The 72,089-nt window shown below is 37.7% G+C and overlaps 2 protein-coding genes and 1 long non-coding RNA gene across 3 annotated transcripts; 1 reads left to right on the forward strand and 2 right to left on the reverse strand.

Annotated features, from left to right (window-relative positions):
• Positions 1 to 23,251: 23,251 nt before the first annotated feature.
• On the reverse strand, positions 23,252 to 24,908 carry LOC131597247 (uncharacterized). The gene is made up of 2 exons (XM_058869954.1): positions 24,039 to 24,908; positions 23,252 to 23,380 (listed from the first exon to the last, which is right to left on the reverse strand). Exons 1-2 carry the CDS (start codon positions 24,906 to 24,908, stop codon positions 23,252 to 23,254), a joined length of 999 nt encoding a protein of 332 aa, XP_058725937.1.
• A 9,679-nt stretch (positions 24,909 to 34,587) lies between these two features.
• LOC131599181 (uncharacterized) lies at positions 34,588 to 36,536 on the reverse strand. The gene is made up of 2 exons (XR_009282617.1): positions 36,398 to 36,536; positions 34,588 to 35,084 (listed from the first exon to the last, which is right to left on the reverse strand). It is a non-coding gene; the product is annotated as an uncharacterized LOC131599181 (long non-coding RNA).
• A 33,577-nt stretch (positions 36,537 to 70,113) lies between these two features.
• On the forward strand, positions 70,114 to 70,650 carry LOC131597248 (uncharacterized). Its single transcript, XM_058869955.1, has one exon. It carries the CDS (start codon positions 70,114 to 70,116, stop codon positions 70,648 to 70,650), a length of 537 nt encoding a protein of 178 aa, XP_058725938.1.
• The last annotated feature ends 1,439 nt before the right edge of the window (positions 70,651 to 72,089 follow it).

Raw genomic sequence — 72,089 nt, forward strand, 5'->3', positions numbered from 1 at the left:
GCTTATGGAAAATCTTTAAGAAGGATTTTCAGTTTTGATGCTATGAACATCCAGAAGAGATGCGTGGTTGAGGCATCTGGTTCTTCTGGTTACTGCTTGGAGCTTGATGATGGTAAGTACTATCATCCAATCAGAAATTGGAGATCTCCTGAGGAGAAGAAGTTTGTAGATGAGCTTCAAGATGAACCATGCCTTGCTATGGTCGTATGGAAGCCTCACTATAGCGTTCTAACTGGAGACTTTCAATCATTATACAACTGGCTAAGGGAGAATCCCTCAGAGAAAGCACTAGATATGGTATATCTAGCTGTTGAATATCCATCAGAAGTTGCTGCTCCTACACCTCCAAAGAATTTGGCTGAGATTCTTCAGGCTCTTGAGAATGAAGATTCTGATATCCCTGCTCCAGATTATGCTGAAGATGCTTCTATGTCAGAAGCTAATGCTGAGAAGCAAAGTGCTGAGAATCATCTTGCTGATAAACTTCCTGTTCAGGAAAATCAAGATGGTGTTCTCATGATTGATGCTGCTGTTGAGCATGCTAATCCTTTGAATGATAGTTGTGAAGCTTCTTTTGATGAACCTTCTATTCTGGTGAACGCCATGAAGGCTCTTCAAAAGAATCAAGCTGATCTTACTTCTCGTTTGCTTAAGCATGAAGATACTCATAATGAGTTTCACTCGTTTATGAAGACGCAGACACAAAGCACTTCTGAGATTCAAAACCTTCTGGCCAAGATAGTTTCTAAGCTAGGCTAGTCTTAGTCCTTTGGTCTTAGTTGTTTTCTTGTTTCTTGCATCTGTTTCTTGCATCTGCTTTTATCTTTCTGTATCTTCTGATATTTTGTTGAATCAATGAAATATTATCTTCTTCTCTCATATTGTTTGTGTCATACCCCAAAATTTGCCCATCTCATTTCACCTTTCAAATGCTCAAAGATCTCCATTTGCTCAAAGTCACCTATCTCCTAAAAATAAATGCCCCAACTAGGGTTTTGTTTCTTATCAGGGGAAAGAGATTTTTGACACCTCAAGTGGACTTCATGGCTTCCTATAGGCTTCAAGTACCAAGTTTTAAGCTCTGATTCATAGGACTGCTCAGCCGACAGTTCAAATGGTCAACAGTCGACTAGGTTGACCTAAAAAGTCAACTATGGTCAAACCACAGTCAAAACTCCTGATTTTTGGTCAACATCAATAATTTGAAGTCACATTCATCATTTGATCAAGGGTTGATCATGATTCATGAAGAAAAGCTCAAAAATCAACAAATCAAAAAGTTTCTAAATTAGGGTTTTGTATAGGAAAGGTCAACTGAACTTTGACCAGCCATAACTTCTACATCAGAAATTTTCCATCCAAAGCTCAATTTGAAGGAAATTGAATTCTCTACAACTTTGTCTCTCACATGCCAAGGCCAGAAATGCACCATTTGGGAGATATGAGGCAAAACATTATAGGTCCTTCAAAAGGTCAACAAAAAGTCATCTTTTTCAAAAGCTCATAACTTGAACATGGAAAATTCAATTGAGATGAAACCAAAAGGAGATTTTAGAGGGCACATTAAGCTTTCTAAAAAGTCTTATAGCACCCCCATATGTTTAAAATTGAGAGAGTTATGGATGGTGCGAGTGGGGCTAATTTTGGGAAATGCATAAAATCTTAAATGACAAAATTCAAACTTTTAGGTAATGGGCCTACCATATTGAGTTATCCACGTGATCATGAGACAATAAAGGGCCCATAAATCAATTTCCTCATATTTTATGATTTTATTTATTTTTATCTTGATTTTATTCATGTAAAATTAAATAAAATCCAAATAAAATTATAATTAAATGGAAAATATGCCATAAATCTTTCCTTTTCGTTTCACTCAAATCAAATCACCATCCAAGGGCCAACAAGTCAAAAGAAATAGCATGGAAATAGTTTTGATTCAAAAATAGAAAGTTTGAATGCAAAATTCAAATCAAATATATTTCCATTCAAAACAAATAATTCTCTCAAAAAAAAGGGTTGACCTAATTGGCTCACTATATATTCATAATGCTCTCAGCCAAAAGCAGAGGAAGTTTTGACGAAAAAGTTTGCCTCAAGACATAACCCTAAATCTCTCAAAATTTCTTACAAATTGGAAACCTTACATCTCATTCCAAGGGCGATCTCATCCGATTTCAAGCACATAATCACACTCCTGAGGTGGTTTAGAGTAAGTATACACTCTCATACATGATTGTCACACGTTAAAATTGCACCGTACATCATGTTCCAATCAAGTTTTTTCGTTTGAATTCGAATTCATGTTCTCATCGTGTATCAATGCAATCTAACTATTTCAATGAGTTCCTGAGATTGTTTATGACAGGATAGACCCCTCGTTTGTCAGATTTAATGGCCAAATCGCGTCGTACCATGGCTAGGGCATGATTGAAAAGAGCTTTCGTTTTCAGAGATTCATGGTGTTTCAAACTTAAACGATGCATCCAATGAGTCCAGGGAGCCTTGCTTGTAAGATCTGGGCGGTTGGTTTAAGTGTTAACATTGTTTTTCTTGTTTTTAATAAGTTGCAGAAATTCGAAGGTTGAACCGTAAGAAAATCCGCAGCAAGGCCGGTAACAAAATCCGCAGGTAATTTGAGGGGGATGATGAACAGTAGATGCTGGAATGGATAAGCTGCAGGCGTGGCAATTCTGAGTAGTCCTATTCGCTGGTAGTACAAGACAATCCTCTCTCCAATCACTATTGGACGGTCAATAAGTCCACACTATTCTCTCTCCGCGCTATTGGCTCACACAGGCAACATATGGGTCCCACGTTTGACTTTCACCATCAATTCTCTTTTTTTTATATATTATTATATGGTTGGGAATTATTAACAAATAGATATTGCAGCCCCTTTGGTCAAAGAAGCGGTATTCCACTCTTAGAACCTGGGTTCGATCCTAGGATTACCTAATATTTTTCTATGCATTTGTTTGTTCGCAGATCAGGTACATGCGCTCTAGGAGAACTCACGCTGCACCCTCAGTATCTCACCACTGGATCAAAACCAGCGCAAGATCAAATATCCAGAGCTTGCAGACCACCATGGACTCTCCAGACCTCACCACACCAGATCCTACGCCCAGTTTTGTTTTCTCTCCCTCTTATTTTACTTTCTTTCTAGTTTAGTTTTTCTTTTGGTGTTTATTATTTTCTCCTTATTATTTATTTTTGCTAATTAACCTAACTAACTTTAAAACTACAAAATAAAACTAGTTTTTTATTTAATATAATTTTAGGATTTAATCAATTAGTTTTATTTAATCATTTAATCATTAAGAAACAATTTAGTTTTTAGGGTTTGTAATTTAATTTTAATCAACTAAAGTAAGGTTAGTTTATAACATTAGAGTTTTTTAACTAAATAATTTATTCACATGACTAATTGATTGATTAGGTAATTAATTTAAAATTAGGAATTAGTTTAATAATTAATTTAGGATTTCATTTGATTTCCCTAAAATCGAACTTTTTCACTAAACTTCAATTTCAATTCGCGATTCTCTTCTCATCTCAAAACTCTTGAATGTCGCATGATTGTTTAAATTCCGTTTTTTTTTTATTTAATTATACCTTTTATTTAATTATTGAATTTAATTTCTATCATTTAAAATTCTAGAAGGTGTATAGGTTGCTTATTCAATTTTGATGTAATAGTAATTAGGGCTTTATCCTTTATGCACTTTATTTTTTCCGCATGATATTATTGCGTGGTTAGTAAAATAGGGAGTGACAAGACTAATTAACTGAACGATAGCTCACCTAATTTAAGATAACATAACTGAATTCAACTCACATGATTGCTACACACACCCACCTCTAAGGTAACACCTCTTATGCTGCCTTCTCGATCAAAAAATAGTCAAGTCCCTCGGATATAGGGATACCTTAGCTTGCTGCCTTCAATTCAAAATCACCATGTCCCTCCAATAAAAGATCATAATCCCTTCGAGTTGCCTACGATAAATATGATCTCGTCCCTCGATAAAATGGTGATAGTCCCTTCGAATGCTAAGGTATCTTTACATGTTGCCTAAATGACTATTATATCCTTCCCTTAGACTACCTGCCCTCTTTATGGTAGGGATAGTCTTATGGTGAACGATACTCTCGATGACCCGCACATCCAATTGAAAGACTTCCTGCCCTCTTATGGTATGGATAGATCCTTTCGCCCGAAAGACTTGAAGAACAGAAAAGACAATCTTAGGGTAAGTAGTTCTTAAATGCTTGCTCACATTCAAAACAAACTTTCAAAATACTTTTCACACCTCTCTTTTCAAAATACTTTCAAAACAAGGCTACGCTTATTTACAAGCTAAAGTCCTAACGAATCTTTTACTATTCACACACGACACTTCAAACAACTCAAACAAACAAGTGAGCTAAGCAATTAAGAGCCCATGGATAACCATGGATGCAAAGGGTGCCTTACACCTTCCCTTTGTATAACTTACCCCCCAAACTCAAAATCTTTCAAAGGTCTTTCCTGTTCTTTTTGCCTTTCCAATTGGATAAAATAAAAGTCGGTGGCGACTCTTGCTTACCGCAACATTTTCTTTAAAAGTCAGTTCACCGTATTACAGAACTCGCGACTCTGCTGGGGATACTTTCGAATAAAAGAGGGGTTACCTTAGAGCTAGGATCACTTTAAATTTGTTTGACTTGTTTGCTTTATCTTTAAAGGCTGTTTTGGGTATTCTGCTATGTGAAAGATCCTACACCCGGATCTAGTGTACCTTAGGTATGTGGCATTAGACCAGGGAGGCTGTACGACATGTATCGTTATGGTTGAACTGGTGGCCACCGTTAGTGCGACGCTTTGGTTTGTCCTGATGGCCCATGAATCTGATCGAGGAGACGTTTGGCTACCGCGTGGTGTCATAAGCACTAATTCGCCCTTAGAACCTTAGTTGAACTTGACTTTGGCCTATAGGAAGTAGCGAGGTGGCTGGCTTTGGATTCCTGACTGAAGCTGGTTGATACTCGATGCTACACTCATTGAGATTGGACTCAAGGGATGCTTTTGGCTGGCCGATTGTGCACTATGTTGAGACAATGCCCACGAGAAAGATCAGGGATATGAGCACCATAGAACCCGGTTACTATTCTAGGACAGGTTGAACCAACTAAACGTCAGTGGGGAGGGTACTTACCTACGAACTTCAAGCAAGCCTCTAAACCTAAGGGCACTTGTGTGACTTGTTTGTGTGTGCTACTAACCATTTCGTTTCCTTGCAGGTTTTGCTTGTAGGACATTCGTCCTTATTACCTTGTGTTTTACCTATCGTATTGCATTCGCATAACATCATGACATCATGACATCATAAGCATAACATGATTTAACTAACCCTTTCAAGGATCTTAGGGATTTAGGGCGCACAATTTCAGGTACCCCTATCAAGGACTGAATTCCTAATCAAGGGGCAAGAGGATTTATTTTCCTCCGGCCACATACCTTCCAATTCAGAGATTCAGAACCTATCAAGGGGCAAGAGGATTTATTTTCCTCTAGCCATGTACCTTCAAATTCAGAAGTATCCCGAATCGGAGGCGATGACCCACTCGATATGGCGAGCTCGATTCTCAAAGAAGGATGTTCAAAGACGAAATTCAGAATTCTTCAGACAAAGACGCAACCAATCATTTTCTAACGTCGCAAACTAAATTTCCTATAGATCCTTGAAAATATTGCATCTGCATTCATAACATTGCATCACAGGTTCCCACCACAGGTTTCTCACCTCCTCGCTGTTTATTTCAGCATAAATGGATCTCGAGCAATCAGTCAAAAATCTTCAGGCTCAGAATAACCAATTCCGAGAGGTGATCTTTAACTTGGCCAAGGGGCAAGAAGAATTAAAGGCACTCCTATTCTTGGGGTACAATTACAATGCGAGATGCGCTTATTATTCGAACAATCCTGGTTATGGTGTAAAGGATGGTAGACCTTTGAAGCATGTCATTAAAGATTTAATCATGACACTCAAATCAGAAAAGACCACGACAATGAAGTCACGGCAACTGAGTCACGACAACAAAGTCACGACAACTGATCCACGATAATGGAATCACGACAACTGAGTCACGATAATGGAATCACGACAACTGAGTCACGATAATGGAATCACGACAACTGAGTCACGACAACAAAGTCACGACAACTGAGTCACGATAATGGAATCACGACAACTGAGTCACGATAATGGAATCACGACAACTGAGTCACGATAATGGAATCACGACAACTGAGTCACGATAATGGAATCACGACAACGAAGTCACGACAACTGAGTCACGATAAAGGAATAACGACAATTGAGTCACGATAATGGAATCACGACAATTAAGTCACAACAATCAATTCACTCATATGATCCAGACGCTCAGGGCAATCGAGCCAACGAATTCTAACACCTACTATAAACCCAATGCGAGGTGCGCGTACCATTCCAACAGTCTTGGACATTACACAAACAATTGCTGGACATTAAAGAATAAGATTCAAGATCTGATCAATGACGGAGAAATCAAATCCAACCCTCCTGAAACCCCTGTGGTGATCACCGCTCCTATGCCTAGTCATGACATGATTGATTGACGTCTCGACGGACGAACTTTTGGATCATTAGATCTACTTTCATTTGCAAGTTCTTTCCTATTTGTTTAAACATTCGACTCATGATAGACATTATCTGTTTTAATAATCATCATCAGTGCATTGCATATATTTGTCTTGAATAAATTATTTCTCTATAACTCATTTTAAATTATGTCTCTACTTTGCATATGTTTTGTGATATTCAACTCCTGTTAAAGCTGTATGCCTTTCGAGGGAGGATGACGAAAACGATACCGCAACCTCATACAATATGCTTTTGAGCGGACTATGCTGACGATGTACAGGCATTGTTTCAATTCCTAAACAGTGGAGATATAAGGATGTTAATCCCTCGTCAACCCCTTTGAGCCTAGGAAGTAGAAGTTTCTTTCTTGTACTAATTAAAACCCTTGATCATAACCTGGGGCAGGGTAGTTCTCAGTTAATTCGGATGTGCATTCTATTTCAAGAGAATCATTCAGTACACTTTTCAACAAGGGTTTCAATCACAAGCGTTCATCTGCACACACCAAAGAAGTGTTGGAGATGCCAATCAAAAGCCAATGATGGTTCATCAATCATTAAGCGAGGCAGTCAAATATCTTTCAAAAAGAAAACGAAAAATGAAAAACATATATACAAAGAAAAGCCTGCTAAGTCAAAAATCAAAAGATGACTTAGGAAAAATCAAGGCATCCCGCTGATTGTAATCTAAAAAATAAACAGTTCAGGCAAAAGTTAGGGATATCAAAAAGATGAAAACAGAGAAGTCAATAAATTCCTGAACAACACAATGTTGTGACTACCAAAAGGGAGAAGTGACTGACATCTCAAAAGTTCTCTTTGCTTGTGAACCATCATCATCAAAGGTGCAAATCCAAAAGTCTCTTGGAACCTGAATGCATAAGTTGAAATTAACTGAGCTTAGGATCGAAGAACATCACGAAGATGGGGATGGGTGCAAATAAATTTGTGAGCCATTATCCTTTGTTTCTTAAACCGTGAACCAAGCCACGTTACAACCCTTGAAAGTCCTAACTGAAGCATGGTTAGTTCGAAAGCAAACTGTAACCAAAAGGTATCCTAACTCCTTAAGGTTTATCACAAACGCTGAGTTGATGTTTCGTTTTAACAAAAATCATGTTTTTATAAACACCACGCTTTTACATCTCCAGTTTTAATGTTTTTAACAAACTCAAGACAAACGTATGCATTGCATCTCATGAATTCATTATTAAACAAATTCTGCTACATAATTTCAAACGTTAGCAACAGAAAGAATTTGCACAGGGTACTACTAATGACTGAAAGTTATCCCGACAGACCAGATTACTCTGAGAAGCAATGTCTCCTACGTACACAAGGGGCATGGCACGCTTTGCCCAATCAATCTGGGGCAATCAAGTCAAGATTCCGAGAATCTCTTAAGGATGCTCGAACAATCAGGGGCATGCATCCAAGTATATCTAAAGTTACTCCCCAATCAACGTGAGACATTGTCATGAGCCTATGATTACTGGGGGCATATCGCCCATAGTAAACATCTCATAAATTCCTCGCGAGGCGAATCTTTCCCAAGTTCCTACTAACTGGGGAAAATCTATGCAAGTCCAGTTCATTATCTTGAATGTCGCATGATTGTTTAAATTCCGTTTTTTTATTTAATTATACCTTTTATTCAATATTGAATTTAATTTCTGTCATTTAAAATTCTAGAAGGTGTATAGGTTGCTTATTCGATTTTGATGTAATAGTAATTAGGGCTTTATCCTTTCTGCACTTTATTTTTTCCGCATGATATTATTGCGTGGTTAGTAAAATAGGGAGTGACAAGACTAATTAACTGAACGATAGCTCACCTAATTTAAGATAACATAACTGAATTCAACTCACATGATTGCTACACACACCCACCTCTAAGGTAACACCTCTTATGCTGCCTTCTCGATCAAAAAATAGTCAAGTCCCTCGGATATAGGGATACCTTAGCTTGCTGCCTTCAATTCAAAATCACCATGTCCCTCCAATAAAAGATCATAATCCCTTCGAGTTGCCTACGATAAATATGATCTCGTCCCTCGATAAAATGGTGATAGTCCCTTCGAATGCTAAGGTATCTTTACATGTTGCCTAAATGACTATTATATCCTTCCCTTAGACTACCTGCCCTCTTTATGGTAGGGATAGTCTTATGGTGAACGATACTCTCGATGACCCGCACATCCAATTGAAAGACTTCCTGCCCTCTTATGGTATGGATAGATCCTTTCGCCCGAAAGACTTGAAGAACAGAAAAGACAATCTTAGGGTAGGTAGTTCTTAAATGCTTGCTCACATTCAAAACAAACTTTCAAAATACTTTTCACACCTCTCTTTTCAAAATACTTTCAAAACAAGGCTACGCTTATTTACAAGCTAAAGTCCTAACGAATCTTTTACTATTCACACACGACACTTCAAACAACTCAAACAAACAAGTGAGCTAAGCAATTAAGAGCCCATGGATAACCATGGATGCAAAGGGTGCCTTACACCTTCCCTTTGTATAACTTACCCCCGAATTCAAAATCTTTCAAAGGTCTTTCCTGTTCTTTTTGCCTTTCCAATTGGATAAAATAAAAGTCGGTGGCGACTCTTGCTTACCGCAACATTTTCTTTAAAAGTCAGTTCACCGTATTACAGTTTGTTTTTCATCTGAATCTTTTAAATGATTTTTGATGTTATGACAAAAAGGGGGAGAAACGTGATAATTGATTTGGTTTATTATATCAATTGCTGGGATTAAGTCTCAACATTCCTAACATTATTTGCAAGTTCTATGTCTTTGAGATTTTTTTTGCAGGATTGAAGATATTCTAAAAAAGCTCAACATGAGAAGCAAATACATGAGGAAAAGCAATTCTATAAAGAAACATGTTCTTGGAATTTGAAGCAAGCTTAGTGTTGTGAAGCTTCAAGATCAGAAGCAAGAAGAAAGAATGTTCTGATATTCACGTGGCAGAATATGCTCTAACACATTGTTATCTCTCATATGTTCTGATACATATTCTTTTTAAAGAACTTATCAAAGTTTGCTCTGATATTTTTCTAGCATTGCTCTGATACATGTTCTTTCTTAAAAGAATGTTCTGATTCATTCATGCTCTGACTTTTGTCGTCTAGTTTGTTCTGAAACATTTCAGGATGTAAAGATGCTCTGATGATGCTCTAATACATTCAATAATGTTCTGATACAATCAAGCATGCTATGATTCAAGAAGAAATTCAAAGCTCTGAAGCTGTCCTATGGAAGCAAGAAGCAGAAGCTCTTAATGTTTTGAAGTTCTAGGCAAATGTGAACGTCTCGACTGAAACGGAAAATACTCAGGGAAGTCTTTTATTTATAAATTCTTCCAGTATTTATCTCAAGGGGAGATTGTTAATCTCAGGGGGAGACATATTCACACACTATGTTTATATGCTTATGCTATAACTGTGTAATTGTCTTTGGTCATCTGATATTCTGATTGCAAATTCATATCAATTATATATGTTTTTGTCATCATCAAAAAGGGGGAGATTGTTAGAACAAGAATTATTCTGATCAATATTCTTAGTTTTGATGATAACAATGTATATGAATTTTGTATAAGACAATGTGGTACTCTAATCCTATGCATTTTCCATTTCAGGAAATATATAATGAGTATGCACAATTCAGCGCAAGAAGCACTGACTCAGAAGGTTCAAGTATGCAACATCAGAACATGTTCTCGCAAGACATCAGAAGATGGTCAAGCAGAATTAGAACATGGTCTATTGAAGCATCAGAAGAACTTGAGTTCAGAAGCAGGAGCACTGAAGTTCTGATGGTATCACGCTAGAAGCACTTCAAATCCAGAAGACAAGAAGATGCTCTGCACCAAGCTGTTTGACTCTAATTAATTCAAACGTTGTATCTACAAAGATCAAATCAGAAGCAAGTACAAGATGACAGGTGATCAGTGGTTTTCACACATATATTTACCATTGTTTTTAAGTATCTTTAAGTTATATTATTTACTGTGTTATGCTATTATTCGTCATTTTATGCTTTGGTTGTATGTTTTAATTGTTAGAACAAGATTTGTTCTGATCAATATTCTTAGTTTTGATGATAACAAGGATATGAATTTTGTGTGAGATAATGTGGTACTCTAATACATTGCAATTTCCCTTTCAGGAAATATATAAAGAGTATGCACAAATCAGCGCTCAGAAGCTTTGACTCAGAAGGTTCAACATGCAACATCAGAACATGATCTGGCAAGACATCAGAAGATGGTCAAAGCAGAATCAGAACATGGGTCTATGAAAGCATCAGAAGAACTTGAGCTCAGAAGCAGTAGCACTGAAGTTCTCATGGTATCACGCTCAGAAGCACTTCAAGGTCAGAAGACAAGAAGATGCTATGCACCAAGCTGTTTGACTCTGATGATATTCAAACGTTGTATACACAAACATCAGATCAGAAGCAAGTACAAGTGGCAGGCTACGCTGACTGACAAAAGGAACGTTAGAAGCTATTAAAGGCAACGTCAGTAGACACAACGGGAACAAGGCTCGAGGTAGTTGACAAAAGCGTGAAACATTAAATGCAATGCTGTACGGAATACGCAAAGCATTAAATGCTCCTAACAGTCATCTTCTCAAGTGCCTATAAATATGAAGTTCTGATGAGAAGCAAGGTTAACAAATTTTTGAACAAACTTATTCTGAAAGACTTGCTGAAACGCTGTTCTACTCAAAGCTCAGAAACTTCATCTTCATCAAAGCTCACTACATTGCTGCTGTAATATATTAGTGAGATTAAGCTTAAACATTAAGAGAAATATCACTGTTGTGATTATAGCTTTTCAGAAGCATTGTAAAACCCTTATTTGAATACATTAATTTGTAAGTAACTAGAGTGATCAAGTGTTGATCAGGATACTCTAGGAAGTCTTAGCTTGTGTCTAAGCAGTTGTAATTAGAGTGATCACGTGGTGGTCAGGATACTCTAAGAAAGTCTTAGCTTGTGTCTAAGCATTTTTTTCCTGGAGTGATCAGGTTGTGATCAGGATACTCTGGAAGACTTAGTCGTGGGCTAAGTGGAAAACCATTGTAATCTGTTGCGATTAGTGGATTAAATCCTCAGGTGAGGTAAATCACTCAGTGGGGGTGGACTGGAGTAGTTTAGTTAACAACGAACCAGGATAAAAATAACTGTGCAAATTGTTTTTATCATTCAAGTTTTTAGACTACACTTATTCAACCCCCCCTTTCTAAGTGTTTTTCTATCCTTCAATTGGCATCAGAGCGCCGGTTCTAAGGTGCAAGCACTTAACGGTTTTTAGAAAAGATTCAGGAAGAGAAAAACGCTTCAGTAAAAGATGGCTGGTGAAATTCCAACAAATCCAACTGCATCTACATCTGGCTCTGCTGAGCAATACAATGGTAACAATGGTTATACTAGACCACCAGTATTTGATGGTGAAAACTTTGAATACTGGAAAGATAAACTGGAAAGTTACTTTCTTGGTCTAGATGGTGAACTTTGGGATCTTCTGATGGATGGTTACAAACATCCAGTGAAAGCTAGTGGCGTAAGGCTTACAAGGCAAGAAATGAATGATGATCAGAAGAAGCTTTTCAAGAATCATCATAAATGTAGAACTGTTTTGCTGAATGCTATCTCTCATGCTGAGTATGAGAAGATATCTAACAGGGAAACGGCCTATGATATATATGAGTCTTTGAAAATGACCCATGAGGGAAATGCTCAAGTCAAGGAGACTAAAGCTCTTGCTCTAATCCAGAAATATGAAGCCTTCAAGATGGAGGATGATGAAGATATTTAGAAGATGTTCTCAAGATTTCAAACTCTAACTGCTGGATTGAGAGTTCTGGATAAAGGCTACACCAAGGCTGATCATGTAAAGAAGATCATCAGAAGCTTACCCAGAAGATGGGGTCCAATGGTGACTGCATTCAAGATTGCCAAGAATCTGAATGAAGTTTCGTTGGAAGAGCTTATCAGTGCCTTGAGAAGTCATGAAATAGAGCTGGATGCAAACGAGCCTCAGAAGAAAGGTAAGTCTATTGCATTAAAATCAAATGTTAAAAAATGTACTAAAGCTTTTCAGGCTAGAGAAGAAGATCCTGAAGAATCAGAATCTGAAGAAGAAGATGAACTGTCCATGATCTCCAGAAGGGTAAATCAACTCTGGAAGAGCAAGCAAAGGAAGTTCAGAGGCTTCAGAAGTTCAAAGAGATTTGAACGAGGAGAATCTTCTGGTGACAGAAGATCTGACAAGAAGAAGGCTGTCTGCTATGAGTGCAATGAGCCTGGACATTACAAGAACGAGTGTCCAAAACTTCAGAAGGAGAATCCCAAGAAGAAGTTTCATAAGAAGAAAGGTCTTATGGCAACATGGGATGATTCTGAATCAGAATCAGACTCTGAAGGAGAGCAAGCCAATTTCGCGCTGATGGCTACAGAAGATGATGGATCAGAATCTACATCAGAATCAGATTCTGAAGAGGTATTTTCTGAACTATCTAGAGAAGAGTTAGTTTCCAGTTTAACAGAACTTCTGGAACTCAAGGCTCATCTTAGTATCAAATACAAAAAGCTGAAGAAGCAGTTTGAATTTGAAACTAAGAAGCTGGAATTGGAAAATTCTGAACTGAAGGAAAAAGTTTTAAATCTATCCAAAGATAGTGGATCTCCTTCTGAAACAGAAAAATCCATTCCTAGCATGAATCATATTCTGAAATAATATGACTCGAGCTTCAGAAAGTTCTTATCTAGAAGTATTGGCAGAAGTCATCTTGCTTCTATGATATATGGTGTTTCTGGAAACAGAAGGTTTGGCTTTGGCTATGAGGGTGATACCTCACATAAATTTGAACCTATTGATGATCTGAAGATCACATACAAGCCATTGTATGATCAGTTCAAATATGACCATACACATGATATTAGGCTCACTTCACATGCACAGAGTTTTAATACTGTTCACACCAAGAAGCATGTGACACATCCTAAGAAATATCATGCTGACAAACCTAAAGAATATCATGCTGTTCCTCCTGTTAAATATTTTGCTAAACCCAAGTTCAATTAGAACTTGAGGAGAACTAACAAGAAAGGACCCAAGAAATTGTGGGTACCTAAGGAGAAGATAATTTCTATTGCAGATATCCTTGGCGGCAGAGAGGACAAAAAGCAAAATGTCATGGTACCTGGACTCTGGGTGCTCGCGACACATGACAGGAAGAAGGTCTACATTCCAAGACCTGGTGCTTAAACCAGGTGGAGAAGTCAAGTTTGGAGGAGATCAGAAGGGCAAAATCATTGGCTCTGGAACCATAAGTCTTGGTAACTCTCTTTCCATAACTAATGTACTTCTTGTAGAAGGATTGACGCATAACTTATTGTCCATAAGTCAATTAAGTGACAATGGTTATGATATAATCTTCAATCAAAAGTCTTGCAAGGCTGTAAGTCAGAAGGATGGCTCAATCCTATTTACAGGCAAGAGAAAGAACAACATTTATAAGATTGATCTTTCAGATCTTGAGAAGCAGAAGGTGACTTGCCTTATGTCTGTTTCTGAAGAGCAATAGGTCTGGCATAGAAGATTAGGACATGCTAGTTTGAGAAAGATTTCTCAGATTAACAAACTAAATCTGGTCAGAGGACTCCCAAATCTGAAATACAAATCAGATGCTCTTTGTGAAGCATGTCAGAAGGGCAAGTTCTCCAAACCTGCATTCAAGTCTAAGAATGTTGTCTCTTCCTCAAGGCCGTTAGAACTCTTGCACATTGATCTGTTTGGCCCAGTCAAAACAGCATCTGTCAGAGGAAAGAAATATGGATTAGTCATCGTAGATGATTATAGCCGCTGGACATGGGTAAAGTTCTTGAAACACAAGGATGAGTCTCATTCAGTGTTCTTTGAATTCTGCACTCAGATCCAATCTGAGAAGGAGTGCAAGATCATAAAGGTCAGAAGTGATCATGGTGGCGAATTTGAGAACAGATTCTTTGAGGAGTTCTTCAAATAAAATGGTATTGCCCATGATTTCTCTTGCCCTAGAACTCCACAACAAAATGGAGTTGTAGAGCGAAAGAATAGGACTCTACAAGAAATGGCCAGAACCATGATCAATGAAACCAATATGGCTAAGCACTTCTGGGCAGAAGCAATAAACACTGCGTGTTATATTCAGAATAGAATCTCTATCAGACCTATTCTAAATAAGACTCCTTATGAATTGTGGAAGAACAGAAAGCCCAACATTTCATATTTTCATCCTTTTGGATGTGTGTGTTTCATTCTGAATACTAAAGATCATCTTGGTTAGTTTGGTTCTAAAGCACAAAAGTGTTTCCTTCTTGGATATTTTGAACGCTCTAAAGGCTACAGAGTATACAATACTGAAACATTGATTGTAGAAGAATCAATCAATATCAGGTTTGACGATAAGCTTGGTCTTGAAAAACCAAAGCAGTTTGAGAATTTTGCAGATATAGATATTGATATATCAAAAGCTGTAGAACCAAGAAGCAAAGCTGCAGAAGCTGGCAGTCTCAGAAGCAATGGATCAGAAGATCAAGTTCCTGCATCTTTAGAGAATCTCAGGATTTCTGAAGAGCCAACAGTCAGAAGATCACCTAGACTTGCTTCAGCTCATTCAGAAGATGTGATCCTTTGGAAGAAAGACGATCCCATCAGAACAAGGGCATTCCTTAAGAACATTGCAGACTGTCAATTAGGTCTTGTTTCTTTAATCGAGCCAACTTCTGTTGATCAAGCTCTAGAAGATCCAGACTGGATAATTGCCATGCAAGAAGAACTCCATCAGTTTACAAGGAATGATGTATGGGACTTGGTTCCTAGACCAAAAGAATTTAACATCATCGGCACTAAGTGGGTATTCAGAAACAAGCTAAGCGAGAAAGGAGAAGTGGTAAGAAACAAAGCCAAACTGGTTGCTCAGGGCTATAGTCAGCAAGAAGGGATTGACTACACAAAAACCTTTGCACCAGTGGCCAGGTTAGAATCTATTCGTCTATTAATTTCTTTTGCCACTCAACACAACATCACTCTTTATCAGATGGATGTCAAGAGTGCCTTCTTAAATGGTTATATAGATGAAGAAGTTTATGTCCATCAACCTCCTGGTTTTGAAGACTCCAAGTCTCCAAATCATGTTTTTAAATTAAAGAAATCATTATACGGATTGAAGCAAGCTCCTAGAGCTTGGTATGCACGTTTAAGTTCTTTCCTTCTGGAAAATGGTTTCACTAGAGGAAAAGTGGACACTACTCTCTTTTGTAAAACCTTTAAAAAGGATATTTTAATCTATCAAATATATGTTGATGATATCATCTTTGGAACATCTAATGCTACACTTGGAAAGGAGTTTGCTGAGTCTATGCAGGCTGAATTTGAAATGAGCATGATGGGGGAACTCAAGTATTTCCTTGGGATTCAAATCAACCAAACGTCTGATGGAACCTATGTTCATCAAACGAAGTATGTGAAAGAACTTTTGAAGAAGTTTAATCTTTCTGAAAGCAAAGAAGCCAAAACTCCTATGCATCCAACATGTGTCCTAGGTAAGGATGAGGTAATTAAGAAGGTAGATCAGAAGTTGTACAGAGGTATGATTGGATCTCTTCTATACCTAACTGCTTCTAGACCTGACATTCTCTTCAGTGTTTGTTTGTGTGCTAGATTCCAATCAGATCCGAGAGAATCTCATTTAACTGCGGTTAAGAAAATTCTGAGGTATCTGAAAGGTACTACTAATGTTGGTTTAGTTTACAGAAGATCCAAAGAATACAACTTAGTAGGATTCTGTGATGCTGACTATGCTGGAGATAGAATTGAAAGGAAAAGCACTTCTGGAAGTTGTCAATTTCTTGGAAGTCATCCGATCTCATGGTACAGCAAGAAACAAGCTACTACTGCCCTCTCAACAACAGAAGCAGAATATGTTGCTGCTGCTGGTTGTAGCACACAAATGCTCTGGATGAGAAGTCAGCTAGAAGATTATCAGATATATGAGAGTAACATTCCTATTTTCTGTGATAATACTTCTGCTATATGTTTATCTAAGAATCCTATCTTACATTCAAAAGCTAAACATATTGAGATTAAACATCATTTCATAAGGGACTATGTTCAGAAGGGTGTTATATCTTTAAACTTTGTGGATACAGACCATCAATGGGCTGATATCTTTACAAAACCCCTTGCTGAAGATAGGTTTAAGTTCATTCTGAAGAATATCAGTATGGATTTATGCCCAGAATGATAAGATGAGAAGATCTTATGTATGAGTATCTTCTGAAATGTGATTGATTTTTTTTAAGAAGTTCTGATTGTAATCAATTAGAAGTAGTGATTACTAACGTTTCATTGTCTAAGTTGACTCAGAATCTCTTTAAAAGTAAAACAGCTGTAACTGGCTTTCTAGATGGTAAACACGTGTTCACTATTTCTGGACAAGCATGCGTGCAGTTGAGGGGACGCCTACTTAGGTAACTGTGCTAATCACTTCTTTTGTCATTATTATCTCTCCTCACGTCACGTAACATTAAATGCTATTCATCATTTCAGTTTATTTCTTTTATTTCTTCAAACGTTTCTTTTCCCTCTATTTATTTCTCTCTCTCTCTCTCTCTCTCTCTCTCTCTCTCTCTATCTGCATTTTGCATAAACCCTAGTTTATTCATCTTCAACCTAGCATTCACCATGAATCCTTTTTTCAAGTTCCTCCCAACAAGCAGTCAACAGACAAGAGGTTCCTCCACTGAAAACTTGCTCCATTCCTCCATCAGAAATGGAAGTTTTGTGTAAATCTTCTGTGGACTCTGATAACTTGGGTGCTTATGGATTCAAACCAGATACGAAGACGAAGGCTCAAGGGTGGTCGATCTATTTGAATCGAACGGTTGGAAGGGTTGTTTGGTTCCAGGTTGAGAAACAAATCTCGGGGATCGCTGACATTGATTTCAAGACGAATCTCTCAAGATTCCAAGTAGTCTCAAGTCAGATCTCTTCTGTGATGCTGTTATCAACATTTATCCAAAGGAAGAAGACTTTCTTGAGATATTGGATGAAGTTAAGCATCATGTTCTTGACTTCTATGTTAAGGGAAAACCCCGTTTGAGACATTAGCTCCCTTCCTGTGAATTGTCTCTCACTTCCTCCTCGGATTCATGTATTCTCTTCCAGTAGAGCTTCTCGTCTGGACAGGCATGCAGAGTCTCAAGCTTTCATGGCTAGACAAACTGAGAACAACGCAGGGATTCATGATATGTTAGCTAAGATTATGTCTAAGCTAGGGTCTTAGTCTTAAGTCTTTGTAGTTTTCCTTGTTTGTTGCATCTGTTTACTCTGCATACATCCTTTGTAATTCTGTTTGTTTAATCAATGAAAAATTATTCTGTTTCTTTCCTTTGTCGTTTTCTACATCCGAATCTTTTATGTTCTTTTTGATGTTATGACAAAAAGGGGGAGAAAATATATGATAAATGATCTGATTAATATTATCAGTTACCGGGTAAAACGGCCCCACATTACTAACAGGACTTGCAAAGTTCTATGCTTTAAGTTTTGTTGTTGCAGGAATTGAAGATTCTCTTTAAAGATCAACATAAGAAGCAACAGGATGAATCAAGCTCTTGGATTCTTGAAGCAAGCTGAGTGCTATGAAGCTTCAGGATCAGAAGGAAGAAGGAAGAATGTTCAGATATTCTGATGATAGAATATGATCTGAAACATTATGTCTATGTGTTCTGATACATTTTATATGGCTCTGATACATATTTTGTGTTCTGAAACATATTCTATGTTCTGACTCATTCATGCTGACTTTTGTCGTTTAGTTTTGTTCTGTAACATTTCAGGATGTAGAGATGCTCTGATGATGCTCTGGTACATTCAACAATGTTCTGATACAATCTAGCATGAAGTGATGTAAGAAGAAATTCAAGCTCTGAAGCTGTCCTAATGGAAGCAAGAATCAGAAGCTGTGAATGTTCTGAAGATCAAAGAAATTCAAGTTCTGAAGCTGTCCGATGGAAGCAGAAATCCGAAGCTGTGAATGTACTGAAGATCTAAAGAAATTCAAGTTCTGAAGCTGTCCGATGGAAGCAGGAATCAGAAGCTGTGAATGTTCTGAAGATCAAGCATATGTGAACGTCTCTACTGAAATATTCAGGGAAGTCTTTTATTTATAAAATTCTTCTAGTATTAATTTTAGGGGGAGATTATTCATCTAAGGGGGAGATTATTAATCTCAGGGGGAGACATATTCACATGCTTATGCTATAGCTGTGTAAATTGTCTTTAGCCGTCTGCTCTTTTTGATTGCAAATTCATATCATTTATATATGTTTTTGTCATCATCAAAAAGGGGGAGATTGTTAGAACAAGATTTGTTCTGATCAATATTCTTAGTTTTGATGATAACAAGGATATGAATTTTGTGTGAGATAATGTGGTACTTTAATACATTGCAATTTCCCTTTCAGGAAATATATAAAGAGTATGCACAAATCAACGCTCAGAAGCTTTGACTCAGAAGGTTCAGCATGCAACATCAGAACATGGTCTGGCAAGACATCAGAAGATGGTCAAAGCAGAATCAGAACATGGGTCTATGAAAGCATCAGAAGAACTTTAGCTCAGAAGCAGTAGCACTGAAGTTCTCATGGTATCACGCTCAGAAGCACTTCAAGGTCAGAAGACAAGAAGATGCTATGCACCAAGCTGTTTGACTCTGATGATATTCAAACGTTGTATACACAAACATCAGATCAGAAGCAAGTACAAGTGGCAGGCTACGCTGACTGACAAAAGGAACGTTAGAAGCTATTAAAGGCAACGTCAGTAGACACAGCGTGAACAAGGCTCGAGGTAGTTGACAAAAGCGTGAAACATTAAATGCAATGCTGTACGGAATACGCAAAGCATTAAATGCTCCCAACGGTCATCTTCTCAAGTGCCTATAAATATGAAGTTCTGATGAGAAGCAAGGTTAGCAAATTTTTGAACAAACTTATTCTGAAAGACTTGCTGAAACGCTGTTCAACTCAAAGCTCAGAAACTTCATCTTCATCAAAGCTCACTACATTGCTGCTGTAATATATTAATGAGATTAAGCTTAAACATTAAGAGAAATATTACTGTTGTGATTATAGCTTTTCAGAAGCATTGTAAAACTCTTATTTGATTACATTAATTTGTAAGTAACTAGAGTGATCAAGTGTTGATCAGGATACTCTAGGAAGTCTTAGCTTGTGTCTAAGCAGTTGTAATTAGAGTGATCACGTGGTGGTCAGGATACTCTAAGAAAGTCTTAGCTTGTGTCTAAGCATTTTTTTCCTGGAGTGATCAGGTTGTGATCAGGATACTCTGGAAGACTTAGTCGTGGGCTAAGTAGAAAACCATTGTAATCTGTTGCGATTAGTGGATTAAATCCTCAGGTGAGGTAAATCACTCCGTGGGGGTGGACTGGAGTAGTTTAGTTAACAACGAACCAGGATAAAAATAACTGTGCAAATTGTTTTTATCATTCAAGTTTTTAGACTACACTTATTCAAACCCCCCCTTTCTAAGTGTTTTTCTATCCTTCATTAATGTTTTCAGGCTCATATGGATAAATCGGAATAGATTAGTGCAAAACTCGGAGTTTCGAAGGAATTTCAAAAAGCATGTTTCAGGAGGCCTGACACGGGTGGCCGTGTTACCCAACACGGGCCGTGTCAGGAAGAGGGCGCAAGAAGTTGAAAAAAACAGTGGTGCAACATGTTGAAAGTATTTGTGGGTAAATATTTTCGGTATATATCGTATCCATAGAGATTGGTTTAATATTACTGCCGTTCTATAGTTGTTTATTTTGAGTTAGAAAAATAGTTGGGTTTGTTTGTTTATTCTCAAATTGCATCTAACAGAATAATAATTGACTGATAAAAAGCTTAAAGATGGTTAACAAAGGTAAACGAATATGTTGAGTTCTAGGGTTCATCAACCTATTCCTATACAATTTATTAATTAATCCTTATTCGAACAATCATTTGAAATATTATCTTCACTTATCCTCAAATATGATTCCATGTCTGCAAATCAAATTAGATAAACTTTTACCGGTATGAGATTCGATCTCTCCAAATATCAATATCGATAATAGTAATTAAGAACGATAATTATGAAAACCCAATCACAATTCCATCTCTGCAAATTGGGATTGAATCAATATAGTAACCTAGGGCAAAAGTTAGAATCCTTTCTTTCGATCAAAGACTCCACAATGATTTAAGATAAAAACAAGGTTTCTTATTGATAATAAATTCAAACAATTGTTCATAAGAATCAATCAACGGTATTGTATATTCATAAGTTAACTACTACCTTAAACTCAACAAGAATGATTTAGCTCTCCATAGACATGAAGAACAAACAAGTTTTCATGGATGGATTCATCTTCATCAAGGGAATGTCTTCAATTGATGTTGAATTCTCCGTCGAATGTTGTTTGTTGTTCTGGATTAGGATTGCTCTCTGAATTTCGCTCACAAAAATCTCTCTTCTCAAAGTTATCAAAAGTTCTCGTTTATGAGGATTAGGGCTTGTATTTATAGCCTTTTTCTTTATAACGTCGTCACCGCGGCGCGACACAGGCTGGCGCGGCGCGAACCCAAGACAGAGGGTTTCGCGCGCCTCGCCTCTGCTTTGGCGCGGCTCGCCACTTGCTTTAAATCAATTCTTTGTGATTCCACTTCTTCAGAGCTTCTCCGCTTGCGTGTCCCTTCGTCTTTGCTTCTTTACTTCAATATCTGCACAAATAACAACCAAAGTGACGCAAGTTGTTCTACAATTAACATCGAACCTCGAAAGTTCAATTCTAACTATAAAATCCGTAAAATTCACAAGATCTATTCACTTCTAGCTCAAAAGGTAGTTAATTTAACACATGAGATTACCGTTAATTCACTCCTAACAAACTCTCCCCAACTTAGAGTTTTGTTTGTCCCTAAACAAAATTACTTACCTCAACCAAACATACCAACAATAATGCATAAGTTTTTCAAAAAGGTTTTCCAAGTGGCTCAATTCAGCAACCAAATCGGATACTCCTCGTCTTCTTGCAAACTTAGAACATATACATGAAACGGATTTTGAAAGAAGATTACCTCCAGAAGTTCAAAACACTACACAATTGCAATTGAATCAGCACTAATCACTCTCATCAAAAAGTATGATGAATAATAGAGGGGTTAAACACTCATCCAAACAATTAAATCAACAAAAATCCATATCATACGTTCATCATATTGTTAGCATCAAGTCATGTGGAATCTGAGAATCAGAAGGTCTTTCCAGGGTTGTAGTGTGGTTTAAGATTCAAAGAAAAGAAGACAAACGAGGGTTGGTCCTATTCTAGGGAAGCATTCGAGTCATAACTCCTTTCCTTTTCCTTTATACCTTCAACTTTTTCACCCTGTCTTCTTTTTCATTCGTAGCTCGATGTTTCTCTTTTTATTTTCAACAATTGTTTTCTTTCAAACATTGTTTTTTCTTTTGTTTCTCTTTTTTTTTTCAAGCTACGAATTTCTTTCCTTCTTTGTAAATCACCACTTACATACTTACTCTTCTTTTGATTATGATTCTCCCCAACTTGGAGATCAACCTGTATTTGGATTATATGAATGCTCCCCTACTTTCTATGAAGGTCAAAGAGAAAACACATCACCAAATTTTATGGTTGATGGTCCACAACAAAATTTTTATTGAGATTAAAACTCACCAGGTTTTTCCTTGGTGTATATGATGAAATTTACCTTGACCTCAGGCTCAAAGAATGGTTAGCAAAGGATCTCACTCTCACAGAAGAAAATAAGTTTTAAGATGGAGTCGGCTCAAAGAAACTCTCAGATTCAAACAAATGCCTAAATCACTTCCACAGATTTCCACAAACGATGCGACAGATGGTTTAGCATGATACAAACAAGTTGAAATAATTGATGGTCTCCTGCATATAGTAAACAATGGAAAGCTTTCCTCACAATGGTTAAGGCTAAGCCGATCCAACAGAAATAGTGTATCATAAAGAACTTCTGCCAATTATTTACTAACAACCTATGTTTCATGCACACATTAGGAGTTTGAGTTCGAAAATTCATACCTGACTTGTCACTTATTGAAAAAGAAAGTGAAAACTTAAAAAAAATTTCAAAAAAAAATTTCACTCACTGCCACTTTCACGCATGTTGCTCCATTGTTGGTACTTTGCTTGAGATTTTCATTATGCTGTGGAACTACTTATTCTAAACTGAGGATAACTAACAAAAAATTAAAAAGCAACAATGACAAAAAATAAAAACAGAATGACATATAAAAAAATAAGAAATCATCACGACAGTTATCATAAACAAAACAACTCACTATCCTCCTCTAGTCGCTTCAGGAACTCATCTGGTCAAGCACCTGCATCTCCCCCCCAAAAGAAGAGGGTTGGCTCCGGCTAACCACAGTACGCAAGGCAACTGAGGTCAGGTTAGAGGAAAAAAAATTTGCTTTCGCATCACCGCGTCGCGCGCAGATCTTCCGCGACGCGCGAAAGCTTCTGCCAACGTGTCGCGCCTCGGTATGAGGTCTCGCGGCGCGGTGCTGCATTTTTCTTAGGTTTCTGTTCCTGCTCAATCAAACCGGTCTGATGATACATAAAACTAAAATTAAAAACGAGAAAACAATAAAAACTTACTGCGTTGGATTGCCTCCCAACAAGCGCTTTGTTTAACGTCGTTTGAGCTCGACGGTCAACACTTTCAAGGAACTAAAAATGGTGCATGTTGCTCCACTCCCCCGAAGTAATCTTTCAACCGTTTTCCATTAACAGTCCAACTCTCATTTGTCTTAGGATTCTCTACCACAATGGCTCCATAATTGCATACCTCTTTTACCACAAATGGTCCCGACCATTTTGACTTCTCTTTATTCGGAAATAACTTGAGTCTTGATTTGCACAAGAGCACCATTTTTCAAACTTGAATTTCTTTGTGGCTGATGTTTCTATCATGAGATGCTTTCATTTTGTCTTTCTGAACTTGATTTTCAGCATCTTTGAGTTCTCCTTCGGTGGCATCGATTTGGAAAATATCCTTCTTGTTCTTAGGATGCTTCTTGGCTTCGAAAAGATTAAACTTTACCTCTTCATCTTGCACCCTTACTTTCATGATCCCCGCATCCATATCAATCATCATTCGGGTGGTTTTCATGAATGGTCTTCCAAGGATTAAGGGTACCTCATGATCTTCTTCCATGTCAACTACCACAAAATCCACCGGGAAAAAGAATTTGTCTACTTTTACTAGCAAATCTTGAACCACTCCATATGGTGAGGTGATAGACTTGTCGGCTAATTGCAATGTCATCCTAGTCGGCTTCGTCACAATATTCCCTAATTTCTTGACAATGGATAAAGGGATTAAGTTGATGCTAGACCCCAGATCAATCAACCCGTCACCAGTGAAGTTACCTCCAATATTTAATGGCAAAGTAACTCGTCCCGGATCGGCTTCCTTTCTTGGAGTAGTTCTTTGGATTACGGCACTGCATTGGGCATCAAGCAACACTGTCTCCTCATCTGTGTGCTTCTTTTTCTTTGTGATTATCTTCTTCATGAATTTAGCATACTTGGGCATTTGCTCCAACGCTTCGGCAAATGGAATATTTATACGAAGTTGTTTAAAGATGTCCATAAACCTTGCATGTTGCCTAGCATTATCTTTCTTTGATGGTGCATGTGGATATGGGAGGTGTTGACTCGGTATCACCTTGCTTGCCATCTTGTCACATGCTTTCTTCCTTTTAGATTGATCTCTTTTTTTCACTTCTTTATTCACCTCAGTTACAACAATTTCATCTTCCTCATCTTCCGCTCCACGATTATCATCTTCCTTCTCAACATCCTTGTTTTCAACTTCCTCATCGAGCACTTTTGCACTCTTTATTGAAGTAACATTGCAAGTTTCTACACAAGTCGTAGGGTTTTGAAAAGTTGGGATTTGACTTACGTTTTGCTCGGTTAAGAATTGGGTAAGTTGGACATCTCGCGTTTCCCGGTTTTGTTGAATGGACAAAGAGAGTTGCATGAATTGATTCATGGTTTCCTCTAACTCAGATGGTTCACTTTGATAACCTTGGTTATAATGTGAAAGCCCTTGTTGTTGATTTGTCATTGACATTTGTATGAACTGATTCACGGTCTCTTCCAACTTAGATTGTCCTCCTTGTTGTTGTGGCGACGGTTAAGTGTAAGGTTGAAAGGGTTGTTGCTGATATTCATGGTTAGCCATATGATACTCCATCGTATCTTCCGGTGTGCCCCATCCGCTATCATAAAACTCATTAACTTGAGGTGTGAACTGTGACACACTTTGAAGGAGGTACTCCATTTGTTGGAATAGGATCTCGTTATGAGCATGAATCCCGACATTTATGTTTGGGTCAAACATTCCGACAAACAAAAATCTACAAAACTAGCAAACAAGTGAAATAACAAGAAAAAAAAATACTAAAATTAAAAGAAATAAAAACTAAAATTAAAAGATTATTGCAATAACAAAATCTAAAATAAAGGAACTAAACTAAAAATCTAAAATTAAGGAACTAAACAAAAAAAAAATCTAAAATTAAGTAAATAAACAAAAAAAAAAATCTAAAATTAAGTAAATAACTCAAAATAATACGACTATTGCAATGCGTGCAATATTGACACCAATCCCCGGCAACGGCGCCAATTTGTTGAAAGTATTTGTGGGTAAATATTTTCGGTATATATCGTATCCACAGAGATTGGTTTAATATTACTGCCTTTCTATAGTTGTTTATTTTGAGTTAGAAAAATAGTTGGGTTTGTTTGTTTATTCTCAAATTGCATCTAACAGAATAATAATTGACTGATAAAAAGCTTAAAGATGGTTAACAAAGGTAAACGGATATGTTGAGTTCTAGGGTTCATCAACCTATTCCTATACAATTTATTAATTAATCCTTATTCGAACAATCATTTGAAATATTATCTTCACTTATCCTCAAATATGATTCCATGTCTGCAAATCAAATTAGATAAACTTTTACCGGTATGAGATTCGATCTCTCCAAATATCAATATCGATAATAGTAATTAAGAACGATAATTATGAAAACCCAATCACAATTCCATCTCTGCAAATTGGGATTGAATCAATATAGTAACCTAGGGCAAAAGTTAGAATCCTTTCTTTCGATCAAAGACTCCACAATGATTTAAGATAAAAACAAGGTTTCTTATTGATAATAAATTCAAACAATTGTTCATAAGAATCAATCAACGGTATTGTATATCATAAGTTAACTACTACCTTAAACTCAACAAGAATGATTTAGCTCTCCATAGACATGAAGAACAAACAAGTTTTCATGGATGGATTCATCTTCATCAAGGGAATGTCTTCAATTGATGTTGAATTCTCCGTCGGATGTTGTTTGCTGTTCTGGATTAGGATTGCTCTCTGAATTTCGCTCACAAAAATCTCTCTTCTCAAAGTTATCAAAAGTTCTCGTTTATGAGGATTAGGGCTTGTATTTATAGTCTTTTTCTTTATAACGTCGTCACCGCGGCGCGACACGGGCTGACGCGGCGCGAACCCAAGACAGAGGGTTTCGCGCGCCTCGCCTCTGCTTTGGCGCGGCTCGCCACTTGCTTTAAATCAATTCTTTGTGATTCCACTTCTTCAGAGCTTCTCCGCTTGCGTGTCCCTTCGCCTTTGCTTCTTTACTTCAATATCTGCACAAATAACAACCAAAGTGATGCAAGTTGTTCTACAATTAACATCGAACCTCGAAAGTTCAATTATAACTATAAAATCCGTAAAATTCACAAGATCTATTCACTTCTAGCTCAAAAGGTAGTTAATTTAACACATGAAAATACCATTAATTCACTCCTAACACAACACGGGTGCCCATGTTGCAAGTCCTGAAGCCAAAAAAATAAAAGAAAGATACCAGGGGACCAACACGGGTGCCCGTGTTGCTCAACACGGCCCGTGTTGGGTTTGACGCTGATTTCAGTGATTTTTGTGATTTCGTTCAGTGGTTTGCCTGCAAGGGTGTTTTTGGGATTTCCAACCAACTTAACTGAGTCTGCACTATTTAGGAGGGTTTTCAAGATGAATTAGGGATCTTTTTTTGGCCACATGAAGAATTGGAGGATTGAGAGGAGTAGCTTATGCAATTGGAGAAGAACAGAGAACTCTCATGAGCGGGAGCCATTGAAGATCAAAGTTCATCATCTCTATTGTAATGTTTTTATTTGATATCTCTGTAATTTCTTTGGATGAGTAGCTAAACCCCCCAATGCTAGGGGGTGTCCCTGATTAACATTTGTGATGATTTTGAATTTCGAATTTCAATAACATATTTCTCTTTCACATTCAATTTAATGGTATAAGGTTTTTAACGCTTTCCTCGTCGGACCAACTGGATTGATTTATGACTGACAATTAGGATTGACCTCCATTGTTAGGGTTTTTATACCATTATTTAAGTACAAGCCTACACTCACCAAGGAGTTTTCGATTCATGGCAAACATCATAAGTGAACAAATACAAAAGCACAAGTGAATGACTCAAGGAAAACAAGTGTTTGGCTATCTAAGACACTTTAGGTCGACCTACCACATGCCTAGGCCAGCCTGTAAAGCTTCAGTTACTCAGCATATGGTTTTGCATCAGTTAGGTCGACCCAGCTAATCATTAGGTCGACTCAAACTAAAGCAAACAAAAGTAATTCACTTCTGTCCTATTTAGGTCTACTCACCCACGCCCCTAGGTCGACCTAAACTGAAGAAAAATCCCAAGAACATGTTTCAACTGATCTTAGGTCGACCCAAAGCCCCAACAGGTCGACCCAACTGGCAACAATCATAACTTGGTTAAATCTACTACATTTAGGTCGACCTAATCAATGAAGTAGGTCAACCTATCTCCTAAAAAATTGCCAAATTGTGTGTTTGCTCTGCATCAACGTACCAGCACCTATATATATCTTTTTCTGTTACTTATTCATTTTCAACACCAACAACTGAAAGATACACAAAGGCTTGTCATCTTCGTTCTTCTTCTCAACTCCAACACAATTACACACAATCATTTTTGCGTTGAGAGTTTGCGATCAAGATCGATAACGTCCATGGAACGGAATTGAGGATTCCCAGTGGGTGAAGATTTGTGGGGTTTTTGGTGAATAAAATCTGGGGATTTTATCCTCCAAGATTGGTGAATTTTGGGGGTCTTTATCAAGAGACTTCATCAAAGATTCAGCAGAGTGTGAAGATTGAAGAATAAGGGTTCGAGCAATTCAAAACACTGCAGAAAGGGAATCAAAGTGAAGCTCTTGGAAGACACTTGTTCTGGATCAAGATTAAGGGGAAGAAGATTCAAAGGATCAACATATTCGGTTTATCGTTATCGCTTTGTTATCTTCTTTGTATAAACTGTTTTCAATCATAATGAAAGACATCCCAATTCCCGTTTGGAATTGGGGGCAGATGTAGTCGTAGCGAGGACGATCGACGAACTGCCTGAACAAATATCGTGTTCTTATCGCTTTTATCTTTTCGTTTACGTTTTGCTTATTTCTGGTCATAATTGCAAATTGATCAAAGCTTCAAGTGTTAAACTTGTGTGATAAGATTCTCCATAAACACCACAAGTCACCACACCTTGAATCATAATCAATTTGGACATTATCACCAAGTGTTTGATATATTGCTTCAACTGTTATCAAGTCATTGCAAACAAAGTTAATCAAGCAAGTAGTTAAACGATATATATTAGCTTAACCAATTGATTCTCTAAGCGGTCTTTCATCGTTAATCCTTAATTGTTTTGTGGTTTAATCACATATCCGATTCTTTCAATAGTGGTTCGGAATAGACGCGAGTCGATCCCGAAACGCTTTCGCCTAAGTTTAAGATAAATCTGAAAAATTCTGAGGCATCTATTCACCCCCCTCTCTAGATCCTTAAGCCTAGCGTCTAACACATTATACTATAGTAGATATCCCCTAGGACTAGGGATACCCTATAGTAACCGGAATATTCTTGATAATAATAATAATGCTTGAATTCATCACTAATATCAAAGGACTTTGGGATTAGGATTGAATGTTTAAAGGTTTGCCCACTAAGGACTTAGGAGCAAACACTCTTAAGAACTTGTAATTGATAAGTTGAATTTTGTTATGAAACAAGGGTTCAGAACTGTTACATGTTAATGCACACACCTACCCTGGCAGATTACTCATATTTGGCCAAATACATCTTTTATTTTATTTGCAATTATAATTTCCAAACCAAAAACCCCAAGGCTTTTTGTTTAATTGAATTCCTACTAACTCTATAATATCACGTAGTCCTTGAGATCGACATTCGGGGAATTTCCCTATTATTACTACAGAGGCAAAATAGTACACTTGCTATTTTACCGATCAAGTTTTTGGCGCCGTTGTCGGGGACTGCCAAAGATTATAGAGTTTTTAGATTTATTTCAATTAGAATTTTGTTGCTCTGCGACTAAAATTTTATTTTCTGCATTTTTTTTCCTAATTCTAATATTTGTCTAATCTGTGTATGCGAGGTAAGGCCTCAGCTGAATTTCTTTTTGACGCAGAAATTGAAAGAACTTTGCACGCAAGGCGCAGACAAGCTCGTTAAGCTAAACTGGAATCTGAGGAAGAAGTGATTACAGTTCATTCTGATTCAGACACCGAAAGTGAAGAAGAGATCATGGGCGAGGTACCACCACTAGAGAGACTTCTCGAAGACTATGGTGCTAGAAACACACCGGGAGGAAGACTAACTATTGTCAACCAACCGGTGAATGTTCCTAATTTTCAATTGCATCCAAGCACCATCACTCAGCTCGAAAGAAAGCCTTTCACCGGAAAGGTTAATGAAGATGCAAACAAACACCTACAGAGGTTTCTGACCATGAGTACAACTTTAAAAATCGAAGGTCATACAAAAGAGACCAAGAAGCTGAGAATGTTCCCATTCACCTTGGTAGAAGAAGCAGAAGAGTGGTTTTATTCCCTTCCAGCGGGCAGCATTACATCATGGGAAGAGATGGAAAAAGCTTTCTTAAATGAGTATTTTCCTGCATCTGTATTTATAAGGATGAGGTATGACATCCTGAACTTCAAGCAGAAGGCAGGGTGAACCCTTAGGAGATGCATACAAAAGATTCAAAAGAATTCTAGTAGCATGTCCCACTCACAATATGGACAAGACTGAACAGATGCAAGTATTTGTCAATGGGCTCAGGATGAAAACAAAACAGTTAATTGATACAGCAGCTAGAGGCTCGACAAATTTCACAACAGCCTCAGGCATCATCAAAATCATTGAAGCAATAGCTGCAAATGAGCATTTGGAATTGTACGACAGTTGTGCTAGCAAACCAGAAGGAGTCATTGATCTCAAGCTGGAGACTTCTAAAATTCGGGTTGAAGATGCGATAGCCGCAGAAGTTGAAAAGAAATTGAAGGCTATGAATATAGGTAAATAACAGGTGGCTCAAGTTCAACAAGCTCAACCTGTCAGCTGTGAAATCTGTAATGGCCCACACCAAACGGTGTACTATGTTACTACTCCCAAGCAGATTGAAGAAATCAAATTCCTAAGGCAAAACAACCCGTATTCTAACACCTATAATTCAGGGTGGAAGAATCATCCAAATTTTGCTTGGAAAGATCAACAACAACAAGGTACCCAGAAGGCAGAGTGGGAAGTGGCAATTGAAAGATTAGTTGGGCAGTGTTCTCAGTTCCAAGAAGAAACAAGAAACAACCACAGAAACACCTCGGCCTCAATTAAAAATCTGGAAGTTTAAGTGGGATAGATAGCACAACATCTCACTCTACAGGCACAAGGTACCCTTCCGAGCTCAACTGTGAAAAATCCGAAAGACCAAGAGAAGATTAATGCAGTTACAACAAGGAGTAAAAAGTTGTCAGACTCGAACCAAGAGAGAGAGAGGAAACAGATGACCCCATGGTAATAGAGGTGGATCTGGAAATAAGAGAGAATCCAAAAGAGCCAGAAGTTGTGGTACCACCGGTTAAACCATGTGAAGAAAAAAAATAAGAAAGACGCTGAACCGGTGATAAAACTACCTTTTCCTTCCAGAGGGACAAAGAAGGGTTCAAGAGAGAAAGACTTTGAGAAGTTTAATGCATTGTTCAAAATGTTAGAGGTAAATTTACCCTTCTTTGAAGCACTTGAGCACATGCCATTGTATAAGAAGTTTATGAAGGAGGTGTTGGCGAAAAAGAGATCACTAGGAGGAGAACCAAAAATTGCAAATGAGAAGTGTGGTATAGTCTCGTCAGCAAGAAAGATTCCAATCAAGAGGAAAGACCCTGGAGCGGTGGCGATACCGTGCACTATCAAGAATATAACATTTAAAAAGGTACTGATCGATTTTGGGTCCAGTGTGAGTTTAATGCCACTATCTATTTTCAAAAAGCTTGAATTGGGAGGTATTAGTGAAAGTAAGACAAAGTTACGGTTCGCTGATCACACCGTTAAGAAATCTTATGGGGTGGCTGAAGATGTATTAGTGGAGGTTGATAAGTTTGTATTCCCTGTTGACTTCCACACCATGGACATTCCGGAAGATGAAGAAACTCCTATCCTTCTTGGGATACCCTTTTTGTTGACAGGCCGCTGCAATTTTGACATTGAAAAAGGGACACTAACACTGAAATCATTTGACGAAGAAGTAACTTTGAAGATGTTAGGAGTCAAGAGACATAGGGCGGTTGTAAATGATCAAACTTCTGATAGTATGACAGAAAGTGAGGAAAAGAGCAAAAAGTCTAAATAGCTCCAAGAAAAAGTGTCAAGCATAGCCTCTTGGGTGGAACCAACTCATATAGCCATCAAAAGCCCTAAGAAGGCTAAGGAAGTCAAGAAGAAGGTGGAAAAGAAAGAGCAAGGTGAGAAGAAGAATGTGGGAAGTGAGTTGAAAATAAAAGTTGTCCATGCTTTTCATCTTCATGAGTTCGTGGTTGCGGACGTGACAAGCAACAAGGTGTGGAAAAGGAAATACCCTCCATAATAAAGGGTAATGGAGCGTCGAGCCATGCGACGTTAAACGAAGTGCTTCGTGGGAGGCAACCCACGGTTTTAATAATTAATTTCTCTGTTTGTTTATTTTATTTTCAGGAAATAAAAGAGGACATCTCTAGTGAAAGCTCGGAAGTGATCATTGGAGTGCAATACCTCTGTGAGTCACCTCTCTCGAACTCGTTCTGAAACATTGAGGCCAATGTTTAGTTCAAGTTTGGGGGAGGCTTTTCTCTTTGCATTTTATATTTTTATGTTATTGGTATGATGTGAAACCATAAAGTGAATTCTGCCCAAATTTTGACCGAAATTTTAATTTTTGTTGAAGAGTTTTGATCTTAAAAAGCGATCGGGAATAGTATATAGAGATGAAGCGAGGATTGTTTGAGGACAAAAAGTTCGGAATAATGTGACAAGAAGAGGTTTGTTTAAACACCCTTGGTTCCCTAAAAGAAATACGAGTCTAACGTGTAGATTTGCACCATAGTACTTGTCTCCTGAGAAGTATTTCTCGAGTAGTTTATTGATACAGTCTGGCATAATTCAGATTCACTTGCATGATGACTGGTTGAGAAAAAAAAGAGATAGAAAGTTGGCACCAAATGATGAAAAGGCGGTAAAAGGCAATCGGCTCGCTAAGTTGGGTAACCCTCACCCAGTTATTCAGCCCAAAGGAGATTGATCCCCAAACGTTGTCCAAAAGGACAATATATAACTGCAAAGTTTGAAAATTTCATCGGTAATTAAAAGTAGCAAATGCTGCTAGTTTGGTGCCAGGAAAAGAAAATAAGAAGCCTTGATTCGTCTCATGCAGGTGATAATTATTATAAGAAATGCAGTGCCTTAATATGATTGTCCGAATGAAAGAGGAGGAAAATTAGAAAGAGACTTAAGTGCAAAGCATAGTTGGAGAGGTATCCGAAACGGGAGCTTGAGGTTTAATGTTGTAACAGAAACTCGTCGCGTCATGTGAATGCCAAACCAACTGTTTCTTGATCAATACAAACGGATATCTCACGTATGATCACCGGTGTGCCTGGAAGGTCATTAACTTTTGTAATTGTCGTTTGAGGTCAAGCAACGGTTTAAGTTTGGGGGAGTTTGATCAGTGGTTTTCACACATATATTTACCATTGTTTTTAAGTATCTTTAAGTTATATTATTTAGTGTTTTATGTTATTATTCATCATTTTATGCTTTGGTTGTATGTTTTAATATTTTTAGGCTCATATGGATAAATCGGAATAAATCAGTGCAAAACTCGGAGTTTCGAAGGAATTTCAAAAAGCATGTTTCAGGAGGCCTGACGCGGGTGGCCGTGTCAGGAAGAGGGCACAAGAAGTTGAAAAAAACAGTGGTGCGACACGGGTTCCTGTGTTGCTCAACACGACCCGTGTTGCAAGTCCTGAAGCCAAAAAAATAAAAGAAAGATACCAGGGGACCAACACGGGTGCCCGTGTTGCTCAACACGGCCCGTGTTGGGTTTGACGCTGATTTCAGTGATTTTTGTGATTTCGTTCAGTGGTTTGCCTGCAAGGGTGTTTTTGGGATTTCCAACCAACTTAACTGAGTCTGCACTATTTAGGAGGGTTTTCAAGATGAATTAGGGATCTTTTTTTGGCCACACGAAGAATGGGAGGATTGAGAGGAGAAGCTTATGCAATTGGAGAAGAACAGAGAACTCTCATGAGCGGAAGCCATTGAAGATCAAAGCTCATCATCTCTATTGTAATGTCTTTATTTGATATCTTTGTAATTTCTTTGGATGATATGAGTACCTAAACCCCCCAATGCTAGGGGGTGTCCATGATTAACATTTGTGATGATTTTGAATTCTGAATTTCAATAACATATTTCTCTTTCACATTCAATTTAATGGTATAAGGTTTTTAACGCTTTCCTCGTTGGACCAACTGGATTGATTTATGACTGACAATTAGGATTGACCTCCATTGTTAGGGTTGTTATACCATTATACTATAGTAGATATCACCTAGGACTAGGGATACCCTATAGTAACCAGAATATTCTTGATAATAATAATAATGCTTGAATTAATCACTAATATCAAAGGACTTTGGGATTAGGATTGAATGTTTAAAGGTTTGCCCCCTAAGGACTTAGGAGCAAATACCCTTAAGAACTGGTAATTGATAAGTTGAATTTTGTTATGAAACAAGGTGTCATACCCCAAATTTGTCCTACCCTTTTACTTTCATCTTGCTTAGGCTTTTCATTCATGTGCATATCTCCATTAGGACATTAACATGACTCATGCATTCATTAACCAATAACTTCGCATTGGATCAAGGATCTTGAAAGCTAGGGTTTATATATGGTCGTCCATTGTGGACCTCATTCTCCTAAAGCTACAAGGTTTTCCCCTATGAAGATTCGTCAAGGGAAAGAGGACTATGGTTTTTTATACATGGTGTCTGAATTTGTAAATTTCACTGAGGATCAGGAGATTTCATGCTAAGTGTTCTCCTATGCTTCAAGTATTGTCTTCGTCCAAAGGACTCCTCAGAACATTCCTTTTGTGATCATTAAGTCAAGGGTTTATGGTTTGAATTGCCAAAAGTGTGAGCATGTTTAGAAGATTCCTTTTGTTCAAGGTTACAAGGCATTTGGTTTGACTACTTGAATCATAAAGAGACTACACAAAAGGGTCAACATACATGGCAAATTCAAATGGCCATTCAATTCATACATTACTAGAAGCTATTACAAAAAAAGTGGAAAAGAAGAGAATAAGAGTTACATTCATGTGAAAGAAAAGAACTTCATTACAATATTCATCCATTACCCCATATCCGTGTTTAATACATATTCGATACATCCATACCGTTACATAGAAAACTATACAACAAATTGAATTAGTAAAGAAAAACGGGGACCATTTTGATATCCATTCATCACATTACATCACTGTATCATTACAACTTACATTTCAACACCCCTGTATCATTACATGAAGAACATCCATTTTGTAAAACAAGACACCAACTACACTAAGCTTATTTTCCCTAACATTCAAGCTTTTTGGTCATCGTGTATGTTGCTTTCAAACCTTTGCAAATTCTCATGCCAAACCGTTTTCACCATTTGTCCCTTCTAGACTTATCTTCTTCTAATCTCCAAGAGTTCATCACCTATAAAAGGGGTTGCTTCCATCATGGATGAATCACCGTGCTGCTACATATTCAATAGCAGCCCAGCACTATTCATTACCACCAGCCCCTGCATAAAACATACATGTGCACATTCAAATCACAACAGTTCAGCACCAATACTAAACAAAAAACACATCAGCAGTAATAGTTCCAATCTAGCATTCATCCAAAAACCTGCATAACACCAATACATAAATCAGTCCCTGTACTACACTTAAAAAGAAACCATAAGCCATACCATTCAATTTCAACTTTGGTTCACCATAAGATACATTCAAGTTAAGTGCATACAATACAATACACATTCAAGATAAAATTCAACACTCCCTAACATCTAACTCCATCCATCATCGAAACACTTTCCTAAACCAATTGTCAAACTATTCCAAAGTTACTAACAGTAGTAGAAAATGGATTTCTAACAGAACCTAAATCCCAAACCGAAATTCATTCATACTTCACAAAAACAAGAACCTGCACTTAACCATTCAATACACATCCCACTTCATGACTTAACTGCTAACTTATCCTAACATTTCAAAGCCCAATTTGATTCTGCAGTAGAAAATTAGTGTATCAGGAAAAACCAAATTCTAAACTACAAGTCATTGAGTTCACATCACATTTATGACAGGGACTTGACAATTCTATCTAGCCTTAACCAATAGCATATAACAGAAAACAGTTTAGTTAGCTAACTGTAACTAACTTTTCTCATCTCACAATGTAACTAACCATAACTTAACTAACAATAACCAACTTCTAACAACAAAAACAGAATTCATTTCACCATATAACTAACCTAACTAATATAACACATTCATAGCTCACATAATAGAAAAAAAACTAACTCCTAACTGATTCAATCCGCACCACTCAATCTCTAACAAACTTCACCAATCCAATGGCTCACATCTCTCCTCTCTAACTAATTAGCTTCCCTCTCCTTTATATAAACAGAACATCATCTCTAATCTCAGATTTACACGCTTCATTCATCACACTCACCTTTCACTCTTCATCACTCTCTCACATATCCACTCATCCTCATCAAACCCACGCCATTTTCACCTCTCAACTCCTCTCACCTCAACCTTCATCACTTCCAATCCTCATCAATCTTCACCAACCTTCAACTGCCTCACACACACCACACGCTCATTCTCCATTGTTGAGCAGAACTTCAACCTCTGAAGCCTTGCTACAATAGAGCTGAACCTCAACCACCATCATCTCAACACTCTCAGTTCACATTCTCATCTCACCGCAACAACATCACAAGGCGACATAAATTCAAAGAAAAAAGAAGAATTCGAGAAGAAGTGAAGAAGAGAATCATAGAAAGGGCTTCGAAGATCAAAGTGGCGGTGAAGGCGTTACCTGGATTTATAGCAAGGTCGTTTCGCGGCGGCGAAGGCGGTGGTGTTTCCGCCGGAAATCGCAAGCAAGGAGGGAGATATGAGGGTAAGAGAGGGAGGAAGGAACGTGAAGAGTCACAATTTTGACTCTGAGCCCTAACTATGTCCAAAACGCACCGTTTCTTTTTCTTTAATTTTTAATATTCGTTTTACTTTCTGATAATTGAGAACAAAACTCCATGAGCCACTGAATTTCTATCCACGCTCCAACATGGCCCATCATACCACCATTTTTGGTATAGAGAAATTGAGCAACAAAAAAACAACAACTCTGTTGGGCCAAAACTCTGGGTCTTGCGCCTATTCCTGACTGCACACTCCTTTTTATTTTTCGCCCCCTGACTAAAATTTGTAGATTTAGGTTCATTTTCACAATAGTTTTTTTTAGAATTTTTAGTCGATATAAAAAACAATAAAACCATTAAAATTTGTTAGATTTTTAGGTTAATTTTGACATTTAAGTTCTTTTATAAAAACCCATAAAAATAGTAGTTTTAGTTTAATTTCGCATTAATGCTTGAATTGTTTTTTTGCGTTATTTCCATGTTATTTTTGTATGATTCTTTTATGATTTTATTGCTTGTATTTTTGGCCTTATTTTAGGCCTATCTTGTTAATACCATTTTAATGCTCCTTTTAGAATTTAGTCACCATGTTAACATTAGATTTAGAACAATCATAGCTTAGACTAGAATTTAGAATTAGTTCTCTTCTTTCATTCCTTTTTCCTTTCAACTTTAAAATACTTAATAAACAGAAGACGCGAATCACACGTTACTAATAGTGAGAGAGAAATGAGTGGGATTTATTCCCTAATCTGTTTCTTAATCACTTAGTGGGAGAGAAATGAGTGGGATTCATTCCCTAATCTGTTTCTCGATCACTATATAATGGTAGAGAGATGAGTGGGATCATTCTCTAATATGTTTCTCTACCATTATACACTTTTATGTGATTCAAATCGCAAACAAATTCCCCTTAAAAACACTCAACCAAAAACACTTAAAACACCTAATAATGGTCCAAAACTAAATCAAAGTAGAGAAAGTGGTGAGTGGCCCGGTATTGGGAACTGTTCATCACTCATCTACCCTAAAACACACAAACCAATCTCTTTTTCTTCTTTCTAAGGGCAATGTTATTTCTGCTCGAACGCATCGTAGGTCGACCCCTTATGCAAGAGCGTGAACGTTAACTCCGCCCAACTAAAAAACACAAAAACAAACAGAAAATCTTGAGCCGAGCTACGGTAACTCTGATTCCTGAAAAGGATACGTAGGCAGCGGGGTAGGGCCCGTGCGAGTACAATTCTTTATTTTCCCTACATTTTGCATTCATTCGCATGTAAACATAGTAGACACCCTTTAGACAGAAACAAACATAGGTGGATACCATCGAGTACGATGGGCGTGAGGGGTGCTAATACCTTCCCCTTGCGTAACCGACTGCTGTACCTAGATTCTCTAGTCGCAAGACCCTGTTCTTATTTTGTGTTAGGTTTCCTGATATTCCTTTCCCTTATGGGATAAATATATTGGTGGCGACTCTGTTCATTTTTCGCGAGCGTGCGACAGCTGGCGACTCTGCTGGGGACGTTAGACCTAATGCGGGTCCGTACTTAGTGAGTCGATCCTAGCCTTTGTTTGTTTTATTTTATTAGGTGTTTATTTGTTTATTTATATGTTTGCATTATTTGTATATATGTTTGCATATCATGTTCATTTCCCGCTTGCATATCATGTTTACTTTCCGCATGCATCTGGACTATATTTTGGGTCCCCGTGGGGGCCACATATTTTCCTGTCTTATTTTGCAGGTTGGATGGGATGTTCTATGAGGTAAAAGGCCCAATACCCAGGCTATGAGTGATACCTTATGAACTAGGAATAGAGTGGCCATGACGGACAGAAGACGTATGTCTGATTGCTCCGATCATGTATCCACGGGCAGAGCTTGGTTGAACGAGGCAATATCGTATGATTGCGCCTACTTTCAATCCTCTGTTGGCTTTTTTGACCTACCCTGGCCTAGATTCACCTGTGAGTGGGGAGGGATATACATAACAGGTACCGTTGGTGACTATTCTGTTCTGTTGGTGACTATTGTTCCTATGACTGTGTGGTACCTATGCCGGACCTTTGATCTTGTGACATCTGACCTTTATCAGTTATTCAGAGGATTGTACAGTGGTTACTAAGATTATATGGACCTTGATCCCATGCTTTTGCATTTCATAACATCATTGCTTCATCCATTTCATTTGTGAGGATCCTAAAGTCTATTTCCAAAAAAAAAAAAAGAAGGAAAAAGAAAAGAAAAGATATTATATACAAAATAAAGCCTTGATTTCAAAAAAGAGATAAAAATAAAATGGAAGTGTATGAAAAGACTTTAGGATCTCTCATAAATGAAACATGCATTCATACTATCATGCATTTCATGGTTCTTTTAGAGACTTATGGGACCCTTTATACTCAGATTTCAAGATCAACAACATATTTGACTTCTCACCGTTATGTGCTTGAAAGTTAACATTAGAACAACTCCGTGGGGTTTTAACTGAGATGAGAACATAAATGGAGACTGACATGAATCAGTGTATGGAGGTTACTCAAGCCTTTAACAAGAAGAATTGAGACAAGTTCCTCAGAGGCCAAATGCAATGTTAATCTCACCTCAAGAGAAGGTCTTATGAATCAGAATGTCTGAAGTAATGTTGAGATTCCTATTCTTGGTAAGGGGAATTCACATCATTGAAGTCTTCAAGTTTTCGAGCATTTAAATTGACAAAAGGTTTCACTTCTTGGAGGAAAGTTGGGAAGCCATAAAAAGGTCGTGACTCCGCTGATTTAGATATTGTTGGTTTGTGCCTGATGTTAAAAACTGCAAGGGTGATTTACTCTCAATCCGAATGGTTTGGATATTGAAGCTAAATTGGCAATCAACTCGTGTACACATGTGGAAGTTGCTTGGGGCTCATGATCAAGGGATAAGCAAGACGTACTCTTATCTTGAGCATTGCATCATTCGCATTGCTCGAATCCCTAAAAGCATTACAAATTCCAAGGTGACTTCGTCAGAATCTTTTTTTCTTGTGGTAATAAAGAGTGTTCTACACAACGCTTCTCATTCTCAAGGTTCTGCTTCACATCCCAGTTTCATTTTTCTCATAATTCTCCTTCTCAGTGGCTTTCGCTTGTTAACAGAGACAAAAAGTATGAGAAAAAAATTGATGTGATTCTATTGCCTTATGCCCATTCACTTCCCTATTCGTCGGAGTTTCAATTGGTTAAGATTCGTGTATTGGTTCTTCTTCACCACAAGTAACTCTCTTGAGTTTAATGATCATACAAGGTTCTTCCATTTATGATGGCGATTACTACTCTAGAAACTATGCTTGGGGCTCCCGATTGAGGGATAAGCAAGACGTACTCTTATCTTGAGCATTGCATCACTCGCATTGCTCGAATCCCTAAAGTAAGGCAAAATTTACAACTCTTGGGTGACTTCGTTGGAGTTTTATTTTGAAGCAATCTGAAGTGTTTGGAAGGAACACATCATGCATAAATTGAAGTCCCTATGAGGTTTCAAAATTGCAGGAAGTATTCAAGAGCAATAAGTCCAGACGAAGTCAAGTCTCCTCAACAATGACATTCATTTAGTTTCTTTACTGCATTCTCATTTGTAATTTTTCCTTTGTTTGTTTAAGCATTGATAGAATGTAAAAACTTGTTAATTTCTGAATGAAAATAAAAATACATTGTTTATGTTTGGCTTGAAGTAATCCATTCGTTTTCATTCATAAAATGTTTTTGGCATTACGATATCAACTTTACTAATCGCTTGCTTAGGCAAAAAGCTGAGGGAGAATGATGAAAGATAAAAATGCAAAATCTCCAATTGTGTGTTTTTGAATAAAACCCTACTGAGGATGTACATGCATTATTTCAAATCCCCAAACACCGGAGATATAAGGGAGATAGACCCTCGTCAACCCCTTTGAGCCTTGAAGTAGGAGTTTCTTTTCTAATCATAAAAAGACCTTTATTTTAACCTTGGGGCAGGGTAGTGTTCATTTAACTTGATCGAGTGTTCAAAACTCACCAAAAGGGTATGCATCTAAGGATACAACAATGGTTATCCTTCAAAAGGTTGAGGAATGTCAAAACCGCAATGATTATCCTTATTCCATCACGAGATCAAGAGATGACGATACCACAATGGAAATCCTTCATCAAATCAAAGGAGTGAGGCAGTCGCAATCACCTCCAACGAATCAAAGATAATGCGAGGTCACACGACTTGTTAAAAAAAATATATGGCAAAAAAAATGGCAAAAAAATAAATAAAAAGAAAAACGATGAAAAAAATGGCAAAACAAGCACGAGAAAAAAAAAGATGATGAAATTACCAAGCAAGAGAACAAAGTCGTGTGATAATGAATCAGAAGAATAAAAGGTGAGCGACCGCCATGTCCGAAAAACCTCATTGATTCCTCAACCATTCCAAATTCTTTGTGAGGGATGAACACTCGTGTCGAGTTAACTGAACATAGGAATGGAGAACATCATGAAGGGGGTGGGTACAAATAATTTTGAGCCTAAAAAATCCTTTGTTTTCTAAAAACCGTGAACCCGGCCAAATTACAACCCTTAAAAGTCCTAATTGAAGTAGGGTTTATTTTGAAAGCACACTCCGATGAGATAACGTTTAACTGACTCCCAATGAAGTATGAATCATATCCATGTTGGTATCGTACGTTTCTTTATCTTTCATATGCAAAAATCGAGGTTGTGTCAACTAGTGATTCAGTCATAAGAGGTCGCAACCTCATTTCATAAAAAGTTTTAAAACTTCAAGACTAACATAGGCTTTGCATTAGAATTATCATTCTTAGAATTAACATTCCTTTGCATACAAAACATCTGCTTAAACATCAAAGAGATCTCCAGATGAGACTCAGTAAAAAGCTTGATCATGTCACAATAATAAGACTTGAGAACTCCATGGAGTAAAAAGCCAACCATTTCAGAGACTGATTATCAAGGGGTATGTTGCCTGAAGACTCCGTTGAGCATGAATGGTTGGCGCTTTATTTATTTGGTTACCTTGAGGGAAAAGGATGAATGTTCTGTCGAGCGTGATTAAGTTGCTTCCATATGTTACTTGAGCATAGTGGAACCTGAGGATTCTAGTAAGACGTACCTAATCAGGGGCAACTGAATCGAGGTTTGACCCCTCAAATGCAGCATATCTGGGGTAATCATGTCGATAAATCTCTTCAAGCTTTGATCAATCTGGGGCGATCACGTCGAGGAATCTCTCTTGTGTTCAACCGATTTGGGGCAGTTACGTCGAGATTCGACAAATCTCTCCAAGGATCCTTTGGGGCAAATGCCTTCGTAGGTCATGAAGCTTGGGGCACAATCTTTTGAGTTATCTTGCCTCTCTCTGAGCGTCGGATTTCTCTTGGAAACTTATTCTCTCCCCAAGCACTGGAGTTTATTTCTCCTGAGAGTTTGTTCCACTCCTCAAGCATAGGAGTTTATTTCTCCCAGGAGCGGTTCTACTTCCCCAACCTGGTCTCCTTATCTGTTTTTCTCATCCCAACATGGTGAACCGAGGGGATCTCATCAAGTTAAAAATCTTCCAAGCAGTGGCACATGGTGAGAAGTCATAAGTTATTCTACGTTCCACAAAGCAACACAAAGAAGGTACATATTGCAAGTCAAGGTCCAATATCTATTGGCATCTCTACATGGTTCTTGACACTAAGGGGATTCTCCCTGGTGTTTACCCCACTAATGCCTTTATTTGGCACTCTGCATATAGTATTCACTGCATATAACATCGCATCCTCAAAAGCGTAGCATATCCATCAAAATGGAGCATTACGCCATAGAAAAATTCAAACATGCATACAAAGCATAAGCCAGATAATACAAATCAGCACTCAATCAAGACGACGATACTTCCCCACATAAAAGGTTGTCCTTACAAACTCTGATTGATATCTGCTACTACATTATAAATCTCCTCAAGCCACGGTGCCGATACCTGGTATCCTCAATCCCCAGAAGAAGTCTTATCCTCTCTCTCCAATGTAGATCGGATGCAATGTCTTTCTTCGTCAGAATCGTTGTCTCCGAGGTCATTTCCCGTATGCTGCGTGCAGATTAGAGTGTGAATGAGGGTGCGCATTCAACCCATCTCATTTCTTCAATCATTTGAATAACCATACTTGGTGTGTGGCAATTCGAACGATTGCCACTCTTGAAGAGTTACACCCCGCCTTTTGGCCTGAGGGAATAATGTAATTCTTATGCTTCATAAGCATCGATATCTCCATAATGTTCCATGGTTACTATCATCTTCTTGTCGAGTCTAGTCGTTACTAGTCTCTTCGTGGCTATTTCCCGTACGCTGCGTGCAAATTAGAGTGTGAATGAGGGTGGGCATTCAACCCATCTCATTTTTCAATCGTTTGAATAACCATACTTGGTGTGTGGCAATTCGAACAATTGCCACTCTTGAAGAGTTACACCCGCCTTTGGCCTGAGGGATTAATGTAAGTCTTATGCTTCGCCAGCATCAATATCTTCGTGATTCTTCAGTGTACTGCTGTCTTTTAGGTCAAGTCTAGTCGCCACTAGTCTCCGTGGTTATTTTCCCTCATGCGGACAAAATTTTCAGGTCCAACCCCCGTGTTGTGAACCCTTTACCTTCCGTCCGGGCAAACCATTTCAAGACCAATTCCCGATCCCCAGTGAGTCCATCTACCAAACTTCTCAAACACTCGTTTGTGTCATTCCCTTTGGTACTCATCTGTATCTTCTTTCGATACTCATCTGTATTGAGTCAAACACTCGTATGTGATTTTCTTTGATGCTCGTCTGTATCTTCTTTCGATACTCGTCTGTATCTTCTTTCGTCGATACTCGTCTGTATTTGAGTCAAACACTCGTCTGTGTTATTCTTTGACGCTCGTCTGTGTCCTCTTTCGATACTCGTCTGTATTGATTTAACACTCGTCTGTGTTATTCTTTGATGCTCGTCTGTATCTTCTTTCGATACTCGTCTGTATCTCCTTTTGTCGATACTCGTCTGTATTTGAGTCAAACACTCGTCTGTGTTATTCTTCGACGCTCGTTTGTATCCTCTTTCGATACTCGTTTGTATTTATTCAACACTCGTCTGTGCTATTCTTTGATGCTCGTCTGTATCTTCTTTCGATACTCGTCTGTATCCGTTCAAACACTCGTCTGTGTTATTATTTGACGCTCGTCTGTGTCCTCCTTCGATACTCGTCTGTGTCGTTCCTTTGATACTCATCTGTATCTTCTTCTGATACTCGTCTGTATTTGTTCAAACACTCGTCTGTGCCATTCCTTTGATGCTCGTCTGTATATTCTTTCGATACTCGTCTGTATTGAGTCAACACTCGTCTGTGTCCTTCCTTCGATACTCGTCTGTATCTTTTCTCGATACTCGTTTGTATTTGTTCAAACACTCGTCTGTGTTATTCTACTCGTCTGTATCTCTCTTAAAACATTCGTCTATGTTACCTTATCTCTCTGTCAAGTCCATATCTTTCAATTACTGTTCCATGTAACAACCAATCTCTTTGAGAACCCTGTATTGGCACCGCTACCACGTTACAAGCTACCCCATTCAAATCCAATTACTCACTGTAAATTTTTCCACCAGAAAAACAAAAACTCTCTTTCCCCAGCAGATATCAAAATGAAAAAAAAGAGAACATTTACACCATCTTCATTTTAGGACAAATTTTTGGCACTTTGATATTTAATCTTCTTCTACCTTGAATGCTCGAAAGGCTAGCGCCAATCTCACCTTCAGGTTTAAGACGATTAAATAGGGGCAGCTGTCATACCCCAAATTTGTCCTACCCTTTTACTTTCATCTGGCTTAGGCTTTTCATTCATGTGCATATCTCCATTAGGACATTAACATGACTCATGCATTCATTAACCAATAACTTCGCATTGGATCAAGGATCTGAAAGCTAGGGTTTATATATGGTCGTCCATTGTGGACCTCATTCTCTTAAAGCTATAAGGTTTTCCCCTATGAAGATTCGTCAAGGGCAAGAGGACTATGGTTTTTTATACATGGTGTCTGAGTTTGTCACTGAGGATCAGGAATTTCATGCTAAGTGTTCTCCTATGCTTCAAGTATTGTCTTCGTCCAAAGGACTCCTCAGGACATTCCTTTTGTGATCATTAAGTCAAGGGTTTATGGTTTGAATTGCCAAAAGTGTGAGCATGTTTAGAAGATTCCTTTTGTTCAAGGTTACAAGGCATTTGGTTTGACTACTTGAATAATAAAGAGTCTACACAAAAGGGTCAACATACATGGCAAATTCAAACGGCCATTCAATTCATACATTACTAGAAGCTATTACAAAAAAAGTGGAAAAGAAGAGAATAAGAGTTACATTCATGTGAAAGAAAAGAACTTCATTACAATATTCATCCATTACCCATGTCCGTGTTTAATACATATTCGATACATCCATACCGTTACATAGAAAACTATACAACAAATTGAATTAGTAAAGAAAAACGGGGACCATTTTGATATCCATTCATCACATTACATCACTGTATCATTACAACTTACATTTCAACACCACTGTATCATTACATGAAGAACATCCATTTTGTAAAACAAGACACCAACTACACTAAGCTTATTTTCCCTAACATTCAAGCTTTTTGGTCATCGTGTATGTTGCTTTCAAACCTTTGCAAATTCTCATGCCAAACCGTGTTCCCCATTTGTCCCTTCTAGACTTATCTTCTTCTAATCTCCAAGAGTTCATCACCTATAAAAGGGGTTGCTTCCATCATGGATGAATCACCCTGCTGCTACATATTCAATAGCAGCCCAGCACTATTCATTACCACCAGCCCCTGCATAAAACATACATGTGCACATTCAAATCACAACAGTTCAGCACCAATACTAAACAAAAAACACATCAGCAGTAATAGTTCCAATCTAGCATTCATCCAAAAACCTGCATAACACCAATACATAAATCAGTCCCTGTACTACACTTAAAAAGAAACCACAAGCCATACCATTCAATTTCAACTTTGGTTCACCATAAGATACATTCAAGTTGAGTGCATACAATACAATACACATTCAAGATCAAATTCAACACTCCCTAACATCTAACTCCATCCATCATCGAAACACTTTCCTAAACCAATTGTCAAACTATTCCAAAGTTACTAACAGTAGTAGAAAATGGATTTCTAACAGAACCTAAATCCCAAACCGAAATTCATTCATACTTCACAAAAACAAGAACCTGCACTTAACCGTTCAATACACATCCCACTTCATGACTTAACTGCTAACTTATCCTAACATTTCAAAGCCCAATTTGATTCTTCAGAAGAAAATTAGTGTATCAGGAAAAACCAAATTCTAAACTACAAGTCATTGAGTTCACATCACATTTATGACAGGGACTTGACAATTCTATCTAGCCTTAACCAATAGCATATAACAGAAAACAGTTTAGTTAGCTAACTGTAACTAACTTTTCTCATCTCACAATGTAACTAACCATAACTTAACTAACAATAACCAACTTCTAACAACAAAAACAGAATTCATTTCACCATATAACTAACCTAACTAATATAACACATTCATAGCTCACATAACAGAAAAAAAAACTAACTCCCAACTGATTCAATCCGCACCATTCAATCTCTAACAAACTTCACCAATCCAATGGCTCATATCTCTCCTCTCTAACTAATTAGATTCCCTCTCCTTTATATAAACAGAACATCATCTCTAATCTCAGATTTACATGCTTCATTCATCACACTCACCTTTCACTCTTCATCACTCTCTCACATATCCACTCATCCTCATCAAACCCACGCCATTTTCACCTCTCCACTCTTCTCACCTCAACCTTCATCACTTCTAATCCTCATCAAGCTTCACCAACCTTCAACTGCCTCACACACACCACACGCTCATTCTCCATTGTTGAGCAGAACTTCAACCTCTGAAGCCTTGCTACAACAGAGTTGAACCTCAACCACCATCATCTCAACACTCTCAGTTCACATTCTCATCTCACCGCAACAACATCACAAGGCGACAGAAATTCAAAGAAAAAAGAAGAATTCGAGAAGAAGTGAAGAAGAGAATCATAGAAAGGGCTTCGAAGATCAAAGTGGCGGTGAAGGCGTTACCTGGATTTATAGCAATTGTCTCTGGTATTTTCTTATCCATTTGAGCGTCTTCAAGAATCGTTATCACCGGTAAGTTTTTCGATCGCTCGCTCTTGCGCATTACCTGCTTGATTCTTGACACCGTCATATAGAGTAAGTCTCCGCAGTCGTTTCCCCTAAGGTTTCATGACTTGATGACATTCCTGTGCGGTTTAATTCGAATTCTAGAACTTAGGTTTTCATAGTGAAATTCTTCGATCTGGCCAAATAAAGGGTTTTCCGTGTAATCGGTTGAGGGAATTGGATTCAGGACGTGATTTTAGGGTAGGCTCATGTTAGAGGGTTACTGATACAAGGTCGTTTCGCGGCGGCGAAGGCGGTGGTGTTTCCGCCGGAAATCGCAAGCAAGGAGGGAGATATGAGGGTAAGAGAGGGAGGAAGGAACGTGAAGAGTCACAATTTTGACTCTGAGCCCTAACTATGTCCAAAACGCACCGTTTCTTTTTCTTTAATTTTTAATATTCGTTTTACTTTTTGATAATTGAGAACAAAACTCCATGAGCCACTGAATTTCTATCCACGCTCCAACATGGCCCATCATACCACCATTTTTGGTATAGAGAAATTGAGCAACAAAAAAAACAACTCTGTTGGGCCAAAACTCTGGGCCTTGCGCCTATTCCTGACTGCACACTCCTTTTTAGTTTTCGCCCCCTGACCCTATTAAAATTTGTAGATTTAGGTTCATTTTCACAATAGTTTTTTTTAGAATTTTTAGTCGATATAAAAAACAATAAAACCATTAAAATTTGTTAGATTTTTAGGTAATTGTTGACATTAATTTTTCCACAAAACTCATAAAAAAATAGTATATTTTTTAGGTTAATTTTGACATTTAAGTTCTTTTATAAAAACCCATAAAAATAGTAGTTTTAGTTTAATTTCGCATTAATGCTTGAATTGTTTTTTTGCATTATTTTCATGTTATTTTTGTATGATTCTTTTATGATTTTATTGCTTGTATTTTTGGCCTTATTTTAGGCCTATCTTGTTAATACCATTTTAATGCTCCTTTTAGAATTTAGTCACCATGTTAACATTAGATTTAGAACAATCATAACTTAGATTAGAATTTAGAATTAGTTCCCTTATTTCATTCCTTTTTCCTTTCAACTTTAAAATACTTAATAAACAGAAGACGCGAATCACACGTTACTAATAGTGAGAGAGAAACGAGTGGGATTTATTCCCTAATCTGTTTCTTAATCACTTAGTGGGAGAGAAATGAGTGGGATTCATTCCCTAATCTGTTTCTCGATCACTATATAATGGTAGAGAGATGAGTGGGATTCATTCTCTAATCTGTTTCTCTACCATTATACACTTTTATGTGATTCAAATCTCAAATAAATTCCCCTTAAAAAACACTCAACCAAAAACACTTAAAACACCTAATAATGGTCCAAAACTAAATCAAAGTAGAGAAAGTGGTGAGTGGCCCGGTATTGGGAACTGTTCATCACTCATCTACCCTAAAACACACAAACCAATCTCTTTTTCTTCTTTCTAAGGGCAATGTTATTTCCGCTCGAACGCATCGTAGGTCGACCCCTTATGTAAGAGCGTGAACGTTAACTTCGCCCAACTAAAAAACACAAAAACAAACAGAAAATCTTGAGCCGAGCTACGGTAACTCTGATTCCTGAAAAGGATACGTAGGCAGCGGGGTAGGGCCCGTGCGAGTACAATTATTTATTTTCCCTACATTTTGCATTCATTCGCATTTAAACATAGTAGACACCCTTTAGATAGAAACAAACATAGGTGGATACCATCGAGTACGATGGGCGTGAGGGGTGCTAATACCTTCCCCTTGCGTAACCGACTCCCGTACCTAGATTCTCTGGTCGCAAGACCCTGTTCTTATTTTTTGTTAGGTTTCCTGATATTCCTTTCCCTTATGGGATAAATATATTGGTGGCGACTCTGTTTATTTTTTCGCGAGCGTGCGACACAAGGGTTCAGAATTGTTACATGTTAATGCACACACCTACCCTGGCAGATTACTCATATTTGGCCAAATTCATATTTTATTTTATTTGCAATTATAATTTCCAAACCAAAAACCCCAAGGCTTTTTGTTTAATCGAATTCCTACTAACTCTATAATATCACGCAGTCCTTGAGATCGACATTCGGGGAATTTCCCTATTATTACTACAGAGGCAAAATAGTACACTTGCTATTTTACCGATCAACAGGCTACGCTGACTGACAAAAGGAACGTTAGAAGCTATTAAAGGCAAAGTCAGTTAAAGCAGGAAAAGCAAGGCTCGAGGTAGCTGACAAAAGAGTGAAACATTAAATGCAATGCTGTATGGATCACACAACGCATTAAATGCTCCCAACGGTCATCTTCTCAAAACGCCTATAAATAGTGAAGTTCTGATCAGAAGCAAGGTTACAACACTTTATACGAACAACTCTTGCAAACTTGCTGAAACGCTGTTGAATCAAACTTCATCTTCAACCTCACTTCATTTGTAATATCTTAGTGAGATTTAAGCTTAGAACTTAAGAGAAATATCACAATTGTGATTATAGCTTATTAAGAAGCATTGTAATACTCTTGTAAGAATTTGTTTACATTAATTTGTAAATGGTTCCTAGAGTGATCAAGGTGTGATCAGAATACTCTAGAAGACTTAGAAGGTATCTAAGTGGAAAACCATTGTAATCAAGGTTGATTAGTGGATTAAATCCCCAGGTGAGTAAATCACTCTAAGGGGGTGGACTGGAGTAGTTTCGTTAACAACGAACCAGGATAAAAATCATTGTGCAATTGTTTTTATCTTAAGAGTTTTTAAAGTCACACTTATTCAACCCCCCCCCTTTCTAAGTGTTTTTCTATCCTTCAAGCTCTACATATATCCATTGAATGTGGAGGCACCACTCTGGCTCACGTACTAGTCGACAATGGTTCATCTCTGAATGTACTACCCAAGATGGTGTTGGACAAACTCAACCCTGAAGGAATCGTGCTGAAATCCAGTGATGTGATAGTAAAAGCTTTTGATGGTTCAATGAGTAAGGTATATGGCGAAGTTGAGCTCCCAATCAGAGTAGGTTCTCAGACTTTCAACACTGTGTTCTATGTGATGGACATTCATCTAGCTTATTCCTGTCTACTTGGACGACCTTGGATACATGAGGCAAATGCTGTGACTTTGACTCTGCATCAAAAACTGAAATACCCAGCGAAAGGCAAGATTGTTACTGTGTATGGTGAAGAAGAATACGTCGTAGGCTTTATAGATGAGACCAAGTATGTTGAGTTTACTGGAGAAGCCTTCGAATGTCCCTGACAGGCGTTTGAATTGGTCCCTCAAGTGGCTCCTGAGGCTAAGCCTGCCTACACTGCTCCTAAAGTCGCCAGAATTCCTCCTACAATGGCTTATCTGAAAGATGCTAGGGCTGTGGTTGAAGAAGGTGGTTGTACTATCTGGGGGAAACTCCCTGATATTCCCTACAAATCCAATAAATGGGGTTTAGGCTGCACTGCTAAAGATCAGAAGGGAGAATAACACTCTCGCCTAGAAGGTCTGAAGTATCGTTTCATCAGCAAAGGGGTCAATGCCATAGGAGAAGATGAAGATGGTTGTAACCTGGACAAGTGGATCTTTCCTACACCTGACAAAGGGCTGGACAACTAGAAGACTGAAGACATTGTTTCTATCTCCTATAGTCAGGAGTAATTGCCATTTCTAGTTTTGTTTTGCTTTTATGTTTCCCAGTTTTATTTTTTGTACTTCAATAAACAATAAACTTTAAAGCCGTGTGCCTTTCCCGGGGCACAACGGTCCATTTGTTAGGGCTTGTCATTTCATAAGCATATTTTCATTCAATAAAAGCATTGGACGTTTTGTATTCAAATTGTGTGTTCGCTTTTATTTCTCTTTTACTATTCTATAGCTATGTGTTCTTACACACACCCACATAATACACTGCAGATCCATATCCACCCTGGATCCCATTGATAACGACTCTGCTATTGCTAAATATGACTTTGAAAATCCGATCTACCAAGCTGAGGATGAAGGTGAAGAAGATTGTGAAGTGCCTAGAGAACTTGCCAGATTGTTGGAGCAAGAAGAAAAGACTATACAGCCGCATGAAGAGCCAATCGAGGTCGTGAATATAGGTACTGACGAAGAAAAGAAGGAAATCAAGATAGGGGCCGAACTAGAGGATGTTATCAAACAGAGATTAATTCAGATGTTACGAGACAATTTTGAGATATTTGCTTGGTCCTACGAAGATATGCCTTGGCTCGATACTGATATTGTGGTTCACCGTATACCTATCAAAGAAAATAGTCCTCCGGTTAAACAGAAGTTACGAAGAAGCAGACCTGACATGGCTCAGAAGATAAAAGAAGAGGTTGAGAAACAGTTCAATGCCGGTTTCCTGAAGGTTATGAGCTATCCACCATGGATCGCTAATATAGTTCCGGTACCTAAGAAAGACGGAAAGGTCAGGATGTGTGTAGACTACAGAGATTTGAATCGAGCAAGTCCCAAAGATGATTTCCCGCTACCACATATTGATATCCTAGTTGATAGTACGATGCAGTGCAAAGTGTTCTCCTTCATGGATGGATTCTCAGGTTATAATCAGATCAAGATGGCACCCGAAGATATGGAAAAGAAAACTTTTACTACTCCTTGGGGCACCTTCTGTTACAAAGTCATGCCATTTGGGTTGAAGAACGCAGGGGCAACATATCAGCGTGCAATGGTAGCTCTATTCCATGATATGATTCATAAAGAGATAGAGGTCTATGTTGATGATATGATTGCAAAGTCCAACACTGAAGAAGAACATCTGGTCCACCTGCAGAAGTTGTTTGATAGGTTGAAGAAATACAAGTTAAGACTGAATCCGAACAAGTGTACTTTTGGTGTGAGGTCCGGTAAACTACTAGGGTTCGTTGTTAGCAGCAAAGGTATTGAAGTCGACCCTGCAAAAGTATAAGCCATACAAGAAATGCCGGTTTCACGGAATGAGAAAGAAGTTAAAGGATTCCTAGGACGTTTGAATTACATTGCCAAGTTTATTTCCCATCTGACCGCTACTTGTGAGCCAATCTTCAAGTTACTGAGGAAAGATCAAGCAGTGAAATGGAATGACCAATGCCAAGAAGCTTTTGACAAGATCAAGAAGTATCTTCAAGAACCTCTGATTATGATACCACCCGTTGAAGGAAGACCTCTAATTATGTACTTAACAGTGTTGGAGAACTCAATGGGGTGTGTATTGGGGCAACATGACGAGTCTGGTCGAAAAGAGCATGCAATATACTACATTAGCAAAAGGTTTACCGAATGTGAAACAAGATACCCACTGCTCGAGAAAACTTGATGTGCTTTGGCATGGGCTGCTCGCCGACTGAGACAGTATATGTTAAACCATACCACTTTGTTGATATCTAGAATGGATCCTATCAAGTATGTATTTGAGAAACCCGCTCTCTCTGGACGAATAGCAAGATGGCAAATGATACTAACAGAATACGACATTCAATATACAACACAGAAAGCAATCAAAGGAAGCGTGTTGGCAAACCACTTGGCCCAATAAGCTATAGACGATTATCAATCCATGAGTTTTGAATTCCCAGATGAAGATGTTATGCTTGTTACTGATTATGAACAACCTGGTCCGGATGAAGGACCTGAACCAGGATCCCGATGGACCATGGTTTTTAACGGAGCTTCGAATGAACTTGGTAATGGTATTGGCGCTGTGATTATCTCTCCGGCAGGTGGACACACTCCATTTACAACAAGACTATGTTTCGATTGTACCAACAATATAGCTGAGTATGAAGCATGCATCTTAGGTCTCCGAGCTGCTATTGACTTAAGAATCAAATTCTTAGAAGTATATGGGGAATCAGCCCTAGTAATTAGTCAGATCAAAGGAGAATGGGACACGAAGCATCCTAATCTCACGCCTTACAAGGATCTGGTGTTATCTTTGATTCCTCACTTCGAAGAAATTACTTTTGAACACATTCCCCGAGAGGAGAATCAATTAGCAGACGCATTAGCTACTATGTCATCAATGTTCAAGGTCAGATGGGACAACGAAGCCCCCTATAGTTATCATAGAAAGGTGTGATGAACCGGCATACTGTTACGAGATAGTTACTGACAAGGTTGAAGAAAAGCCATGGTTTCATGAAGTAAAAAGATATCTCGAAGCTCAGGAATACCCTGAAGGGGCATCTATCAATGACAAGAAGTTCTTGAGAAGATTTGCTTCCAAATTCTTCCTGAGTAATGGTACCCTATACAAACGCAATCATGATTCAACTCTGCTTCGTTGTGTGAACAAGAAGGAAGCAGAAGAGATTATGGAAGATATGCATGACGGTATCTTTGGAACTCACTCTAGTGGACATACTATGGCTAAAAAAATCTTGAGAGCCGGTTACTACTGGTCTACTATGGAAACTGACTGCCATCAGCATTCCAGAACTTGTCACAAGTGCCAAATCTATGCTCACAAAGTACACGTACCTCCAGTTCCTCTAAATGTTCTGACTGCTCCTTGGCCTTTTGCAATGTGGGGCATCGATATGATCAAGGAAATTAAACCTACTGCTTCTAATGGACATCGTTTTATCCTTGTGGCCATTGATTACTTCACCAAATGGGTAGAAGCTGCTTCATTTGCTTCCGTTACCAAGAATGTGGTGGCCCGATTCATTAAGCATAACCTCATCTGTCGGTATGGCATCCCCGAAAGGATTATCACAGACAATGGTACCAACCTAAACAACAAGATGATTACCGAACTTTGCATGCAGTTCAAGATCAAGCACCACAACTCTTCTCCTTATAGACCAAAGATGAATGGCGCAGTGGAGGCCGCCAACAAGAACATAAAGAAGATTGTACAGAAGATGACAGTGACTTATAAAGATTGGCATGTGATGTTACCATTCGCTCTTCATGGTTACCGCACCTCAGCACGTACTTTAACTGGGGCAACCCCGTTCTCACTAGTCTATGGCATGGAAGCTGTATTACCGATTGAAGTTCAGATTCCGTCTCAGAGGATCATGAAGGACACAGAGTTAGACGAAGATGAATTGATCCAAACTCGACTAGATCAAATAAACTTAATTGATGAGAAGAGGCTTGCGGCTGTTTGTCATGGGAAATTATATCAGAAGCGTATGATCAAGGCATTCAACAAAAGAGTCAAGCAACAAGCATACTAGACTGGTGACTTGGTTATAAAGCGAATTATTCTACCACAAGGTGATCCTAGGGGCAACTGGACTCCCACATATGAAGGACCATTCGTAATCAAGAAGATACTCTCCGGAGGAGCAATGATACTCACTACTATGGATGGTGAAGACTTTCCACACCCTGTGAATGCATACATAGTCAAAAAATACTACGCATAAATAGGACCCGCTAGGTCGACGTACCTAGGCAAAAGTAAGGGCATCCCGGCGAATCAAAAGGGTTCGGGCAAAAATTAGGGAGAAATATATATAAAAAATGTACACCCGGAAAGTTGAAAACCCGAGAGGGCGACTTGGGCAAAAAAGGGTATCCTGGTAGGCTGAAAACCTGAAAAGGCGGCCTAGGCAAAAGTTAAGGATTGAAGCGTACGACTATGTCTCGTTCAGATCACTCAGTTTTATTCGCAACATCAAGATCAAAGGGAACAGACCGGTTCAATCATCTTTTTCCAACAAGCAAGGGATGAGATGCTCGAAGACATAATGGCCATAGCAAAGTTGAAACTCATTAGGATTGTTTCCACATATCTATTTTTCTTTTATTTTACTTTTGTATCTTTTCAACAAAAACACACAAATGTTCTCCTGTTACTTTGCCTATTCATGGCTTTTTCTTAATACAAGTCATTTTCCTTTCTATTTTCTTGAGTTTTTCCTTTCTTTCTCGAATACGCAAACGTCCAATGATAATTTTGAATGAACATATGCATATGAACATGATTATCATTTATCCTTTCTTTCGCAAAATATCTGTATGCTCATAAAAGACAGGAAAGGCAATAAGACAATGTCTAAGTAATCCAGAGGTCCTCCCTCAGAGTCAATAGTCTGGAGGGATCCCCACAGAGTAATCATCAAAAGTCCTCTTCCCGACAAAGATTCAATTCCCCAACGGAGTTTACATCTTCGGCAGTGCCGATTCTCCGACACTCCTCTGTTTTCCAAACAAGGTCATTCATATCTCTCATCCCCAATCAGGGTACATCAAGAGCAACCATCCGAATCGCTTCCATCCCCAAGCATAAATCATAAATCCCCAGCTTATATCTTCAAAACAAGACCAGACATCAAAATCACAAAGACATATAGATCTATTTTCTCAATCGAGATACTCCAGATAGCATGAATCATAGTCATACATCATATACATCACATACATATTCATACATTGCATACATTACTTCATGATAGACGTACGGGTTTCTCATTTATTTTGAGAGATTCGTCATATAATGCATACACCATGACATTGCATAAAGCTGACATTATCTTACAGGTACATTACAAAGATTCGAATCTTATTCAAAGCAAAGCCTAACGTACGGCTCATTCCGACAAATTATTGAATACGGTCTAACGTACGACTCGTCAAAGCTCGACCTAACGTACGACTCATTCTGTTATTTCTCCAATACAAAGGATTTAGTCTGACGCACGACTCATCCTGACATACAACCTGACGCATGGTGTATCCTGACAAATATCAGCACAACGAACCCGGTCTAACGCACGACCCATCCTTCAGCGTAACGCCCAGCTTTCCAGACATCTATCAAAAGCAAATTAGATCCGGTCTAGCGTACGACCCATCTTTCAGCCTAACGCACAGCTATCCAGACATCTATCGATGCAAATTAGACCCAGTCTAACGTATGACTCGTTCTAAAAAGTATAGCCTAACGTACGACTTACTTTGACACTTACATCGGATTCAGTCTAACGTACGACTCATCCTAAGCATATCCTCTAGATACGGTCTAACATACGACGTATTCTAACCCCTAAGACTATCAAAGCTGGATGGCATCTTTAAGCCCATCACAATCAAATCCCAAATATCCGGATGGCATCTCTAAGCCCGTCCCTGATGGTACAAATTTCTGGGTATTCTAGTGTTCAATCCTCTTCCACCTTCAGATACCGACTGGCACACAAACCACTCTACATCTTCAGGTTTAAGAAAATTGAACAGGGGCAGCTGTCATACCCCAAAATTTGCCCATTTCATTTCTCTTATTCAAACTCATATCAAAGTACAATGCTCAAAGACACCTCCTCCTAAACAATGGTTCAAGGAATTAGGGTTTTGATTTCTCTGAAGAAAACTAATGAATCAAAGGCTCCAATGCATTTCATGTGGCTTATGATGTTTCAAACTATCTCCATGACAAAATTCATGTTTCAATTCCAAGGATTGACCACTCAATTGCTCAGAAAATCAACAGTCGATTAGTTTGACCTAAAAGTCAACTGTGGTTAAAGTACAGTCAAAACTCCTGATTTTTTGTCAACAACCTTATTTTGAAGCACAATTCATCATTTGATCAAGGATTGATCATGATTCATCAAGAAAAGTTCAGAAATCAACAAAATCCAAAGTTTCTAAATTAGGGTTTTCATAGGAGAAAGTCAACTGAACTTTGACCAGTCATAACTTCCACATGGAACATTAGAAATTTTCCATTCAAAGCTCAATTTGAAGGAAATTGAATTCCCTACAATTTTGTCTCTTACATGCCAAGGCCATAAATGCTTCATTTGGTAGATATGACTCAAAACATTATAGGTCCTTTTGAAAGTCAACCAAAAGTCATATTTTTCAAAAGAGCATACAAGGAGCATGGAAAATTATTTTGACATGGGACTAAAGACATTGGTTAGAGGACTCCTCAAGGTTTCTAAAAAGTCCAAGAACTTGAAAAAATGTTGAAATATGAGGAAATAGAAAGGTGCACAAGTTCACCAATTTTCAAAGGGCATGCATGAAGAGAAAAAGCCCAAAACTCCAAATATTTCCAAATGGGCTTACATTCTTTTTACCCTATCATTATTCTAAGCCCATGCATGCCCCAAAACAAGAGCCTCTTTATTTTTATTGTTTTATTAATTATTTTATGGTTTTTAATCATTTTAAATTATAAATTAATTATATAAAATAGTAAAATTAATAAGAGATCTTATTTGCTTTGATTTTAAGTCAGGAAATCAATCAAATATATTCCTCCAATCAGCCAAATTCGTACACATGATGATTGGAATAAATTGAAGCACATAAGGCCAAAATTAGAAACAAATTTCAATCAAATTTCTCCAAATTCCAATCCAAAGATTCATCAAGATTTTCTCCACAATTGTTAACCTAATTTGAGCTATTATATATAGTGAAGCTATCCGGATGCATAAGGGACGAAAGCTCTCTGCAAAAAGAACCCTAATTCGAGCACACAAAAATCAAAGAAATCTCAACATCGTTTTTGGAGTTTGAGGTCGATTCAAAGCATTGTGAGTGTTCCAAACGACTCTCAGGAGATCACTGAAGCTGTTCCAATCCTCACACACGAGCAACACCCCCAGAATTACCTCCTTTTTAGCAAGGTAAGTCGTTACTTTTTTTGTTTCGATTACGCTAATTCATGCATCATTCTTGGAATTTGATTGCATATTATTGATCCTCATGTTATTTGGAACGTTTCTGGGTCGTTGCTTTGTTGTTTGCATGAATATACTTTGATATGCCATTGTTAAAGATTAGGTTTTGTTTTAGGGTTTTTCAATACAGGTAAAATTAGACCCAACTAAAGGCATGGTTGAGTTCGTGAGGTCTGGACGATTGTGTTCATGGCCTCGCGAAATATTTTTGTTGCGTTTGCGTGTTCGTAAAATTGCAGGGGGCTATGGCGACAGACCAGATAAACCGTAGGTAAAAGTCTGGTTTTGGCAACGGATGGAGGTCAGGGACGACTGCGTGGCAGCCAGCCATTGGCCCAATTCAAAAAAGCGCGCGCGTGTTTGTTTGAGGATCAGATGGATCCAGCACATCATGACTCATGAGATTATCATACGCCTTCTGTTCCCAACCATCAGATCATCACCTCATCTCATCCAACGTACCTGAGCTGCCAGTCTACCATGGTCACCATGCGCCCTGCCACACTGAATCCAAGCTGAGTTTTTCTAATTTTTTTTACTTTTAATTATATAACTTTTCTTTTATTATTTATATATTGTCTATTTATTTGTTTTTTTATATAAATCTTTTTAAAACAAAATTTCTTCAAAATTTTCTTTTTTCACAAAAACATTAAAAATAAAAAATATTTTTTTAACTTAATTATTAGTAATATTTTTTATCTGATTAAATAAATTAATTTAATTGTTTAATTATTTAATAAATTATCAAGGTTTTTTTCAATTAAAAAAGACATATTAGGGCTAGGTAATTTAATCGAAATTTTAATTTTTTTCCGATTTAATTAATTAGGTTAAAAACCAATAATTAATTTGGTTTTTATTATTTTATTAACCATGGTTAACTTGTGCCCTAAATCAGGGTTTGTGAGGTTTATCATTAGATCATTCATACACTGAAAAATTTTCTTTTTTCTTTGTGCAATTTTCAGAGATACTTCAAGATCCTCCGACTACGCCCCATACCAATCGAAAAGCTAAGTTCTAATTCTTTTTCAAATATCATTTTATTCTGAATTTTTTGCCTTATAGGTTAAATTAGGGTTTACTTCATCTGTTAATGAATTCCTCCTACACTCACCCTCCTCTTTTGCCTTTATTAATTTTCATGGTTAACCAATCAGTCAAAGTTCAAACCTTCGGTAATCCTAAAACTCGTTCTTTTTTTCTTTAATTATTACTTGTGTTAAACCTATTGCTCTGTTGGGGTTTATTTTATTGCTCCTTTCCCCTTCCCCATGACTTATTTTGTAACTGCTCCTAGTTGTATTGTGTGGCCTTGAAGGCACTTAAAACTGTTATGCATTATATTATTTTGCGTGGTTAGTAATTTAGGGAGTGCAACCTCGTACTGAATTTAGAATAACTAATTTACAAGATAATTATCTGAATTAAATCACGTGATTGTGTACCCACACACCTTTTATGGTAACCCTTTTTGTTGCTTGTTGCCTGTTGCCTTGTTGCCTTTTCAGTGCAGAATAGTCAAGTCCCTCGGATACGAGGACGCCTCAGCAAATGTTGCCCCCAGTTCATCACTAAAGATCATAAGTCCCAATGATGCTGCCTTCGGTTCAGTTATATGATCTCGTCCCTAGAGGTTGCCTATGATGATGTGATAGTCCCTTTCGATTATTGCTGAGGTGTCCTCTTGGTTGCCTAATAATGAGTATTCTTATCCTTCCCTTAGAATACTTGCCCTCTCTATGGCAAGGGACAGTCTTATGGCGAACGATAATTGCGACGACCCTTCAACCTCCAAATAAAAGGACTTCCTACCCTTCTTATGGTATGGATAGCCCTGAAAGGCTAAAAGAACTCTTTTACACTGTTAAGGTAATTAACTCCTAATTGCATGCTCTGGTTTAAATTCTTTTTCTACTCTTTTCTCAAAAACCTTCAAAAATCTACGCTTATTTACAAGCTAAAGTCTAATTTCATTTCTAAACCTTTGAAAACTAAAGAGCAAAGCAATTAAGAGCCCATGGAAAACCATGGATGCAAAGGGTGCCTTACACCTTCCCTTTGTATAAATTACCCCCCGAACTCAAAATTTCTTTTAAAAGGTTTTTCATGTTCTTTTAGCCTTTCTGTTAATTTGGATAAAATAAAATCGGTGGCAACTCTTGCTATCCGCGAAATTTCAAAAAAGTCAGTTCACCGTATTACAGTGTTACTAATGCACCTGGTGTTTTCATGGAGTAGATGAACAGGATATTTCACCCGTATCTTGACAAGTCCGTGGTAGTGTTCATTGATGACATTCTAATTTACTCGAAGAGTGATGAAGAACATGTATATCATTTAAGAGTGTCATTGGAGCTATTGAAGGAGAAGAAGCTGTATGCGAAATTGTCTAAATGTGAATTCTGGTTGAAGGAAGTAAGTTTTCTTGGCCATGTAATTTCGAAGAATGGTATCGCGGTGGATCCTATGAAGGTAGAAGCAGTATCTCAGTGGGTGACGCGGAAGAATGCTTCAGAGATCCATAGTTTTCTTGGCCTGGCAGGTTACTATAGAAAATTCATTGAGGGATTTTCGAAGTTGGCGTTGCCAATGACTAAGTTAACAAGGAAAGGACAAGTATTTGTATGGGATTCAGAATGTGAAAAGGGTTTTCAAGAATTGAAGAAGAGATTGACGAGTGCTCCGATCTTAATTTTGCCTAATCCAGCGAAGTCTTTCAATGTGTACTGTGATGCTTCATTGATGGGTTTAGGTGGTGTGTTGATGCAAGATAAGCAGGTAGTGGCTTATGCTTTAAGACAGTTGAAAATTCATGAAAGGAATTATCCGACTCATGATTTGGAATTGGCGGCTGTGGTGTTTGTGTTGAAGCTGTGGAGACATTATCTTTATGGTTCTCGATTTGAGGTATTCAGCGATCATAAGAGTCTGAAGTATCTCTTCGATCAGAAAGAGCTTAATATGAGGCAGAGAAGATGGTTAGAATTTCTGAAGGACTACGATTTCAGTTTGAATTACCATCCTGGTAAAGCAAATGTTGTTGCTGATGCATTAAGTAGGAAGTCATTGCATATGTCTATGCTAATAGTGCGAGAGTTGGATTTAATTGAGCAATTACGAGACTTGAGTTTAGTATGCGAAAGTACTTCTAATAGTGTTAAGTTGGGGATGTTGAAGTTGACTAATAGTATCCTTGAGGAAATTAGAAACGGACAGAAATCTGACGTTGGCTTGATGGATAAGTTGACATTGATTAACCAAGGTCAAGGAGGTGAATTATGAATTGACGAGAATGGCATTATGAGGTTTTGGAGACCGAGTGTGTGTACCCGATGTTGTTGAGATCAGAAAGAGTATTCTGGAAGAAGGACACCGAAGTGATTGAGCATTCACCCTGGTGCTACCAAGATGTATCATGGTTTGAAGAAGTTGTTTTGGTGTCCTGGAATGAAGGAGGAAATTGATGAGTTTGTTTATGCTTGCTTAATTTGTCAGAAGTCGAAAATTGAGCATCAGAAACCGTCTAGATTGATGGAACCGTTGTTTGTTCCGGATTGGAAGTGGGATGGAATTTCTATGGACTTTGTATCTGGTTTACCTAGAACGATCAAGAATTGTGATTCTATCCGGGTTATTGTAGACCGGTTGACGAAATCTGCTCACTTTATACCAATAAGAATGGATTATCCGATGGAGAAGTTGGCTCAGTTGTATGTTGAGAAGATAGTGAGTTTGCATGGTGTTCCGACTAGTATTGTGTCGGATAGAGACCCGAGGTTTACTTCTAAGTTCTGGACAGGATTGCAAGAAGCCTTAGGTACTAAGTTGAGGTTGAGTTCTGCTTATCATCCGCAGACAGATGGTCAGACAGAGAGAACGATTCAATCGTTAGAGGATTTGTTGCGAGCTTGTGTATTGGAAAAAGGTGGTGCTTGGGATAGTTATTTACCTTTGATTGAGTTTACCTACAACAATAATTATCATTCGAGTATTGGTATGGCTCCGTTTAAGGCATTGTATGGTAGGAGATGTAGAACGCCGTTGTGTTGGTACGAATTCGGAGAAAATGCGGTGGTTGGACCGGAGATTGTGCAACAAACTACAGAAAAGGTCAAGATGATTCAGGAGAAGATGAGAGCTTCTCAGAGTCATCAGAAAAGTTACCACGACAAAAGAAGGAAGGATATTGAATTTAAGGAGGGAGATCATGTGTTCATGTGAGTTACTCCGATAACTGGCATTAGGAGAGCCTTGAAGTCGAAAAAGTTAACTATGTGTTTCATTGGTCCATTTCAGATTACTAAGAAGATTGGGAAGGTTGCTTATCAGATTGCTTTACTTCCCGCACTCGCTAATTTACATGATGTATTCCATGTATCCCAGTTGAGGAAATACATTGCAGATCCGTCTCATGAGATCCAGGTAGATGATATACAGGTGCGAGATAATCTGACTGTAGAGACATTACCTATGAGGATTGAGGATCGTAAAGTGAAGCAGTTGTGAGGTAAGGAGATAGCAACGGTGAAAGTGGTTTGGGGAGGACCAGCCAGTGGAAATGTTACATGGGAGCTAGAGAGCCAGATGAAGGACTCTTACCCGGAACTTTTCGTCTAAGGTATATTTTCGAGGACGAAAACTCTTTTAGTGGGGGAGAGTTGTAACACCCCATATTTTACGTTTATTAATTTAATTTGGATTCAAATTAAATAATTGGAATTTTAGTATTTTAATTCAGATTTAACTGGAAAATGATGGAATAGGAGTTATTGGGCTTATGGTGTAACGTTAGTAAAAGAGGGGTGCTATTTGGTTAGGCCTTTTACTAAGTTGTGGTCATTTTATTTTATTTTTCATAAAATAAGAAAAGAGCCATTTGGGAGAAAAAGGAAGAACACGTGAAAAGGGCAAGAGAAGAGAAAGAAGCAAGAACCTGAAACGGAAGAAGAGCATTCAAGAAATTCATCGAGGTAAGGGGGGACTCTTCCTTTTAGTATCTCTTATGTGGTCTTAGGTAATAGGTAGATTGATGTATGGTTTGATTCAATTAGATATTGGGATTGTTAGGTTAGGGTGTTATGATTTTGGATTGAATTGATGAAATTGTATGATTGATGGTTATAATGCGTTATTTTTTAGGTATGATGATGTATGACGATAAATTCGATGTTTGTGTACCTGTATATGATGTCTGGAATCGTTTTTGAGTGAAAAGGGTGTGAAATTGCAGGTCTGTCGCAGACCTGAGAATTGGTAAAATCGCAGGTTCGCTGAGCGGAGGACCCGACCTGGTTAGCTTCTGTCTAACGTCGCTAGAGGTCCGCTGAGCGGAGGTATGAAGGAATTCGCTTATGCCTCGCGTCGCTGAGCGAACCTTGATGTGCGGGAATTTTTCTATAACTTTAAAATAACGTATCTTTTGATCCGTGAATCCTTTCTTAGTGCCGTTTTGGGCGTTGTGTAAGTAATTGAATGTTTTATATGATGGATGATGAATATGGGTAGTGGCTGACTTTATTTCTTTAAAACCCGATTTAATTACTTGATGAGAATTGAACATTGTGTGCATATGAGATATGTGTGACAATGTATTCGATGTGATGATGAATTGGTTGTGATTATTATCATGATTGTGATGAATGCATGACTATTTGAATAATGTTGAAAACATGTACATACTTAGTCGGTGATGTGGTGTTGAGATGAGTTGTTCATCGTGATTCGGTGATGTTTTAAGTATGTTATGTGTGTTTCATTCATTCATATGCATTCGGTGATGGATCCCGGTGATGTTTGGATCGTTGGTGGACATATTTCCCATTGTGCGTAAATTGTGTCGGTGGGCCGTATCTCGATAAGGCGTAGATCGGTCAGGTGGATTAATTCCGCGGTTTATTGGTACCACGTGCATAGTGTCAGTTGTGTCATATGCATTTTGTCATTTCGTGATTGTATGGATTTCTGTGTTATGTGTTGCAATCTATTATTGTACGAATCGATGAATAATAGATGTGAATCTGAATATGTATAATTGGGTGAACGGTATATTATGATGCTTGTTGCTTATGAATTGCATAATATTTACTAACTGCGAATGAGACTCACCCTTACATGTTATCATTTTCAAATTGAGGAGTAGCGACTATAGTGCTTGGTGAGGATGACTCGTAGAGGTTATCCGTTTATGTTGGGTCGTGTCGGTCATGCTCTCATCTTGTAACACTGGGGGACGATAGTTTTAGAGTTTTATGATATTACTCTATTTATTTGGTGTTGGATTATATTTCCATTTTGTTGTATTCACGATGTTTCTTATTCCGCTGTGATAAATATGATTGTGTTTTGCTAAATCATTTCCTAATGAAGCATGACTTTGACCATGGCTGGATTATCTGTTTTAAATAATTGTGGCACCCTTGTATTTATGTTTTTACTCTGATATATTTATTTAAATTGCCGCGGGGTTTAGAAGGGTGTTATAGAGGCTATCAAGTTTCTAGAGGTCGGGGAGCTAGAAGGAAGAAAATAGAAGGATATAATTAACAAGGGTGCATCATGAATATGTTGTATATGAGTGTTATCAAAAGGAAGCGCTTATGCTGGTAAGTCAAGAAGGAGCTTGGAAAGAATTAGGTGATGTCAAAAGAAAATCCCCTTTAGGTGAGTAGCGTATTGTTGGAGATTTTAATATTGTTAAAAAAATATGCAGAGGAGAGGCTCTAATATTCAATCAAATAGAGGTGAGATGCTTGAATTCAATGATTTCATTAAAAGTTTAGAGGTTGTAGATGTCTCGGTAGTGGGTAGTAAATTCACGTGGTTCAAGTTGGATGGTAAGACTGTGAACCATCTAGATATATTTTTTTATCTTATAAGCTCCTAGTTATTTGGAATATTTATGGCCAAGGGGTTGGATCTATGGACTTATTTGACCACTATCCAATTTGGATCAGAGGAAAGGATAAGAATTTGGAAGCTCTTGTTTTCACGAGCTTTATGTTTATTCTTGTGAATGGTAGTTCTACTAAGAATTTCCAAGTCTTTAGAGGTCTGAGCCAAGATGATTTGCTATCTCAGTTTCTTTTCCCAATGGTGTTAGAAGGCTTATTGATATGGTGCATACCGATGTGGCAGTTGGTGAGTTCCAATGATTCATCTCAACGAGGTAACACAGTATGAGCTTATTCAATTTGTTAATGATATTGTTCTAATAGGTGATAAGTCTTGGGGGAATTTGTGGAGCATCAAAGCTTTGTTGAGAGGCTATGAATTGTTGTTTGGGCTTCATGTCAATTTGTTTAAAAGTAAATTAATAAGTTCAACTTAAACAATGACTTTCTTCAAGCGTACTTCCTCTTTTTTGAAATGTGGCATGGGATTCTATTTTATGGGTCAACCCAAGGAGGATAGAGGTGTGGAATCCCATTGTGTCCAAAGTTAGGAGAAGGTTATGGTCATACCCCAATTTTCTACCATAAGAATCCTCAATCATCTTACATTCATACACATCAAGATCAAAATCTTGAGAAGTGATTCTTGACTTTATGTTCATCTTGCCTTTGAGGGAAGCACCCATGTTTACTTATCTAGTGAATACTTCTTTTTATGTTATACTAACCAATATACAAAAAAGATATCTTGTGTCCTTCAATGCTTTGCTCATTGTAGGTATTGAGCCAAGTGCATTCATCTCCTCTCCTCAATTAGGGTTTTGAGAATCAACTTTCAATCAACTGGTTATTCATAGAATTCCATTGGTTTAAACTTCAAAGGAACATCCTCATCCTCAAAGTTTCATGTCTTGAGCATCTTTTAACTTCATTTGATTAAGTCCATCTCAAGATCATGTGGTTTGATTCATCAAGAAACTCCATAGATTCATGTATTTATTTCCATGTCTTCCTCAACAAAGTTTCATAAATCTACGAGCCTCGGCGTCAAGTGTGATTCGAGAAAACACCATTTTAAAGTCTCATACATCTCCTCATGCTATAAAATGCAAGGAAAGTTCAAGAGATTCAAAGTTGATTCAAAAAGTTTGACCTAATTTGATAGGTCTTTGATTCTATGATCAAAAGGGCATAGCTCTCTCAGTTTTCAATATTTTTTAGTGCTTATTTTTGAAAATTATTCTCCTTAACATCATCAAGAAATTCTATTCACAAGTCAAGATATGATTTTATGAAGAAAGCCATCAAAGATGTGAAGACATTATAGGTCCTCCTATGAAAGTCCACTGACATTTGTGTCAACTTCAAAGAATCATAACTTGCTTAATTTTCATCATTTTGAGCCCACTCTTTTTGCATATTAATCTTGAGTAAGTCTACTTAATTTTCATCTTTTAGATTCAAGAGCTAATTTTGAATGGAAAGTCATGAAAGATTACAAAATATTATAGGTTACATATGGAGTTTTCAAGATTTTTTCATCAACTTCCCAAGATCATAACTTGCTCATTTCTTAACATTTTTTGTGCCTCTTTTTGATATGAACTCTTCTTGATGTTCTCCTCAAATCATCTTCGAGGATCAAGATCTAAAACATTGAGGAAGGCATTGGAATTATGCAAAAGATTATAGGTTATTTTGAGGTTTCATACTTAGAAATTTCCTAAGTATTAGAAATCAGCTTGTTTTTCCAAAATTAAAAGAAGCATGCATACCTTTACGCTCAATTGACCATACTTTCTTTGCACATTGTAAAGCTTGAGGGAAGATCTTTCAATTTCAAAAAGAATGAGATCATAAAGCTCCTTACATTGCTTGCACCATGGTTGTAAATTTGGCACTTGGAAATTGAGATTTTCATTAGAAATCATAAATGAATTTGATTAATGTGCTCTTCAATGGCCAAATTGATGCGCGTTTTCCACTTAAACATGAATAACAAAGTTTCCTAAGCCATTTAGAATACCAAAACCCACCATTTGGTTGAGTTTTAAAGAGATGCAGATCACACTCTCAAAGTGACATTAGGTTGACACGATTTCAATGATTCTCGATCCTTCTGGCATGTATGAGCTCACCATTCGCCTCAGCTATAAATAAGGACTTCATTCCACTCATTTACACAAGCTTTGATTGACAAAGAACCTCTGCATAACTCACCCTTCGAGCTCTAAAATTTAAAAAACCAATTTCATGTTTCCAAATATTTTATTCATAAACATCCCTTGATCTTCACTGACGCTAACCACATCAAAACCAAAGCAAATTGTGCCTTAAATTGTTCAAACCAAGTCAAGTTTCAGAGTAGATTTTCTCTACTTTATTCAGGTAGAAATCACCATCAATTAAACTCAAACTTGTGGAAAACACAAAGCTCTTGGCTCACTGATACTCACTGCATAATTAATTTTTAGGTTTGGCTTCTTTGATACATCTATTTTCAAATCCCTTTTCAAAACTTCTTCTGGTTTTCTCCAAAACGAGTGAGTTACATTTTGAATCAAATTTTTGCGAGGATGTGCTTGAAATCATCCAGGAGAGACGAATCCAATGATACCACTAGCTTTTGATTTGATTACCTTTTGAAGAACCTTCGATTTTTGCAGAAATCTTTTAAAAATTCTGGGCTAGAGGTTGAAGATGACCTACGTGTCATCTTCAACTAATGATATTAAGCCATTTGAAATGTTTTGATCGGACTGACTTTATTTAGCTTTGACTTGGGTCCATGATGTTCCATCACCTCTGATCCCTTGGATTTGCCACCATGTATTAGTGAACAAGATCCAATGCGCCTCCTTTTTTTGATTTTATTTCTTTTTATTTTATTTTCTTAATTTGATTTTATTTCAAAAATTCATAACTCCTTCATTTTTAATCCAAAAATTATGAAGAAAAAAAACAAAAACACTTTGAATTATTTATAATTTTATGACTATTTTTCCATATTTTTATTTTATCATTTGATATTTTTAATATTTACTCTCATTTTATTTGTGTTTTAATTGGTTTAAAAATGTTTTTAAGTGTTTTAAAATTCTGAAAAATTTTGAAAATGGTCCTTGACTTATAGTGATCTTTGGTTTTAATTTTTTTGATGTTTAGATGTTTGATTTGAATTTTGGTTATTATTTTCTTTTTTAAATATTGTTTTTAAATCTATTTTTGATTTGATACTTGATGATCCATTTGGTGAAAGTCTGTGATATGATTTTCCCTTTCTCTTCATCTCTTTTCTTTTGATTTGTGGATGTAAGTCTTGATGAATCCATCGTGTGGAGGTTATGTTTCTACCATTCTTCTAATGGATCATTAAGATGAAACCCCATAATGATCAAAAGAAATACATCTAGACTTGTGGTTTTATGTTTGGTTCATTCCCCTCCTTCTTCATCTCAATCCCATTCTTCTTTGTTTGTTGTTTTACATGTGTTGTAAGTTTTAGGAGAATGACTTCATATATAATTTATCTAACTTATTCTTAAACACATAAATTTTTATTGACCGACCTTCGATTGGTACAACTTCTATATAAGTTCACTTACGACTGCTTAACATAGCGCTAATTTTGTCCTGTATCAGAAAATGATCATTAATGGCTCAAGCTAATGTTTGAAAGTCTTAGTATGGTTGATTATTTAACTAATGGTCCAATACTTATGAAACTTGTTGTCATGAGGCATTGATTTTATTAATTCTCCATTGAATTTTATTCAATTTTGGCCTGAGTTTATGATACAACCATCATTGATCATTCACTTTAATAATTAACTTCTAATTACTAACTTCTAATTTCTAATTTCTAACTTCTAATTACTAACTTCTAATTCACTTCTAATTAACTTCATTGGTAAAAAAAACTTCTAATTTCTAACTTTATATTTATGCTTCTTTTATTACCTTATGCTTTATATTGTCTTATGCTTTATTTTTCATCTTTAGCATTCATTCTCATATGTTACTTGTATTTTCCTTTGTCCATTTGGACTTTTATTTTGTCCTTAAGACATTAACAATCAACTTGAACATTAAAATACTTAAGACTCTATTTGGACTATGGTTACTATCCACTGGCATTTTGGAGTTTTAGAACTTTTGGACTCAACATTAGGAGCCTTGTTACCTTTAGACTTCCGGACCTTGTGTTATCTTATTTGTTATGTTTGTCTGAAGTCCTTGGAGTTTACTCCAAGGCATGGGGAATTTTTCTGTGTGCAGGTGTTCCATTGATTAAACAATTGTGAGAGCTAATTTAATGCAAGTTCATCTGAGGCAAAACCAAGTTTCTTGAGGTTGTGCTTAAATGAGATTATTATCTTTGAGCTCTGGTTATTTTGTTCAAGTACTTTGCTTGCTATGTTGATTGAGTTAAATCTAAGAGAAGGGGATGCTTATATTGACTTTATGTCAAGTGTTGGCTTCTTGATTGGTTAGATTGTTCCTACCTTAATTTTTATTTTATGCTTTAGGATAGTCCCTTCATCTCTTGCCCCCTTCTTAAATTTTCAAAACTTTCTCCCCCATTTTCAAAATCTTCTTATGTTTGCAAACTTTTATATTCTCTTTTGATAAAACTTTCTTTCAAATCTTTTGCCCTTTATGGCTTCTCTTTTAAAATATTTTTCTAATGATTAGGCATGGGTAATCATCATGGTAAAGATGTAATCCCCTATCCCCTCAATATTGATTGATATAGTTGATTCTTTTTCAGTTGGAAAGAGTTAGTGGCTGTTAGTTGGAGATTTTGACTAATGATTATGTTCTTCGAAGATATAGGTCTCGAAGAAAGAATGGCTTTTGAATGGTTATTTTTAAGATTGTTATGTATCAGGATGATTTCTTAATCGAAGTTAAATATGAATGTTTACCTTCGAAGCCTAAGAATTGAAAAGACTTAGGATATTCTAGTATATTTTTGCAAAGACACGTTGCTGTGCGTCGAAGAGTGTTCGAGCAGGAAGATTTGAAATTCAAAAGGTTTCGTTTGAATCAAGGAGGACATGTGGAACCCCAGGAGTTCAAAGCGCATGCAAACGAGCAACGTGGCATCTCGCTAGAGTAGGACCGTTAGGGTCAAATTAGTATAAATAAGGGTCTTAGTGGTAGGATCTAAGGGTGTTCATTTTGTACAAATCACTCACAAATCACTCAAGTATCAAGCGTAATAGAAAGAGTTTTCGCTGAGAAATGTACGTGAAACACCTTTATCTTTTCAATATTTGTCTTTCTTTTAATAAGAACAAAGTCTTTTAAATTCCTTTATATTTCTTGTTGAGCCATTTATGTTTACAGTTTAAATTCCTTTACATTTCTTCTCGAACCATTTATATTTGCAGTTTAATAATTTCAATTTACTCTTTGCAATTTCTTTCATTGCATTGTATTTAGTTTTACTTTATAACTAGTCATAGATTAGGATCATTTCTTTAAAAGTCAAAAACTCAGAAAATATGAATTCAATCATCATAAAAGATAACTTTTCGACACATGTCCTAGGAACAATCTAGTCGATCCTGTGAGTAACCAAAGTATATTCATAGTTTGGAGGACTAGTGGTTGCTTACCGGAAATCACCATAAACAAATTGGCACACCCAGTGGGACCGTGTCAAAAGTTGTCATTTAAGTGTTTTTAGTTTGTCTTATAGGTTTTAGAGTACATTAAAACCTTGTATGAACCTTAGGAGTGATAAATCTACAAATAATTCAAAGCCAGTTCCTAAACGAAAATACAATAAAAAATGGTTAATTCGACCAGCGAGCATGGAGGGCAAGATCCCCCACAAGGGTCAGGTAGAGTTGCTGCAAATACAACGAATGTCTCGACTTCTATGACAGAATCACAGGCTATACCTACGTCGACAGGGTCTACGGCCGTAAGTAGTTCTCAGATCATGCTTGTGTCTACGTCGATGACAATGTCCACATGGACAATGCCTACAATTAGTTCGACCACAACCCCTCCCTTTGTCAGTACAACAGAAATCCCGTCAAGCACACAAGCCGCCCTTTTTTCGACGAATTTTACAAGCCAGGTGCCACCATTCACTCCCAGACCAACAGGATTTAAAGGTTTTCGACCTTTAAGGGAACAACCTTATGGAATGCCATCATCTTATATGATAGGTTTTCAGAGTGGTGCACCTACGTACACACAACCCGCTACGGCGACCTTTTCACCAAATGCAGGTTCGATTGGTCGAAGTGCACAAAATCAGGGTCCGTCGAACCAAATGCCTACATTGATTACCAACAATCAAGCAACGTTTAGGCAATAAATGGATGCAAGCAACCATGACATGGTAGGAGTCCTTGCTCGAGAAATGGGCACAATTTTTTCTCCCCTAATAACAAATCTTAATAGGACTAACCAAGATAATGTCCAATCATACCAACAATTTTCTGCACAAATGGGACGAATAGCATATTTCCTAGGAGCCCCTCAAACTTTTACTCGACGTAGGACCAACCAGGTTATAATCCCAGAGGAAGAACCAACTATAGATCAAATTCGACCACCTAGACAAAGGCCTGGCGAAAGAACAAGGGAAGGAACAACATGAAAGTCGACGCGGATCCCCTCAATGTCGCTGACACCAACTATGCTGAACCTGTTGATATCAACATGGTGGACGTGACTGAGGCAGATTCCAAGGAGTGGGAGAAAATTTTGATAGGAAAGCAGGCTATTGAAAGCCTAAGTAACAGTGTGATCTTCAACACTGAAGTTGGAGGTTTGTGCGAATCAAAGACTACTAAAGGTCTTTCGAAGAAAACAAGTAAGGCTACTGAGGACCTCAGGGCGAAGCTCCAGAAAATAAGGATTTCAGGATCTTCTCCAGCAGGAGTCAACATGGTGAATGTTGGACAACCCATGTCTGAGATCGAAGAAGTGGAAAGATGTCTGATAAGGGAGAAGGAGAAAGTGAATTATGGATATCCAAAGGCGAATGAGAGTCTGAAGGATTATCTCTGGAGATGCCATGAGAAGAATGCTGGATGAATGCTGATGTGTCCAAGATGCTCAATCATGCTGAATCGAAGGGTTCGAGAGAACTATGAAAGGGCCCAGCAGATCAGGACTCAAAGTCATTGGAGGCAGGAGACACAGTTGTTGAAGGTTTACCCAAGGCCTGGCGAAAGTCTCCTAAGTTTTCTGGTTCGCTGTCACAAGGCGAAATTTGAAATTATCATGTGTCCCAGGTGTGGGGCAATTTATGATAACCAATCCCAGTATTTATGTTTTCAATAACCGTGGGGCATCGAAAAGACCTGACAGCCCTCACCCAAAGGCCCGAAGGGTCACATTTAAGCTTCCAGCAGAAGTGCCCGTCGACAGATGGATTCAGGCTGGTGTAGGGAATAATACGTGGCAAAACTTCGATCAGGGCAGAAGAACAGCCATGGCATATCGGAGGCAATTTCAAACTTCCAATCGAGAGATGTACAGGCTCGAAAACTATAAGGGAAAGAATCCAATGTCAAGGTCTCAATGGAGGAGACATCAAAGGATGAAGAAAGTTGAAAAAGAGTCAAGGTCGATGGAAGTCGGAGAGCCCAGTAGTAGCAAAATTCCACTGCAGCCAGTAGGAGTAAGCAAACCTCCTGTTGGGCGTAAGTTGTTCGTTTTAGAAAAGGAAAAGATTGATGAAAAGGTGCAATCCAACCCAGCAAACGAAGATGACAGGATGACATGTGACTTCGATTATGATGGGGT

The sequence above is a fragment of the Vicia villosa genome, linkage group LG4, assembly GCF_029867415.1.
Source record: "Vicia villosa cultivar HV-30 ecotype Madison, WI linkage group LG4, Vvil1.0, whole genome shotgun sequence".
NCBI classification, from domain to species: Eukaryota; Viridiplantae; Streptophyta; class Magnoliopsida; order Fabales; family Fabaceae; genus Vicia; species Vicia villosa.

Excerpts from the sequence above, each read along its gene's own strand:
- LOC131597247 (XM_058869954.1), bottom strand. The coding sequence starts at position 24,908 with ATGACAAATCAACAACAAGGGCTTTCACATTATAACCAAGGTTATCAA. Across the intron at positions 23,381-24,038 it reads GAGTGGTTCAAGATTTGCTA|ACCGGTTTGATTGAGCAGGA; the intron begins GTAAAAGTAGAC and ends ATGTATCATCAG.
- LOC131597248 (XM_058869955.1), top strand. The coding sequence starts at position 70,114 with ATGGTTAATTCGACCAGCGAGCATGGAGGGCAAGATCCCCCACAAGGG.